General features: G+C 43.8%; 3 protein-coding genes and 1 pseudogene across 10 annotated transcripts in view; all 4 read right to left on the bottom strand.

The window, feature by feature from the left end:
• Window positions 1-3,077: 3,077 nt before the first annotated feature.
• Window positions 3,078-24,499, bottom strand: UPF3A (UPF3A regulator of nonsense mediated mRNA decay). 3 transcript variants are annotated; one of them, XM_070380671.1, is made up of 10 exons: window positions 22,019-24,499; window positions 20,702-20,808; window positions 18,984-19,090; window positions 17,694-17,792; window positions 17,479-17,589; window positions 13,993-14,048; window positions 13,757-13,903; window positions 8,506-8,666; window positions 7,207-7,501; window positions 3,078-4,440 (listed from the first exon to the last, which is right to left on the bottom strand). In XM_070380671.1, exons 1-10 carry the CDS (start codon window positions 22,220-22,222, stop codon window positions 4,201-4,203), a joined length of 1,527 nt encoding a protein of 508 aa, XP_070236772.1. In that variant the 5' UTR covers window positions 22,223-24,499; the 3' UTR covers window positions 3,078-4,200. The 3 variants fall into 3 exon arrangements, with proteins under 3 accessions (XP_070236772.1, XP_070236771.1, XP_070236773.1); XM_070380670.1 differs by having other exon boundaries at window positions 3,085-4,440; window positions 13,745-13,903; window positions 22,019-24,491; XM_070380672.1 differs by lacking the exons at window positions 18,984-19,090; window positions 22,019-24,499 and having other exon boundaries at window positions 3,085-4,440; window positions 13,745-13,903.
• A 3,450-nt stretch (window positions 24,500-27,949) lies between these two features.
• Window positions 27,950-54,538, bottom strand: CDC16 (cell division cycle 16). Its single transcript, XM_070380669.1, has 18 exons — window positions 54,364-54,538; window positions 53,192-53,246; window positions 52,998-53,095; window positions 51,674-51,712; window positions 51,280-51,420; window positions 49,186-49,345; window positions 48,214-48,305; window positions 47,509-47,642; window positions 46,677-46,756; window positions 45,627-45,676; window positions 44,739-44,812; window positions 42,961-43,086; window positions 37,894-38,046; window positions 36,584-36,647; window positions 34,192-34,253; window positions 33,152-33,287; window positions 31,576-31,666; window positions 27,950-28,424 (listed from the first exon to the last, which is right to left on the bottom strand). Exons 1-18 carry the CDS (start codon window positions 54,409-54,411, stop codon window positions 28,165-28,167), a joined length of 1,863 nt encoding a protein of 620 aa, XP_070236770.1. The 5' UTR covers window positions 54,412-54,538; the 3' UTR covers window positions 27,950-28,164.
• Window positions 54,539-63,614: 9,076 nt separating this feature from the next.
• CFAP97D2 (CFAP97 domain containing 2) overlaps window positions 63,615-71,413 on the bottom strand; it is a 12,931-nt gene continuing 5,132 nt past the window's right edge. For 2 of the 6 annotated variants that reach the window (XM_070380674.1, XM_070380673.1), the window contains exon 5: window positions 63,615-64,152. In XM_070380674.1, coding sequence (XP_070236775.1) covers window positions 63,892-64,152 — 261 coding nt within the window. In that variant the 3' untranslated portion in view covers window positions 63,615-63,891. Of the gene's footprint in view, window positions 64,153-69,234 lie in introns of those variants that run through there. The other 4 variants (XM_070380675.1, XM_070380678.1, XM_070380677.1 and 1 more) reach the window with 4 other exon arrangements.
• LOC138990219 (large ribosomal subunit protein eL22-like) lies at window positions 64,148-69,085 on the bottom strand (annotated as a pseudogene).

Here is a 71,413-nt window from a genome sequence, read left to right on the forward strand (position 1 = left end):
TGGGGGGAATGGCATGGGAGGGTGGCGCTCAGGTGGGTGTCTGTGGGTCTGCTGAAGCCGGCTAAGTACCTCAGTTCTGATAAATAGTCTCATTCTTTCCAGATTATTGTCCCAACTTCCACACAGGCATTTTGTGGCTATTTCAACCCTGTGATTGTAAGATATAAATTATTTTAGCATCTGCACAGCAAGTCCCAATTCTTATGTCTATAAAGTGGGAACACTTTGGACACTGTGTTTGCTGTTTGAAAACTTTCAGTGCTATTAGAAATTGCTGCTCTGCCTACAATCCTGAATTCCTTTTCACTTTCACACTGTTGTGTGGCATTGCCAACGCAGCTTCCTCAAACCTGGCCCCTGATGAACAGTTTGTTTTAGGTGACCACAGGTAATTAGTCATTCTCCACCATAGGGCATAGGCTGCTAGATTCTCATCCCTGAATATTAGTGGAATTTTTACTCAGGGCAATGTAACTTATCGCCCCAAATTTTCTTTCTCCAAATTTCCTTACTCCCCTATTTATCAGTTTTCCTTTGAAATTCTTGGTTTTAAGCAACAGAAACCAATTCTAGCTAACAAGCAGAAAAAGAACTTCCTGGGAGCATCTCAAACAGCTCAGAGTCAGCTGGAAGCCCGGAGTACCAGCAGTTCTGAGGCAGGGCTTGAGGATGCATTTCTAATAAACCCCCAGGAGCTGCTGAGGCCTGGGGGGCCACTCTCTGAAAATCATCACAGCAGGGCAACAAAGTTTCTCATGCATTCAAACCAAAAGAAACAGACACAGTGACTCAGACTGCTTTAGTAACAAGACTTGTCCCTTGTCCACAGGGAGGGGAGTCCAGGGTGAGCTGCTCCAGCACTGCCACCAGGAGGCGCCCATGGCCTTTCCACCTCTGTTCTGAGTGCACAGCTTGGGCCTCCTTGGTCACTTTAGGTGATAGTTTCTGCCAATAATATTGAATGCTTCCATTTTATGTTTATGGCAAGACGACTGTGAAGAAAGTTTAACGCTGGATTATCGTTCAGTCGCCCAGTCGTGTCCGACTCTTTGTGACCCCATGGACTGCAGCACAGCCTCCCTGTCCCTCACTATCTCCCAGAGTTTGCCCAAGTTCATGCTCATTGCAGCGGTGATGCCATCCAGCCATCTCATCCTCTGACGCCCTCTTCTCCTTCTGCCCTTCGTCTTTCCCAGCATTAGGGACTTTTCCAATGAGTCGTCTGTTTGCATCAGATGACCAAAATACCGGAGCTTTAGCATCAGTCCTTGACTGGCTTGATCTCCTTGCTACAACTTTCAGGAGTCTACTCCAGCACCACAGTTCAAAGGCATCAACTGTTGGCAGAGTAGTGTCTCTACTTTTCAACACACTGTCTAGGTTTGTCATCGCTTTCCTGCCAAGAAGCAATTGTCTTCTGATTTCATGGCTGCAGTCACTGTCCGCAGTGATTTTGGAGCCCAAGAAGATGAAATTTCTCACTGCTTCCACCTTTTCCCCTTCTATTTGCTATGCAGTAATGGGGCCGGATGCCATGATTTTAGTTTTTAAAATATTTAGTCTTAAGCCAGATTATTGACAGCCTAATATATAAAAATTTTATCTTCTGAAAAGTTATTCCTTTGAGGATCTGATGAAAGCTTATATAGGCCATTCCACAGAACTGTACAATATGCTTTTTCATAATATCATGATCCCAATTTATGGAAGCTACCGATGGTCAGGACAACAATGTCACAAGAGCACACAACAGATTTTGGGTTAAGAATTCCTGATTTAGGGGGACTGATTCTGCCATTTGTGATGTGGAGGATTTGAGGAAGCCTGTGAGCTTTCTGGGGCTCCATTCCTTTTGTGGGAAAAGAAGAGCACTGAGGCCTCTGAAGCTGGGCTGGTCTGCTCTGCTCACCTCTGTGTGGCTGACGCCTGGAGAAGCGCCTGCTGTACAGAGGCACGTGGTGACCTCGTGTGTCACTCCAGCCACTTTTTCTTATTGTTAATCGAAGTATAGTTGATGTACAGTATTACATCAGTTGCGTTATCATTACAACAGTATTACATGGTACAGGTGTGAAACATAGTCATTCATAACTTTTAAAGGTTATATTCCATTCATCAGTTCAGTCGCTCAGTCGTGTCCAACTCTTTGCGACCCCATGAATCGCAGCACGCCAGGCCTCCCTGTCCATCACCAACTCCCGGAGTTTACACAAACTCATGTCCATCGAGTCATAGTTACTATCAAATACTGGTTATATTCCTTGTGCTATACAATATGTCCTTGTAGCTTAAATGTTTGTACACCATAGTTGGCACCTCTTAACCCACTAGCCCTATCTTGCCCCTCCTTCCTCTGCGCTCCCCACTGGTAACTACTAAACTGTTCTCTGTATCTGTGAGTCGTTTTTGTTGTTGTTTTACTCACTAGTTTTCTGTTTTAGGTCCTATATGTAAGTGATGTCATATAGTGTTTACCTTTGAGTTATTTCACTTAACACGATGCCCTTGAAGTCCATCCATGCTGCTGCAAATGGAAACATTTCCTCTTTGTGGCTGAGCAGATTCCACTGTATATATATACCCCTTCTCTGTCCATTCTTCCGTTGACGGACACTTGGGTTGCTTCCGTGCCTTGGCAATTGTCAATGATGCTGCTGTGAACTTTGGGGAGCAAGTATCGTTTTGAATTAGTGTTTTCTGTTTTTTCAAATTTATACCCAGGAGTAGAATTGTGTGGTGAGGTTATTACTCTGACAGCTAAAAGGAACATATGTTTATATATGCTTGTGCTTAAACATTTTGCTTTAATTTTGACTACAGTAAACATCAATAGCTGATAAAAGTCCTTTGTGGTGGTTAATAATTCTTAAGAATACAAAGTGTTCCTGAAACCCAAAAGTATTAACAATCATTCCTTTAAACCACGGATCTTGAAAATGAACCCTAACAGACTGTGGTCCACAGGCCAAATATTGAATGTTCTTGTTTTTATTTTATTTTATTTATTTATTTTTGTTGTTCTTGTTTTTATAAATTAAGTTTTACAGGAACCCAGCCCTACCCATTCATTTTTCTATTGTAAATGTATTCGAAGGCTGCTTTTTCCACTATGATGGCAGAGTTTAATAGTTGTTACACAGACCTTATCGCCTGTAAAATCTAAAGTGTTTACTATCTAGCCCTTTTCTGCCAGAGTTGAAGCTGCTAGGTCACCTGGATCTCACTGAACCCACAGCAAGCCCTCCTCTCCACCCCCACCTCCTGAGTCAAGAGCTAGAGCACAGCAGTGCTGGCAGACTGACTGCCCACAAGCAAGGAGCTTTCTCACAACAAATCTCAGTTTCCTGAGACATATTTTATATCTTATAAGGAATAATCAAAATATTCAGATGATTACAGCTACATTTTAAAAAGCAGTTTTTTAATCACATAACAGTCTACATAGGGAAAGTATCATAACTGGAGTTCAAATTCATAGCAACTAAAATTTTTATTTAATAAATGGTACAAAGCACAGTGCCAAAAACATTAACATTTAAAATTTCACCAAAAGAAAAAATACTATAGAATACACAGTTGCAAAAAGCTACATTAAGTTATTTTACAACTGCCTCAGGCTGCAAAAAGAAAAAACCCAATGCCATACCTAAGTTATCCCTCTCTCAAAATAATGCCATTTATGTTATAAACCATGAGCACCCCATCAAAAGACTGGAACTGTTTTTGTTAATTCTGTGGCCATATTGTTAAAAGGGCAACAATTTGGGGCTTTATACAGAGTTAGAGTTCCTATCAGAGGGACAACAGCACCACGGCCTTAGTGAATCCTTATGAAAGGAGGTCCATGAATGGCTGAATTACAGGAGTTATAAGGAACGAGAGCTGCTCACTTCCCACAGAAAACAACAAAGGCACAAGATAGACCATTTGCTTACGAATGTGTAAAACTCAAAGTCCACGTTATTCCTACAACATGTTGAAAGGGCTTCAGAATTCACACAATACTAGTTTTCTTTTGGTTCTGGTTAAATTATATATACCAGTTTATAACAGAAATGGTAAAATCTGTAACTCTGTTCAAAGTTTTAAAAGATTACTTAAGAATGGTTTCTTGTATTTCTATGCCACCTTTATAGTTCTGCTTTCTCATTTCTTCATTAGTAAATTCAGTGTGCAGGTTTTATCCCAGGCTAATTTAATTTATAACTTCCGGAAGGAACGCCCTCTCGAATCCACAGAGCGTTGAGGTGGGGAGCCCCCACCCACGTCACCAACATGCATGTCGCCCCACACCGCCTCTTCGCTCTTCTCAGCTAAAGCCACCGTTGAGTCTTCCGCCTCACCCCTCCTCCCGTCGCGGCCCTCCTCAGGGTGTCTTCCATCACAGTCACAGGCTCGGATGCGAGCTCTGGGCTGGTACAGCTGCAAGCCTGGCCGGTCCTGCCAGGACAGAAGGCGTGTTACTCTTCCAAGGGCCAGAAACACAGGTTGGGGCAACAGCTCTATTTTAGGCCCTGATAATCCTAATTATCTAAAGAAAATCAGTCTAGCAGGTAAAAATCAGCCTTTTTCATAGCACTATCTCAGAAACTAGGCATTTTGAGATTTTAAAATAGGCCATGAAAAAGAGTATTCAAAATAACTTGAAAGTAGTCTCTGAGAAAGTGTTATTGCTCAAACCTAGACCACTCTGTGGAATTGGTACAATCATGGCATTCCCTCCTATTGTGAGAGGTGAAAACTCAAACACACTCATTACAACCCTTCAAACTCACCATGCACGGTGGATGCAAAATTGGAAACAAACTAAGACATGGCCTTTGAGCTATGAGCTGAGCAGTCACACATTTGTAATAAGCTACAATTTCTGTGTACCTTATTCCTCCACTGTCCCCTTTATAGAAAATACTAACCAGTTATCATACTAAACTCTTAGAGGTGGTGGGATAAAAACATCACTGAATAAAGTACATGAAATGAAATAAAACTGCTTCAGGGCATGGGAAAGCAAAGCCAGGGAAGGACAAAGCGATCCTGCAGGCCAGGACCGTTGAGGCCAGCCAGCCCTACGGGAGCTGTATGTGTGCCTGGGCAGAACAGCAGCCTTGGCCACCTGAGGGGCAATGTGACTCGGGGGGCATGTCTTATGCTGTTTCTCTAGGGCTCACCACTCACCTTTACCCACCACTCCTGGGCTGTGTGTGAAGTCCCCACAGTCACTACTACCGTGGGGTTTACCAGAACGTCCTTTTCCTTAATATCAGCCTGGCCAATGAGAAGAGTGGGAAAGAGCTTGGTAGGCCTGTGTAGCCTATCACACTCTTTCCCACACTCTTGGATCAGAAAAATTAATACTGCTAAAACGGCCACACTAGCCAAAGCAATCTACAGAGGTAATGCAATCCCTATCAAAATACCCATGATATTTCTCACAGAACTAGAATAATCCTTAAATTTATATAGAACCACAAACAGCCCAGAACTGCCCAGGCAATCCTGACATAAAAGAACAAAGCTGAAGGTGTAACCCTTTCAGATGTCAGACTATACTACAAAACCACAGTAATCAAAACATTATGGTACAAAAACCAGACATATGGATCAACGGAACAGAGTAGAGGGCCCAGAAATAAACCCACACATCCATAGTTAATTAATCTAAGCCAAAGGAGGCAAGAATACACAATGGAGAAAAGACAGTCTCAGCAGCAAGGGGTGTTGGGGGAGCTGGACAGCTACACACAAATCACTGAAATGAGAACATACCCTCACACCATGCACAAAAATAAACTCAAAAATTGTTTAAAGACCTAAATATAAGACATGACATCATAAAACTCCTAGAAGAGGACACAGGCAAAACATCCTCTGACAAATCATAGCGATATTTTCTTCGGTCAGTCTCCCAAAGCAAAAGAAAATAAACAAATGAGACCTAATTAAACTTAGATGCTTTTGCACAGCAAAGGAAACCACCAATAAAAAACCCCTACAGAATGGGAGAAAATATTTACCAATGATGTGACCAACAAGGGGTTAATATCCAAACTACATAAACAACTCATATAACTCAGTAAACCTATGTATTACTTGTGTGAAAAGTATTATAAGCCTATTACAACACAGTACTACCTAGCCAATTGTGTTAGTTGGGTACCTGGGCTAACTTTGTTGGACTTATGAACAAACTGGACTTAATGAACACACTCTCTGATGGGAATTTGTTCGTATGTGGGAGACTTACTGTAGTCAAGGTATGGAAGCAACTTAAGTGCCCATTGACAGATAAGTGGATAAAGAAGATGTGGTACGTATATACTATGGAATATTACTCAGCCATAAAAAGAATGAAACAATGAACATCTGCAGCAACGTGGATGAACCTAGAGATGATTGTGCTAGGTGAAGTAAGTCAGACAGAGAGAGTAACTATATGATCACACTTACAAGTAGACTCTAACAATAATATAAATGAATCTATATACAAAACAGAAATAGACCCACAGTCACAGAAAACAAACTTACGATTATCAAGGGAGAGAAAGAAAGAGGGGGGGACAAATTAGGAGTATGGGATTAACAGATACAAACTATTAGACACAAAATGGATAAGCAATGAGGATTTACTGTATAGCACAGGAATTACGTTTAATATCTTGTATGAACCTATCATGGAATATAATCTGAAAAAAATAACCAGTTCGCAGTATACCTGAAACCAGCACAATATTGTAAATCAACTAAACTTCAATTTAAAAAATCAGAACACTGTTAATAACGTAAAAGGAAGCACCAAGACATATTTTCCTCACTGTCTTAGGGGTAAAATAGATAATCTTTCCATTACTTATTCTTAGGCAAATAGTGTGAATGTGCAGTTTTATGCTAAATAAAAGGGTTTTGTGGGGTTTTTTTTTTCCTTTCTTGGTTAAAAAAAAAAAAATCAATTCTCTGAGTAAAGGAGATGCTGGTTTCATCTCAGGCCCTGGTACCCTCTCACTTGACAAGAATCACTGCTCTACAGACACAGCCTTTCAGGGTCTACGACACTGTCAAAGCCTGTGGTCCTGCATCTCAAGACACCTCAAGACACTTGGTTAAATAAAACATTTTTGTTTGGAAAAGCAGCTGTAAGCCTGCAGGATTATAGTTAATAGTTTGAGCAGATGAAATAAATGGAAGATTATCCCTGAAGAATAAAAGAACCTTGTTTCCCGTGCGCTCCTTTCTGGGTGCCGGCCGGTCTTCACTCTTCTCCCTTCCCGGCCTCTCTGCTGCTTCCACAGGGCAGCCCCTATCCTGGCTCCCTCTTCTCCCTCCGTCTGCGGCCGACCCCTTCCCCCGTGCCAGCTCTTCTCCATTTCTTCCCGAACATTTTTCCAGCTCATGGTGGGCTCTGTGTTTCCTGCTGTCATCCAAGTGGCATTGCTGTGCTTCAAGTTCTTTTTCTCGGGATCTTCTCTCCTTATCCCTTTGCTCTTTATCACTGTCATTTTGTGACCTGTGATTCAACACAAATTATCAGTAACCTTACATAAACTGCCTGACAATTATCTGTCTTCCCTTCCAGATTCCAAGTTCAGAAACAGGCAGGGAACATATAGTCTGCTCATCACTGTTGTGCAGGTTTGCACATGATGGGCACACGACAGATGCTCAATAAGAAACTTTTGAAAAGATGAATAAACAAGAGTAGTAACAACATTTACTCTTACGTTTGAGTGACATATATGTAATAGGCACTAAACTAAGGTATCATATACACACACACACATTCTTGTAATTCCTAGTAAATACAACCCTCTGTGGGTTTTTTTTTTACAGATAAAGCAAATGAGACTAGAAGTAATCAAGGGACTTTCCTAGTAGACCAGATGAACATCCATCATGACACAGAACTGTCAGTTTGAGTTTCTGTTCCAAGCAGAGCTAAAATTAACTTAAAAAATTAACACATGCATATATCAAACTGTTAAATGAATATTAAGTAAATAAGTTGCTGCTTCAGTTCAGTTCAGTTCAGTCGCTGCTTAGCTCATCTTAAAGTCTTTCTCTGCATGAGCCCCACATACCATCTGTGGCTCCGCACACGAAGGCAGCAGGGCTCGTGGAACAGAAAGATCTGCAAGCACGCATCTGTGCCGGAAACAGGACAAGAGCACAGAAGAGAGCTACAAACCGACAGAGACCCCTGAGGAAGAGAGTGAGAAGAGAAGACGGACAGGCAAAGGCAGGGATCCAAGAGGAGCAGCAGAAGAGTGGACCCTGGAGGCAGGACACTCCCTGCTTGAAGATAGCCTCGGGCTGCAGACTGACGGTTCACCATCAGCATGACCCTGACCACAGAGGCAAAGGTGTGGACAAGCGCATCCCAGCAAAACTCCTGAATTCCAAGCATATTTTTGAAATATAAGCATTTACTCACACTGCAGAAGGCGACACGACCACAACTTGATGACAACTTCAGGTGCGGAACATGGTCAGAGAAACAAGAGCTCGGCTCACCTCTCCCGGAGCTCCTCCAGCGAGCCCTCTGGGGGCTTGGGCTTCAGGACCACCGCACTGGGACAGGGCTCCCACTTCCCGTCTCCAGGGTCAGTCTCCTCCGCTCTTTCTTTTGGTTTCTCAGTGCTCGGCTCCTCTCCCTTTTCTGGTTTTTTGAGAAGCTGAGAAATTATAATGCTAGTAAAATACCACTTTAAGAGTATATTAAAAAGAATGTATTTAATAAATAATTTAAAATATACACCAATATCGAGCCCAAATGTTTGAATAGCAAAAAACATAAGCTAAAGATCCAATGAACAGGTTTTTGGTTAAATATACACGGGAACATTCAGTCAATGAGGTACTTTGTAGTTATGAAAAACAATTTAGGATAATGTGATAAAAAGATATTATATAAATGAAGAAAAGAATGTTACAAAGCAGAATGATCTGATTCCTATTTATATGTTGATTCACAGATATATTAATAGAAAAATGTCTAAAAGGCATGCAATAGTGTTATTATTTTCAGTTAGCAGAAATGAAATGATTTTCTTTCCTTTCATCTATAGGTTCTAGTTTTTCTAAAATGAACACATATTATTTTTATAATACAGTAAAAACTTTTTAAAAATGTTTTACTGTTGATGACTTTGAGAATAGTTTTCAAACTACCTATTACTCTCTTTCTTGTAACAGACTTAGCAGTAACGCTGATACACTGCTTCTGGTATGAAATTGGACCTTCCTTCTGTTCTTATTCTTTGAACTTTAGTACTACAGGCAGGGTCATGAACTTAAGTCTACATGTAAGAATTTTGCTCTCACTTATAAAAGTGAACTTATTTAAGTTGTGGTATAGGAAAACTATACACAGACATATTTCACTAAATGCGATCATTTAAGAATGAAATACAGACTGTCAGACACAATTGTGAAAGTTGCCTCTCATCAGAGATTACCTGCCTATGGAGAATCCTTTCAGGTAACAGTCTATCTTTTTTTAGTTTAAAAAGTAATATATGCAAACCACAGGGAAATGCAATAGTGAATGTCTCCATCAATCCAACTAGTAGTTTATGCACCTACAAACTGTTGTAACAATATTTCTGAAATCAAAGAGTTTTTCCAACACCAGTTCTGACACCATCTACCTGGGGTCAAGGTCAGACCCCATGGGGCCGTCCCCACGTCAGAGGCCAGGTGCTAGTCCCAGGCTGTCACCAGTACTTGTGACTGACAGGCTATAAATTCAGGGAGTTCTTGAATGAGAATAACTCAGGGAACTCAGGAAGCACTTTACTTACTATCACTGGTTTGTTATGAAGAGTACAACTCAGGCCCAGCCAGCTGGGAGAGAGCTCGGGGCGTGGTACCTGGGAGCAGTCTGAGGCCTCCCACCTCCACTCTCTCGGCAGCAGGATGTGTGTGTCCACCAGCTAGGTTGCTCTCCAAACCCCACACTTCAGGACTTTTATGGAGATGCCATTCCATAGGCATCATCAATTGCACCTCTGGCCACTGATGACTGAACTCAATCTCCAGCCCTTTCCCTTGTGGGAGGTGGGGACGGCGCTGGAAGTTCTAACCCTGTAATCACGCCTGGTCTCTCTGGTGACCAGCTTCCATCCTGAAGCCATCCAGGGCTCCAGCCACCTCTTAGCTCTTGGCATACAGGACATTCCTATCGCTCCAGAGGTAGCAAGGGTTTAATGAGCTGTGTGCCCTGAACTGGGGAGGAGAGCCCAGGCTCAGGGCTAGGAATGCAGTTGTGTGAAACGAGGGCCCACAGTCAGGGCCTCACACTTGATATTCTTGCCAAGGCGGTGGCATCTCCAGAGTGGGAGAACCGTAACCACAGTGACGAAGAGTGAGCCAGATAATCTCAGGAGGTTATAAAATGCTATAGACACATAATAAACAGAATACAAGTACAAAGAGGTGTCGGGGAGGGTGGAGGAATGGTTTCTCAAGGGGTCAGGGAAGGGCCCCCTGCACAGACAGGATGTGCCCAGGGAGCAGACAGCGAAGGGAGCCATCCTGAGTGGGCGTGAATCTGGCGGCGGGCGCGGAGGAGCTCCCTGTGTGGGAAGCGGGGGAGGGAGCACAGAGGGCAGCAGGGAGGGAGCATAGAGGACAGCGGGGAGGGAGCACAGAGGACAGTGGGGTGGACAGCGGGGAGGGAGCATGGAGGACAGCGGGGAGGGCAGCAGGGAGGGAGTATGGAGGACAGCGGGGAGGACAGTGGGGAGGGAGCACGGAGGACAGTGGGGTGGACAGCGGGAGGGAGCACGGAGGACAGCGGGGAGGGAGCACGGAGGACAGCAGGGAGGACAGTGGGGAGGGAGCACGGAGGACAGCAGGGAGGGAGCGGGGAGGACAGCGGGGAGGGAGCACGAGGGCAGCGGGGAGGGTGCACGGAGGACAGTGGGGAGGACAGCGGAGGGAGCACGGAGGACAGCAGGGAGGGGAGGGGGAGGACAGTGGGGGGAGCACGAGGGCAGCGGGAGGGTGTGCGGAGGACAGTGGGGAGGACAGCAGGGAGGGAGCACGGAGGACAGCAGGGAGGGAGCGGGGAGGACAGTGGGGAGGGAGCACGAGGGCAGCAGGGAGGGTGCACGGAGGACAGTGGGGAGGACAGCAGGGAGGGAGCACAGAGGACAGTAGGGAGGGAGCGGGGAGGACAGTGGGGAGGGAGCATGAGGGCAGCGGGGAGGGTGCACGGAGGACAGCGGGGTGGACAGCGGGGGTCAGGGCATGTGTGCCTCGTCCAGTCCACATCCATGCTTATAAACTGATCTCACACACCTGTTCCTACAGAGCTTCGTGGAAAAGATCACACAACGTTTTCAGATAATAACCTACAACTTACAAAGTTTTCAGGAATTTCATTTGTGACTCTGGCAGCCTGACTGCCTTCCTCAACGTGAGCTCACCGCTTAGTCCTCTGAGGAGAATGAACCACTGGGCTGCGTATTCTCTTTATGGTAAAAGGGGCCATGAGGACCTCTCTCTGCCTCCTCACTTTTAGGTTATCAATATAAATTCTTTTGGTCTTTCTTTACAGATTTTATTTTTTAGGTTTCCTTTTTTTAAAACTTGATCTCCCCAGAGGAATCTTAGGTCAGAGATCCCCACACTGAGCACATGCTCATAAAAGGCTCCCCTTGGAGTCGGATACGTACTGTCAGATCAGAAGCCCAGATCAGATCAGACACTCAGAGGACAGAGCTGTGGACGACTCGTGTCAGTGGGGTCTAACCTGCCACCAGGATTCTGTTTTACCAGATTCAATAAGACTAAGTCTTTCTCCTGCTGTGCCCATGTTTTGGCTTCTTTTTCTATGTGAAGAGTCCTACAGTTACTTTTACTGACATAATTTGTTTTTATTTCTTTAGCTTATTTTGATTTCTAATTCCATATTCAAACATGTAAAAATAAAATGTTCTACTTCAAATACCATTAAGTCTTACTTAAAATTATAGTCAAAATTGTAGGCTACAAGTTTCAATGATTCTTCCTGAAAAAGTCTCAAAGCTGTTGAAAAAACCACTTTTGAGAATATCAAGCATTAAGTGCTATTACATTTTGCTGAGAAAGGTAAAGGAAAAGAAGGTTAGGCAATATCTGCATACCTGCAAGCGTAAGGTCTGCATTAAGGATACACCTTCCTCCCCTCTGGTCACGAAGAGCTGACATTCTACAATGACAAAGCCCTTCCCATAGTATTGCAGCTTCGTTTTATTATCCTTCAAGGGCTGTTAATTTGTACTGTTGAGACTATGTAAGTTTGTTATAGGAAGTATATCAGCTACATTTCTACTATGAATAGTTGTGCTCACACTAAACCACATGGACAAACAGGAGACACTGAGTTATTTTCAGGGGACACCCTTGCTTTGCCTGTTATTAGGTCCATGCCCTGGCATAAGCAAGATAGACAATCTTCACTTAATAATCTTGATTGTGCTCCTCAATTTCATCAATATTATTATCAGGTTATAAGATTTTAAAGCTACATAGATCTGTAAGAATTGTCATCAAAGCCAAGATGAAGGAAACCACTCTGTCCGACTTCTTGCTCATCTTGCATGCTGAGTTTATCTTTGCAGCAGATGTGCTGGAACAACATAACCTGGCCTACACCGTCCATCAGGCTGAGTTTTTCAGCAAATCCTTAAACTTAAGGAGACACATTTCAAGGAATGGTCTTTGGAAATCGTTATGCAGGAGTGCTGTTCATCAGATGTTTCAGGCTCTCCTCCTGATGCTTCTGCTGTCCTTCAAATTGACATTAGGTAGGGATGTGCCTTTCAGTGGCCAGTGAAATGCAGCAGATAGAAAAGGTTTAAGAACCAGGGTGCAATCTGCTGTGTTACACACCTCCTCCTCCGTCAGAAAGACTGTGGAAGCAAATGCAAGATGGAGCCTCCTCAGCTTGGGTCCCTGGAGGGCCATGATGAGCAGTGCACAACAGACACGTGATATGAGCAGGAACAGCTGCATGAATCCAGTGAGATCCTGAGGCTACTTTCACTGCAGCGTCACCAAGCCAGTCCTGACCGACACACGTGGCTGTGTGTTTTACAGGCAAATCGTTAGGAGATTCCCTTCAATGCTAGTGAACCCCATATGAACACCTATGAGAGAAAAGGCCTAGAAAAAGCTTTGCTTTCCTTGAAGAAACGGTGTGTTTTCTCCTCGTGGATAATGAAAATGTTTCTCATCAACTTTTCTGATTGCTGAGCATTATCAGCAACTGATCTGTTGCTCAATTATGGCAACTGTGATCTCTTTCCTTTCCTCTCCACCTAGTTCCCACCTGGTCCTGACCTTTCATTTTTTTCCCTTTATATTACATGATTTTAATGAATCCTTAAAGAGCACTTTAAACACTTCATTGAAGAGGTAAGATGCATGATAGGTTGGAATCTAGACTGAGTTAAAGTCACCTGAGCAGAATACTAAGAAGGTAATGGCTGACCCCAATTGGGGAGTAAATTTTACACAGAGAAAAAACCTAAATCACCTTGCTAAATGAATGCGTCAGTCAAAGAAAAAACCGGGGAAGAGATGTAGAAACCATTGCTGCTACCACAAAAGAAATGACACAACCAGTTCTATGAGTCAGCCTGCATACAGAAAGGCAGTATACACAAAGCCAGCGGGTTTCAAACATGCAGTTTTTTAGTTAGGAAATCTTTCTTGAAGGGCAAATCTAAGCAGAAGCCCACTCTCTGACACTCCTGGAAGTTACCTTCATCCTTACTTCCTTCTCCGCCGTTTTCTTCTGTTTTTCTGCTGCTTTCCTCCTGCACTTCTCCTCCTCCCGCCGCCTCCGCTTCTCTTCTTCCCGTAGGCGCTTCTTTTCCAGCTCCCTCCTCCTCCGCTCCTCTCGTTTTTCTTCTCGAATTCGCTAAAGATGTGGAAAGTGTGTGTATAAACTGTCTGCACAGACATGATGGAAACAAGAAGGCTATTCACAGGGTAAAGAGCCAGACCTACCTGCTTCTCTAATTTTCTGTTCTTAATATATTCCAAGAGAGGTGTGGTTCTTCTAGCTAAAATACAAACATTGCAATGTAGTCTTTAACTGTAAAATAAGATTTCCCTATTTTAAATACTTGCTTTCAATTCAACCTTTAAAACAAGGGAAGAATATACAATTTTAAAGTTTACATGAGCGTTCATTTTATCTGGGGGAATTCTTACTCTATCTCTATAAAGTCAAGGAATTTGGAGCTACTGACAGTTACACATACTAGGCATTTAATTCCTTATTCTTAAAGGAGTCTTATATATTACCCAAAAATGATATAAAAGCAAAATAGCAAAATGAATACATTAAACTTTCCAAATATTCCATTTATATACAGACGGCCCTCACATCATCAGTTCTGCATCTGCAGATTTTTGATCTACGGATCAAAAATATTTGGGAAAAAATTTACAAAAAGTTCTAAAAAGCAAAACTTTGAATTTGTAACTCAGTGGCAACTATCACAGCATTTACAGTGTATCATGTATTATAAGTAATCCAGACATGACTTAAAGTATACAGCAGAATGTGTGTAAGCTGCATGCAAATATAACACAATTTTATAGAGGGGACTTAAGCACCCAGATTTTTGTATCCATGGGGTGGGGGCAGGGCTGGAAATGAGTGAGGACTCTGCTCTGCACTGCGGAGGTTCTGGACTTGTCAGCTGCTGCAGGGCTGAGACCTACAGGGGAACGGGTGGTAGGGGGGTAAGGGGGGTTGATACGAAGACTCCACCTGCCTTCCCTCCTTTACTATAAACACCTGCCTTGTTTCTTCAGAGGCCTGATATGATGGGTAAGTGACACCCTATATAAGAAAGTGCTTTGCATGCTCAGTTGCACAGTCATGTCTGACTCTTTGCCACCCCATGAACTGTGTAGCCCACCAGACTCCTCTGTCCATGGGGTTTTTTAGGCAAGAATACTGGAGTGGGTTGCCACTTCCTCCTCCAGGGGATCTTCCTGACCCAGGGATCAAACCTGCATCTCCTGCATTCCAGATGAATTCTTTACCACTGAGCCATCAGAGAAGCCCCAAAGAAAGTGCTTTACAAACCATAAAGGTGTATCTTTTACTAAAGAGAACATGCATGGCCATGTAGCCCTGATTTAACCTACAATAGAACAGTCCCCACTTACTAGGCTCGGCCACAACCACCTATGAGGAAGCAAGTCCCATAGCTGCTAAGTCTCAGAGCTGGGACCTGGGCCCAGGTCTGTCTGCTCTAAAGACTCTGACAGGCCAGCACTGAACTGCAACTTTAGAGTGAACTAACACTTGCACATAACTCACATGGCTCACACTTGAGCCTAAGAATCCACTAAAGGTTAGAACCTAAGAAAAGGAAAAGGCATTCGCCATGAATTTCCTGATTAAGTTTACATTTAAATAGGCATAAACAGGAAATCACAGAAACAAAGTTCTACAGGCTCCTCTGGGCTCGTGGATTCTAAGCCACATTTATTCATTTAGTAAATAGGTACGCTGCATCTCCTATGCAGCAGACACTGGGCAAGGCACTGGGAACATAGAAGACAACTGGTCTCTCCTCTGCGAGAGGACGGCTGGACTCTGTGGGACTGTGAGTGTGTGTGTGTGTGACCAGCAGGCAGATATCCAACTGCCCAGAAGAAAAGGTCCTGCACAAGGGTGCTTAAGAAGAAGCGGTAAAGAGATGGGAGGGGGAGGAAGTTGAGTTTATAAATAATTTCTAGTTTCCTTCCTTGTTTAGCTCTTCTTAAAATCACTATATTCTACAGCGAAACTGCAATTTTCCCTCAACACTGTTTCTTCTCCACCTCAGTCAAGGTGCCGTAAACCACTGACCTGCTCAAGGTGAGCACCTGGAGGCCATGATTCTTTCTGCTGTCTCACCCCCACACCCAGTCCTTAGCCAGTCCTGTCAGTTCGACCTCCAGAACACATGCTGACTCTGCAGGACTCATCCAGCCACCTTCCCCAAGGACAGCAGAGCCTCTAAGCAGAGTCCAGCTTCTCCCATCTTCCGCAGCAACCAGAGTGATGGGGAAAAATAAATCAGACCAGATCACACCCTCGATGGGTCTCCAGCCCATTATGCAACAGCCCTGCCTCTCCAGCAACTCTGCCTCTTGCCCGCTGTGTCCAACCACGCAGGCCCAGAGTGCCAGCCTCCAGCCCTCTCCTTCTATCTCTTGGCTCCACTGGACTTGGCTCAAATATAGTCCCAGAGAGGTCTTCTCTCTATCCCGATACCCTACTGCATCATGTCTGTGGCACTTCTCACAAGAGGAGATGTTTGGGCCTAAGCGTTTCTGCTTGTGTCTCCTCCAGTCGCCCCCGTAGGCGGGCAGCTACAGAGAGGGGAAGCGTGTGTCCTGTTCTCATACTGCCCCGGACCCAGACTCAGAGTCGACACCCAGTCAACATGAGCTAAGCACATCTCCATAAATACTTCAGTGATTAAAGATCCTTCCAGCCACACATTAAATCATCTCTTATAAAATATAAAACTTCATTATTAGACTAATGAAGAACGTTTCAATAATGTTAACCTTTCTTACTAATTTATGCAACACATATTTACCAAATACCTAACTTGTCCAAGAAATGTATCATGTGCTGAGACTACAAAGACAAAAATATCATTCTGTTGTGGGGGTGGGGAGCAGGGAAGCAGAATGAGAGGAGAATTAATGTAGAGAGAGAGAACAAAGAAGATAAAGTATAACAGTGTAGCCGTTCTGTCTCCTAAGTCTTAGTGGATAAGCAGGAGGTAGGCATGGGAGGGGAGGGCAGAGGAGTGTTAGGCAGTAAGGAGGCCCCAGACCCAACAGAGGTGAGGAGGGAGACACTTCACATGTGTTTGGGAGTGACAAGCAGGTTGCCTGCTAGAGAAAGGAGTTCCATGTCTACCCTTAATCTTCGGGTAGATTGCTACTAGGGTACAGCCACTCCCAAAATAGACCACCTGTGGGGAGAAGGCTGAAGGCCGGGTTCAAACCAGACCCAGCACTCGGGCTGGGCTTATCCTTGCATCTGCCTCACTTGCTTAGGGGCTGTGACAGTTTTGAATGATGGCAAGATGACATCACTCTTAAGCAAAGCATCTCATTACCGTGGCTGCTCTTTGCAAAGATAACTGGCTTCAGCTCTGAGACAAGCTTCCCTGATGCAGCCCAGCACACAGCACTCAAATGTCTTCTCAGCTGCCAATTCAGAGCATCAGAACTTTGAAGCAGAATGACCATAGCTGAAAACTCAGGTGTTCTCTCTCCACCGACAGATAATCAGAAATATTTTCCCCATTTGCCATGTTGACATCCTTTTCCTTTTGTCAAAACTGGGGAACACTCTATATTTCTGCCAAGCCTGTCACATGCATCCATTTTTTATAATAATCATGAAAAAGAAAAATACACTGTATAAATATATATCTTAATAAAGAGAAAAAAATGAGCAAAACAGACCAATAAGTTCTCGTGTCTTTGCCTCTATGTCTCCCAGAAGAGTTTCAGGACTGACACTAGTTTTCTCCTCCTCCACACAGTAAGTTTCTAAAAATTTCTTATACTCTGGGTCTGTAAATTAAAACAGAAAAAAAGGAATGTATGGGAAAGAATTATATTTGACCACTGTGCTTAATTTCAAAGCTTCACAATCCACTACTTGAAAAAGGACTCACCATCTTCAATGCTTCCGGTTTTGGCATCTTTTTTCTTTAGCTTCTTTTTGGCTATCTTCTGGAATGGAGCAAATTCTACCACTGCAGGATATTCTAGCCCTTTAACAGGAAACAAATTACAAAAGCCATTCTGAAATGGCTTTTCTGTATTCATTTTTAAACAATAATCTAGCTTACTTAAGCATTCAGCATAGCATTGATAATGTTACTATTTAAACTATAATTTAATTATACTTTCAAATAACAGTAATCTTAGCATATCAAGCTCCAGATTTAAACAAAGAATTAGCAATTATTTAGTAAATAAACTAATTGTAGTTGTGGTTACATGACTGGAGATATTCAAAATTCATTAAACTATATACCTTAAAGTGGTACTTTGTAATCACATGTAACTTATACCTCAATAAACCTCTTCACCCTCCCACCAAAGAGCTTATTTTGGGATACCTTTAAATAGCTTTCCTAGTCATAGCTTATATTTTTTAATTTTAAAGGTTAATTCAATGATCAATCTATTATATGAATTCGAGGAAGTGACATAGTTTACAAGAGACACTTATTTAAAGAGAGGGTTTCAACGGATGTACATGATATTCAGGTAAGATTTGCTTCATACAGAAAATTCAGAATGAAAGTAACTTTAAACTAATTTTGTTGTTATATTGGGGTGGGGACAGACAGAAAAGTTTACTAAGAGAATCTGCTTAATCAAGAGATGAAACACTTCTACCTTGGTACCAAACCCTTTAGCCACTTCTATATCTGTCAGATGACTGATATTTTAACTCTCATTTATCTGCAAGACACTTTTCTATATTTGCATTATACTCAACTATGCAGAATAAAGTCAAGAACCAGGAGAAGAGTAGGGCTTCAGACAGACAGGGACAATGTCTGATTCACTTTTCATGCTGTGTCCATAATGCCTAGTACATAGCACTAGGATAAAATAATTTAGTTTGCATAATATAATTAATTTTACTTATTCAGAAAAATTTTACGTAAAATAGTAAAGTTTACTTATCCAGAAAACTCATTATGAGAAAAATTTCACTGCCCAATGATAATTCCTAAGTAGACTGTCTACACAAAATTGCTAGAATTCTTTGGGTTATATATAATTTTAATTTTCAACATAAGCTCATAACCACAGTAACATAATCAAAGTTTAAGAAGTTATTTTAGATTAGCATCTATGGACTCAATTAAAACTCACAAACATCTAACAAAACTTAATTAATGTACTCAGAAATTATAATGAAGAGTTTAAAAAGCCAATGACCCAACCTTTACTATCAATGAAGATATATCCATCAAAACGATCTCTAAAAAGAAGGATGTCATCTGGATTTCTAAAGTTAATGTATGCTCTTGAGTAGAGATGAGGATAAAGACTGAAAGAAGAGACAACAATGAAAATAGTAAAAAACTTAAGACCAAAACAACTTAAGACTTATTTTAATTTTTTTTCTTTTCTGGATACAACAAACTATTTCAGATAAAACCTTTATGCCAAAGAATCATTTCTCAGTTAATTACAACAATCTGGGTACTCTTCATCAAAAAAATCCGAACAAAATATTAACTGAGATTTTTTTTTTTAAGATTTCAGAGATACTTTAGGTTGGTTTCTCTACTGCACAGAGCCAGGGTTAAAATACTAGTTCTCAGATGTAGGAAATCAAAGGCAAGGTTATTCAGAGATCATTCCTAATCATACATCATGACTGCAACACAACCCAGTCATGATTCATTCAGAGAAAACGTTATATTGTAAAGAGATCCCTTACAGATTTAAAGAGCATTGTTTAGGTTATCTTAAAAGGGTATTTATTATAGCATGCAGCATGGGATATACAGAACTAAACCTTTCTCCTCCATCTCACAGTTACCAACGTCCTTCATAGGCAGGAACTTTCAATCCCATTTCATGGATGAGAACACTAGAACACTAAGGTTTGGAGAAATCAGGTACCTGCTGAGGGAGCTGTTGGTAAAAAGGTGGGGCTGAGATTCCAATCTGAGTCACTCTGAGTCCAGTGCCTGACCTCCTTTAACTGTAGCCTAAACTTTAGTTATTTGAAAAAATCGTGTTTATGTTGGCTTTTTAAGAAAAACACAAATCTATATTTACCTGTGATACTTTTCTCTGACTGAACTGACAGTTTTTACTGAAAGGTATTTATTCAAAAGGAAAATATGTATGACTGCTATAAATGAGAACTCATGATATTGAAGAGAAAACTAATACAGATAATGTGAAGTCACTAAGAAATCACATAGTGAAATTCACTAAATTCTAGCTGATCTGTCCCCCTGTTGGGCTAACTTGAGGTCTGCTCTTTTTTAATAACAAGTAGATATTGAACTGTTAAAGCATTGACAGAAACATCTTACTACCAAGCTGCAGATGAGAATAGAAAGAGACATAACTCAGCAGAGGTGGCTGAAAGTAGGGGTGTCAGTCCTGGAAGGGAGCACTGGGGGCTGAGCTACATGGGTGTGTTCACCTGTAACAACTCATTAGCTTATACATCTATTATTTATTCGTTTTCCTTCTTATATTTTAATACAATTTATTTCATATAAAAGGTAATATTAAAGTTTACTGATATCCAAAACAAAATTAAGTAATATGGTGTTAGACTGCTTTTCTTTTTAGACTATGTTGATGCTATGGAGATACTCAAATCATTTTAAGGGAATTTAGTAATTCGACTACTTGGAAATAACTTGAAGAAATAATGATCTGCACTGATCTCTGCGTACGTGTGGGAAAGACATTGAAACAGAGATGGCTTCTATATCTACACTACTTTACCACCCAACAACAGTGCCTCGCTCTTTTTTTTTCCCCCCCTTTTCTTGGCCCCACGGCACAGCCTGTGGGATCTTAGTGCCCCGTTCAGGGGTTGAACCGGGCGGGCAGTGAAAGCTCGGAGTCCTAACCCTGGACCGCCGAGGAATTCCCGCTCGGCCTCCTAAGGCTGGTGAGGTCTTCTCACCTGACATCAGCAGTAAAGAACTCGAAATAATCGTGTGCAGGCAGCGGGTGCAGCTGCTGTTCCAGCTGCTCCTTGGTGAGGCTGGGGGGAAGCCGCCGGATGACCACCTGGGGAGAGAGGTCGCTGGTTGGATTCATTAGAACCTCATGAAGCTTCAGCTACTAAGTGGGACACGACTTAGCGGCTAACCAACAACCACCCGGATCCCGGTCACCCCGTTTCGGCTCGGAATATCCAGCTCGGAGTATTTTAGGATATCATTGTTGTGAGAGGTGGACCGTAAAGAAGGCAGAACACCAAAGAACTGATGCTTTTCAACTGTGGTGCTGGTGAAGACTCCTGAGAATCCCTTGGACAGCAAGGAGATCAAACCAGTCGATCTTAAGGGAGATCAAACCCTGAATATTCACTGGAAGGACTGAAGCTGAAGCGCCTGTATTTTGGTCATCTTTTGCGAACAGACGACTCATTGGAAAAGTCCCTGATGCTGGGAAAGATTGAGGGCAGGAGGACAAGAGGGCGTCAGAGGATGAGGCTGCTGGACAGCTTCACCGCTGCAATGAACATGAACTTGGGCAAACTCTGGAATATGATGAGGGACAGGGAGGCCTGCCGTGCTGCAGTCCATGCGGTGGCAGAGTCGGACACGACTGGGCGACTGAACAACAACAAATATCCTAAAATGCGTGAAATATGCGCACGGAGAACAAGGCTGTCAAAAGGGTAACGAGGGCTCAATAGTCTAAAAGGGATCGGTGAGGTCAGAAAAGGCTGCGGACAGTAGCACTTCCCCAGGCAATGGTCATTAAAGCCAGACAGCCAGCCGCCCGCACTGCGGCCCACGCGCTCAATACGACGCGGTCGGGCCCCAACAGGCGGCGCCGCGGCAGAGCGCCCGAGGGGCAGCGTCCGCCGCCCGCCCGCCTGCAGCCCCGCAGGACCCGCCCGGCTCTCCTCAGCGAGGAAAGCTACTTCGCGGCACTGGCGGGCCCCAGCGTCCAACCTCGCCAGGAAACACCCACAGGCTGAACTGACTTTTCTTCCTCCAGAGTCAGAAAAGTCGAAGTGAAAGTCGCTCAGTCGCGTCCGACTCTTTATGACCCCATGCACTACACAGTCCATGGAATTCTCCAGGCCAGAACACTGGAGTGGGAGCAAGTACACTGCAGTGGGCAGCCAATCGCTTCCTCGCCGCCCAGACGCCGCTGTCCGCGGTGCTGGAGAGCCAGCGGCCCCGCCCCCTGGCCCCCTCACTGCTCAGGGCAGTCTCTTATCGCGAGGTTTGCCGGCCCCGCACCGCCCCCGCACCGCCCTCACTTTGCTCAAGACCGTCCTCTTTTCCTCGCGAGGTTTGCCTGCGCCGCTCCCACAGCTGGAAGAGGAGGCCAGCGGCGCTTCGGCCTCCCGCCGCGGAGACTCCCGGCGGAACTGGCTTTCTGCGGATGATGGTTTCTCCCTCCCGCTCGGACCCCGCGTAGCAACGGCCACACCGGGGCCCCCGGCTCCATCCTCCGAGCGCATCCGTACCCCACGCGGCGGTGCCGCCGCTTCCCGTCAGAGCGGAAACCTCGCGAGAACTGGGCCGCCCCCACCGTTGTGAGGCCACAAGTCCCCTCCCCCGCCCCGGGCTCCGCGTCTGCGTCCCCTCCCGCCGCCGGGGCGGGAGACGCGGGCGGGGGAGGGGCGGGAGACGCGGGCGGGGGAGGGGCGCGCGCGGGCCGGAGGCGGACCCGAGCTGCGCTGGGCGGGCCGTGGGCCTGGAGCCGCGGTCAGCGGGAAATTCGGGGCGCGAGCTTAGCCTCAGTAAGAGCTTTGAACGGGCCGGGGCAGGGCGGAATGTCTCCCGCGGAGAAGAAACGTTCCAGAAAATTATACACGCGCGCTTGACAGTGTTTTTTTCAGGCAAGAATACCGGAGCGGGTTTCCATTTCCTACTCCAGGGGATCTTCCCGACCTAGGGATCCAACCTGCAGTCTCCTGCATTGACAGGTGGATTCTTCACCACTGTGCCACGTGGGAAGCCCAATAGTGTTCACAGCCTTTTATTTTCCAAGGAAATCGGAACCTTTCGTCAGAGAATACCAGTTACATTTAAGAAAAAGCAAGGAAATGACAGCACAAATCAGCACATGGCTTTCCCCTACGAAGTAGAATGCATGCCCCAGAGTTGAGAGAAGAAATTGGCCGCAAAGAAGTTTCAATTCACCTGCCCTTAGTGTTCAGGTTGCAGTGACTAGAGTAACTCAGACGCTCAGCACTCACAAAACAGGGCCTCAATGTTTCCAATATAATCTTCACTCATTTTTTGAAGCGCTCAATGGGACAGCAACCATGTTTTCCTTTTACAAACATGCAGGCAGAAGTACCTTTGGTTAGAATAATTCATATACAGGTTGATTTTTAAGTGCCATGTCTTTTCATATTTTCGACTTAATCATGTTGACTATATTTTTCATTCGTAGCACCTTCCCAGTACTTCAAGTACAAATGAGAATGGAGTAACTGAGGCATTGAGAGAGAGGGGTCGCGGGCAGCCACTGGGAGTAACCCAGTTTTAACTCAATCCATTTTAACTTTATCCAGGTTTAACTCAATCCAGTCTTTTATCCCTGAACCACTCGCTACCTATGAACAAACTCGAAATGGGTCGTTTTCTTTATTTTTGGTTGGGCTGAGCACCAGCTCTAGGCTTCAGCAGTTGCAGCTCCCTGGCTCCAGAGTACAGGCTCAGTAGTTGCCTCGTGGCATGTGGGATCTTCCAGGGCCAGGGATCAAACTGCTGCCCCTGCATTCTTAACCACTGCAGCACCAGGGAAGCCCAGAAATGTGTCATTTTAAATGAGCTAAAAAACTGAAAAAAAAAAAAAAGTTCCAAAACCAAGTTCTCAAAAACCCCAGCAAGGGGGCAAGGAGTCGTTTTCATTGTTTCATTAAGTCTAAAGGAATCCTATATATGTACACATGTATGTGCACACATGTACACACGTATGGATGTGAGAGTTGGACTATAAACAAAGCTGAGCACTGAAGAAATGATGTTTTTGAACTGTAATGTTGGAGAAGACTCTTGAGAGTCCCTTGGACTGCAAGGAGATCCAGCCAGTCCATCCTAAAGGAAATCAGTCCTGAATATTCATTGCAAGGATTGATGCTGAAGCTGAAACTCCAATACTTCGGCCACTTGATGCGAACTGACTCATTGGAAAAGACGCTGATGCTGGGAAAGATTGAAGGCAGGAGGAAAAGGGGACAACAAAGGATGAGATGGTTGGATGGCATCATTGACTCAATGGACATGAGTCTGAGCAAGTTCCAGGAGTTGGTGATGGACAGGGAAACCTGGCACGCTACAGTCCATGGGGTCGCAAAGAGTTGGACACAACTGAACAACTGAACTGAACTGAAAGCAATCCTATAGGAATAAACTATGATGAAGTTGCACACACTAGATCAATAGTTTCCTTGTCTGTCTCCAATCAACTCTGTATTGAAAGCCTAGTTATGCTGATCAAAAGCTTTTATTGTGACAAAGAAAGTGAAAGCTGCTTAGTCCTGTCTGACTCTTTGCAACCCCATGGATGATACAGTCCATGGAATTCTCCAGGCCAGAATACTGGAGTGGTAGCCTTTCCCTTCTCCAGGGGACTTTCCCAACCCAGTGATCAAACCCAGGTCTTGCACATTGCAGGTGGATTCTTCACCAGCTGAGCCACAAGGGAAGCCCAAGAATACTGGAGTGGGTAGTCTATCCCTTCTCCATCAGATCTTCGCGACCCAGGAATCAAACCAGAGTCTCTTGTATTGCAGGCAAATTCTTTACCAACTGTGCTATGAGGGAAGCCAAGGAAAATGCAGTTGTCAGATAAGAGAGTTAATTACATCCTGAGGGTGGAAGGTAGGGGCAAAATGGGCTGATGGTGAGAAATGGCAGAATTTTATAATTCATGTTTGCGTAATGAAATTATTCTTACATAAAATTTTATAATACAAATTCAAGACAGTGAAGGATACACACTTGTAAAATCGCTTATGATTTTACATGAAAAAAAAGTACAGCTGAAAGAAAATCTAGCTTCCTACACATTACCGAGCATGTTTTGTTTAAAATACACACAGAACTACATCCAAAACAAAAGCAGTATTACGTAGTCTCCAAATGTCAGGGAACCTAGCCCTAACTGAACACTCCACCCATGAACATGGCACTGGTCACAGGAAGGGTTACATTTTACTCCAGAACACAGGTCTAAAGGATGAATGACAGTAGCTTAAAGCAACTGGTGACCATTACACTCTTATTTTTCTTCAAACATGACAACACAGTCACTTTAAAGTTGGCAGGAAGGCTGATATTTTAGGAAACTATGCATTATTACGAAATACTAGAGCTCTGAATCGTGACAGAGAAGTACTTGGCAGAACAATTACACATTACCTGTTTTGTTTTGTTTTTTTGACACTTTCTGAAGATTAAACACTGATATTAAACTGCTGCTGATGTGGAAAACGGCTTAGTCTAATGTCTTGAAGCTCTTAAAGAACTGTCAAGGAGGTCATGGCTTAATTATGAGGTGTTCACTTTTCAAAAAAACTAAAAAAATAACACCACATGATCAGTGAAGAAACTAAATGAAGCAATGTTATCATCTGGTGGACAAAAATAAATGCGCAGACAACATGACCCTATTGTGTAGAAAATTCTAAAAAATGAATACACACACACAAATTAAAGCTAAGATACAAATTCAGCATACAAAGTCAACAAACAAAACTCAGTTATTTCTATACACTAGGAATGATACAATCCAAAAAGGAAACTAAGAAAACAATTCCATTCCCAATGGTATTATAAAGAATAAAATAATTAGGAATAAATTTATCCAAGGAGGTAAAAGACAATGAAAACTGGAAAACATTCTTAAAAGACATTAAAGACAAATAAATGAAAGCTCATCCTGTTTACGGGATAGACATAATACTCAGATCCCTATCAAATTCCCAATGGCTTTTTTTCCACAAATGAAAAAAAATCTAAAATTAATATGGAAATTCAAGGGACTATAATAGGCAAAACAACCCTGAAAAAGAACAAAGTTGTAGGACTCAAACTTCCGAATTTCAAAGCTTCCTACAAAGCAACAGTTAACAAAACACTGGTACTAGCTTAAGGATATGCACATGGACCAGTGGGACAGAATTCAGAGCCCAGAAATAATTCCTTACATTTATCATCAATTCAACCCTAACCCTAACCTATTTTAAAGTGAGCAAAGTATCTGAATAGATCTCTCCAAAGAAGATATACAAATGGCCAATAGTACCCAATCAACATGACTGGTCATTAGGGAAAGGCAAATCAACCAAAATGAAATTTATCACTTCCACCTACTATGGGAGCTAGAGTGAAAAAGCAACAGTAAAAAGCATTGTGAGGATGCAGAGAACCTGGAACCCTTGTGCAGTGGTGGTGGTAATGTAAAATGGTACAGGCACTGTGAAGTCTGCTGTCTCTCAACCACAGTATCATCACATGACCCAGCAATCCCACTCCTAGGCATAGACCCAAAGGACTGAAAATGGGGGCCCAGACAGACAAGCACACAGCCACGTTCACAGCAGCATTATTCACAGCAGGCAGAAGATGAAAGCCACCCAAGTATCCGTCAACAGACGGATGCAGTAAATACACACGTAATGGAATGCTGTCCAACTGTAAACAGGAACAAAGTTTTGAAAAAAGCTACAATATGGATAATCCTTGGAAGTATTATGCTAGAGTAAAAAAAGAAGACACAAAAGGACAAATATTCTATGATTCCACTTATATGAAATTATCGAGAATAGGCAAATCCAGAGACAGAAATCACATTAGAGGTTACCAGGTAATGTTCAGCGCTGAGTCTCTCAGTGGTGTCTGACTCTTTGCGACCCCAGGCTCCTCTGTCCACAGAATATTCCAGGCAATACTGGAGTAGGTTGCCATTTCCTCCTCCAGGGGATCTTCCCAAACGAGGGATCAAACCCACACTTCTTGCATCCCCTGCACTGGCAGGCAGATTCTTTACCACTGTGCCACCGGGAAACCCGGGGCTGAGGGAGAGACAAGTGGGGAGTCACTGCTCAGTGGCCAGTTTCTGTTTATAGAGTGATGGAAAAAAGCTGGAAATAAATGCCACTAATTATACACTTGAATAAAAGGACTACCTATGCCCACATGCACACATTCTTTACAGAAAAATGGGAAAGAAAGCAGAGTTCCCATACATTAACTGCTCCCCTCCACCGGATCCCTATCTTACATTAATGTGATACAGTTGTTACCAAGAGTGATGCATTAGTGTTAACTCAAGTCCACAGTTTCTCACATACATTTTACCAAAATAAAGGAAAAATGCAGAAGAAAAACACTAACGGATTGGGGCAAGTGACAAGGACGGAAGAGCCAAGCTGAGAGAGTTCCAACAGCCAAAGCTAGAACAAACGAAGCCACAAGTAACATTAGTATAGAATTACAACCGAAAACAGAAAATACGTTTACACGAGTCAGTGCTGATAAATAAATGGGATCAATAAATAAAATGAATAAACAGAAGAAAACAGATGAAATCACCATCCACTCCAGGGGATGGAGCTTAACTTAAACCCTGTGTCTAACGGAGGGTAGACTGTACTTAATGATTTGTTTCTAAAGTGTGGAAAGGGGCGAACGATGACTTCTCAGAGGGCAGACGTGGCAGACTCCAATGCCACCAGTGATCAGGTTGACACCTCCTGTAAGTCATGCTGACAACACGCACCCCTGACACATGTGATGAGAAAGGTACCTCACACCTCAAACCCAACGCTCCAGTCCAATCAAGAGAAATACTTGAAACAAACCCAAACTAAGGGAAATTCTACAAAATATCTGACGAGTCCTCTTCAAAACTGTCCAGATCATGAAAGACAAGGTCTGAGACATCGTCACAGCCAAGGAGCCTAAGAGATCTGACAGCCTAGGCCTCCCAAATGCAGATGTGGAAAGAGGACATTCATAAGAAAACTGGTGAAATCCCAAATGCCTGGAGTTTGGTTACTGAAAACCAAGGTGGATTTCTAAGTTATGATGAAAGTCTCACAGCCTCATGAGATGTTAAAAATACGAGAACTGGGTGAGAGCATATGGAAGCTCTTGGTACTATCTTTGTAGATTTTCTGTAAGTTCAAAATTAGCCCCAAATAAAAGTCTGTTGAAAAAAAGACATGAGAGATGGTTTACCTTCTTTATTTCACTTTGCATTACTATTTTGTAGATTCAGAAAACATCTGTTGCAAAACTCTGCAATCCAATCTCTTAAGGCAAGTATCCATTCCTAAATGCAGAGATGGGGTCCGGATGCATGTTGAGAAACTGGAAATGTTTAAGACAAGGATGAGAGGAAAGACTTACTCTAAGACAAAGGGGAACTGGGACTAGTCTGGAATCATGTACTGTGGTCTGACATAGACGTCTCTAACATCATGTCACTTTCATTCATTTCAATTTCAAAGGTTTCTTCCAAGGAAGGTCTGGAATCTGGGGTTTTCCTTGAGGTTTCTAGTGGTGCAAGCCCTGCTTCTTCCACAGTCTGTTTTTCTACTTCAAATTCCCTGAAATCCCACGGAGGTGAAATAATGTTTTTTAATGTCTTCATTGTATGCACATCGAAATCATAACATTTTAGTTTGTCTTTGATATCTGCTCCTAGAAAGACAGACACACCACAGTAAGAACAACACAGAAAATCCCATGTGTCATTTCCAGCAATACATAACACTGCTCTATCATTTGGGTCGCATGTCCTTGTAAGAGCACATGCATAGCTAATGAAAATGTTCCCATGTCTCTCTGCCCCATGGGTCTTTATGATGAAGGCAGACTATGGGGAAGGCTCCCAGAAGCACAGGCAGGCTCAGCTCCAGGGCTTCAGCAGCCGCCTCCTACCCTCAAAGGAGTCAGCACCAACAGGAGCCTGTGGGCAGGACCTCCTCAGCAGCTGCAGATGGAGAACTCCTGGCTGGCACTTGGCCAGAGTACAGTCACAAGTCCCAGGCCCAGAGAAACACACTGATTTTCCACAAATCAAAATTTTAAGAATAATGGATGGGCCACGGAGAGGCCCAGCTCTATCAGGGCTTCCCAGGTGGCACTACTGGTAAAGAATCTGCCTGCCAATGCAGGGGAACCAAGAGACGCTGGCTCAATCCCCAGGTGGGGAAGATCCCCTGGAGGAGGAAATGGCAACCCACTCCAGTATTCTTGCCTGGAAAACCCCATGGACAGAGAAGCATGGCAGGTTGCTCCATGGGGTCACAAAGAGGCGGACACGACTAAAGTGTCTTAGCACAGGTTCAACTATTCTGACGTGAACAACTTGACAGTTTTACAGGCTTCAAACTAATAGCTTTCAGTAACAGATGTCTTGACAGATAACACACAAGTCTGCTAAAGATAAAAACAGCACAGCATGGCAGTTACAGTTAATAACACCCTTTTACATATTCAGAAGTTGCTGAGAGTTTACCTTGTAAGTTCTCATTTCAAGAAAAAAATGTTTCTGTGTTGTGACAGATGTTACCTAGACCTACTGTGGTGGTGATTTTACAATGCAGATATTAAATCATTATGCTGTACACCCGAATGTAACGTAACATTATATGTTCAATAAAATAACATGTAATGAACCACCTTAGAAATCTCCTTTTGTAAGACCTCTACGAGGGCAGGCAAACATCCATTCTAATACTGGGTCTCCAGACATTTTTTAATAGTTTTCATTCATGCATTTATTCTGGGCTGTGCTGGGTCTGCACTGCTGCACAGGCTCTTCTCTGGTTGTGGAGGGCGTGCCTCTCACCGCAGCGGCTGCTCCTGTGGCGGACCACGGGCTCTGGGAGCGCAGGCTTCAGTAGTCGCGTCTCCCATGCTCTGCTAGAGCGCCAGCTCAGTCGTTGCAAATGGGCTTAGGGGCTCCAAATGAATAAACTACCCGTGGCATGTGGGACCTTCCTGGATCAGGGATTGAACCCGTGACTCACTGTGATGAAAAGAATGTGATAGAAATGGTTTTGTGCAAACTGTAGCCTACAGGGGGCCCTGAAACTTTAGTTCTTCTGCCTCAGGCCCTGAGACCACCATGCTATAAAGAAGCCTGGGGTAAAGACCCACGGAGGGGCCCAGCTCTGTCAGTGGTTCCCCTGTGCATGATACCATCTTAGACCGCCAGCCCTGCCAAGTGAAAGCCCAGCACACAAGTCACCACCCAACCTGAGGGCTGTGGGAAACGGCATGCCTCTGCTGGCCAGAGCTGCGCACTGGGCAACAACAGGCCTGTTTAACTTCAGCAAACGTGTTGTTAAACGGTTTACCAGAGAGTCTGACCTATTTATAATCCAGCAATAACAACATGCGAGAGTCCCAGCTGCTCTGCGCCGTCGCCAACCCCAGGTACTACCAGTACTTGTTTCTTCTCGCCGTTCTGGCAGGTTATAGCGATGCCTCATCATGGCTTTTATCCACTCTCCTGGTAAGTAATGACACCGAGCACCTTCATTTGCTTGTAATTCTCTGAATATCCTCTTTGGTGAAACTCCTGTTCAAGTATTTTGCCCATTTTTGATGACACTTTTTCTTACTGTAGGATTATGTGTAGGATTTTTTGCATATAGACAAGCTCCTTGATGAATGTATATGTTGTAAGGGACCTCTCTTGGTCTCTAGTGTGCCTGTTTGCTCTCAAGTTTTTAATTTTATTGAAGCCTACTTTAACACTTTTTCCCCTTAGGCTTTTACATCCTGTTAGAGAAGTCTTCGCCCCCCAAGATCTCAGGAAGCAACCTCACTGCAGCATTCTTTCCTTTACAGTGTTCCTGACTAAGGGCCACAACTCCACACCAACTTACCTCTGCAGTTCTTGCTGTTGTTCACTCAGTCGTGCCCAACTCCTTGTGACCCACGAACCGAAGCCAGGCTTCTCTGTCCATCACTGTTTCCCTGAGTCTCCTCAAACTCATGTCCACTGAGTAAGTGACGCCATCCAAGCATCTCATCCTCTGTCACCCCCTTCTCCTCTTGCGCTAAATTCTTCCCAGCATCAGGGTCTTTTCCAACAACTCCATACCAACTTACCTTATGACTTGCTAATCATTTATAAAAATTTGAAAAATTACATAGCATTGAAATGTGAACATAAGGCAATTTAACAGTCCACTGAAGTGCCAAGATTAACATGCTATACTCTGCATTGTAAAACAATAAAGCATTTACTTATTAGAAAAACCCCTCAAGATTTCTCAGTTATGCAGATAGACTGACTCTTGTGTATCACCCATGTTCTAAATGGCATTTTGCATAAAGCGAGTACTTGACTTTACAGTGAATGGATACATAGAAAGTGAATATAGCAAGTACTTGACTTTACAGTGAACGGATACACAGAAAGTGAAAGTGAAAGCAAGTCAAAGTGAGGTCGCTCAGTCCTGCCGACTCTTTGCAACCCCAGGGACTGCAGCCCACCAGGCTCCTCCGTCCATGGGATTTTCCAGGCAAGAATACTGGAGTGGGTTGCCATTTCCTTCTCCTGGGTTGGGGATCTTCCCAACCCAGGGACTGAACCCAGGTCTCCCGCACTGCGGGCAGACAGACGCTTTACCCTCTGAGCCACTAGGGAAGCCATGAATCATTAATCCCCACATGCTCTTCCATTGAAATAAATGGAGTTTCTTGATACTACTATAGCAAGAATGATCAGACAAATAAACTTAGAATTTATATGAGAATCTGAGACACCTAAACAGAGATATACAACGATCTAAGATATGGACTACAACATCAATAAGAACAATTATAATCTTACCAATATAAGCTTCAGAATCACCAATGTACATTTCAATGCAATGACCAAGCATTGTAACAGAAAATGTATCATCTCGCCTAAGACCAAGGGCCTGCAGAGAAGATTCAGCCTGGTTATTACAAGAAAATCTGTTTCTTTCTGATTGACTTAAAGCGTTGCCATGGATCTCATTTCTAAATATTCCAGGGAACTCAGGATAGCAGTGAAAGGAGGTTGTTATACAGACAACATGAGTGGCTATCGTAACTGCTGAAACTGGATGATGGGTATGTAGCGTGTCATTACACTATTTCAATCTTTTATGTTTGAAATGCTGCCCTCCAGAAGGATTTTTAAAAAGCCCGCGAAACCTTCTGTATTAATTAAAACACAGAAAAGAAATACATTATGTAACACTTAAATATAGACATTTGAAAGGTCACAAAAACTAGAAAACCTGCTTAGTCCACACTCCTGCTCAACAAGTATCTGGTCATCTCGGTGGTACTTCAGGACTTCATCTTCCCTGAAATCTCTAACCAACCCTTGCAAACCAGTTACAAATCTATCATTCACTAATGTAACTTTGAAATGTTGTATTTTCTCATATTTTATCTTTTTCTCCAAATACAGTTATTTCATCAATTTGAAGACCCACGTTTTTTCAAATTCTAGCATCTGAACTTTGGAAGTCTTTCAACAGGTGGCTTCTTATTACTGCTGTCAGCTGGTCTCACTGTGGTGAGCACGCCTGTGTCAGCAGTGTGGGCCTGGCGGCCACATGAGTAATACAGACTAGACCACATACCACCTGAAGAATGCCCAAAGGAAGCAATGAGTTGTGGGCATTATCCAGAAACGTTCTGGTACACTTTCTGGCACAGCCAGTGCCACTAGCTGGGAAACACCTGAGTGGGGAATGTGTACTGGCATGTGGACACAATTTTGGGGAAAACAGGAATATTGATCACTTGGTACAAAAGTGACTTAGAACCAAACTCTGAACGTGAAGAACTGAATATCCTAACAATTTCACTTGTATCTTCTTTTATGTAGATAACAGAGTGCTCCCTGACAAAAATCTATGCCCTAATATGTCCAAAAGAGAACTTTTTCTAAGCAAACAAAAAAACCAAAGTGACAGGAAAGACTTAAAGTTTAAATGGCAGCATAAGTTTTGATATAATCTTTTTGCTTTCTAATTACTAACGGTGGCTTAGATTTGATGAAATACTGCATATGGATTAAGGAGAGAGCCTGTTCCAATGACGAATGCAGCAGTTCTGCTCATGTTGGGCAATTACTTTTAAGTCATAAATAGAAAGACTGGACTTCCCAAAGGGCTCCCTAGACGTGCACCCAGCTCAGCTGCGCTGACAGATACTCAGGTAAGGCTCACATCTGAGAACTGTACGACAACTCATACACTTTTCTCTGCAAAGAAAAGAGTAAAATCCAAGGTTGCCTGAAGAATTTTAAAACGTACATTTTAAATTGCACTTCTCTGAAATAAGAAAACATTGCCTAGAAAAGATGTTTCAAACAAGTGGTAACTCTCAATCAGATTTAAAGTTCTTGGTACAAACGAAAGACGTACGGTGTGGAAATAGTCCACAGCGTTCTCAAAGTTGCCCATCAGACTGTGAATATAGCCGATGGCGGAGTAGGTGGATGCGTTCTGAGGGATTAACACCAGGGCCTGCCGGTGGTAGTCCAAGGCCTCAGCATACTTCCTATGAGGAGGGAGAACAGAAGAGAGAAGCAGTCAGTGGGTACAGCGGGTTTTCCTGGATGGGCACACACAGAAACACCTCCCTATATTAGAGTCATGGTCTACGTGGCAATGCCCCTCACATCCACTGTGCATCCACTTCAGTCTGTCTCCCAGCCAAGTGCAGACAGTTCCACAGGGCCACCAGTTGAATCCCACCCTTGACTCTTGGGCCTAGCCCTGGCCCCATCATGCAGCAAGGCCTCTGTTAGGTGAAGGCAAGCTTCCCATGCCAGGGGTGGTTAAAGGAACTAAATGGTTTTGCTTTAAGGTCCACAGGAGTCACCTGGAGTAGCATTTCCCCAAATTTTCTAGAATACTTGCTCTATAGAAACCCTGGTGACAAAAGGTTTCGTGCACAATAATGTTTGGGAAATGCTGCAGTTCATCATGCATAGTAAAGACTGCAAGATATCCTGAAAAACCTGCTAACTTCTGAGTAACTTCAAGGTTATCAAACTTATTTAACCAAAGAGTCTCTTTCTCAATTATGATCTAATATCATACCAGTTATCACTCTGTGAAACTGGCATCTAGAGGAAAGCAGTGGATTAGGATACGAATATGGCTTTAATTAGGTGCTACTGTCCTAATTCTTCTAAAGTAATTTTGAACAGTTAAGCATTTAATCCAAGAATACAGAAGTTATTACTATTCTCAATATATTTCTAAAATAAAAGTATACTAACAAAGGTAATAAAAACATTTCTTCAGTTGCTTGCTATATCTGAAGAACCAAGTACAAGAAAACTAAAGGATCTCAAAAATATGGAAATAGAAAAAAAAAACTATGGAAACAGCTACACAAAATTAAGTAAAATTTTAGTCACAAAGAAAATTTCTGAAAAATGCTTTACTTCACTTACTTAAGTTTTCTGCACACATGGCCCAAGTTGTTCAACAAAGGTTCCCATTTGTCAACTGTCACCTAAAACAAAGCACATCAGACCACGACTCACAAGCGGCTCCGCCCTGCCAGTCCGCACGGCAGGACCTCGCCTGTCTGCGGGTATCCCCTGGTGCTCCCACAGCACTGAGCCAGGGTTAGTGGCTTCTCCATCTTTCCCACTGGAGGACACTTTCTGAGGTTCATTTTATCAGCACAATTTTGTCAAAGAGCCCATCTATGCCTCAAATGTTCAAATTCTGTACCTCCAGCCCAGAATTCTCCATCTGCCTAGTACATGTTTCTACTTAGAAATCTCACAAGCACTTCAAATCCAACAAGTCATATGCTAACCTTATCCTCTCTCCCGTCATCCCAGCTCAGTAACATCACCCCTCTGAGTGCCCCACTCACGTCCATGCCATCCCCGACCCAACCCCTCCAGGAACCACCTGCTTATCAGACTCCTCCCAGAGCTCCACCCCACCACTGACAAGTCTTGTCTGACCATGCCGCCCCTATGAGAGCTGCTCCTGTCCCACCACCATCTCAAGACGAGGTGCAAACTCTCACGTCCTTTCAAGGCCCCTGGAGACCCACATTTCGCCCTCCTGCCCTGTTTCTTGATGTTCTCTGTGAACTCAAAACCCAAGCCATACTGAAGTTTTGCACATTCCCTTTGCAATACCTGAAATGCCCTGCTCCCTACTTCTGCCTGGCCAGCCGTCCACCCTTTAGGACTGAAGTGCATTTCCTTGAACCCAGAAGGCCATCCTGACCCACCCACTAGTCTGTGTCGGTTCCTTTATTCCCTCAATCACAGCCCTTCCTGTGCACTGCATTGTTACTGCCAATTTATATCTGCACTGATCTAAGAGCAGGCAATATCGGGCCAGTTCTCTGTTGCCTACCAGCTCAGAGCTCAGGACACAGCTGACAGGCAGCCGTGAGTCAGGACCAAGTGAATCAGCAGACCTGACCACACCCTCTAACTCCCCTGAGCCCAGCTCTGGGAGGCACTGCCCACGTCAAAGAAACAAATCCTCTATGATTCTTAGGCGCAAACTGCTTTCCTGCAGCTACTCTTGACATCTGCAACAAAGTCACACAGTTATCTTTGCCTCCTCATAAAACTTTTTAATGGGTACTTGGAAAGTTTAATAGTACTGTGCTTTTGCATTTAAACCATTACTTTAAATATCTGCAAGAACACAAAGTGCCTTCAAATCATCAAAGTTATAATTTCAATTTCAACTGTGCTTTGCAACAGTGCATGTCAAACTTCTCTGTGCATGAGAATTGCCTGGAAGTCTTGCTAAAACTGCAGATTCGGGTTTGGCAGACACAAGGTTCTGCGCTTCTAACAAGCTCCCAACTGATGCCGATGCACTGCTCCAGCCTGAGTGGCAAGATCCTAAGGTATTCAACACTTTGAAAATGGGCAGGGTCACAAGTGCAGCCCTGTGTTAACAGAAATACATACATCATCCAGACCACCCGGGACTGAACTGCGGACGACCCGCTTATACACAAACGTGCAGACACACAGAATACGGTGTTCTTAAGTTCATGTGACAAGAGGCCAAAGTAAGCAAGGCTGTGTCTACAGGGACAAGTAAGCTGTCACCGGGTAGGGAGCCCAGGGGAGCTCTGTCTGTCTCCTCAGTAAAAAGAAACTGACAGCTGAGGAAGATGTGTGTTGTGGGTAAATGTTCCTGTGGGCCGGAACAGAATGACACGGGAAGTGGTAACAGAACAGAATACGACAACATGGGTGTGAATAAAAAGAATCAGGACACAAAGAGCAACAACATGCAAACCTCTGACCTACAGAAGTGCACAGGGCCCAAAGCTGCCACGTTTAATGTAATATCAGTGTTCACATCCGAGAGAGCTGGAAGCACAAAATCACGCATCTCCCAGGAACCAGAGCCTGGTTACAGATCTGAACATATCTTAAATACCAGGTAGGGAAGAACAACAACAGGTCTAATTTTAATTACACCTGGCCCTGTTCCTGCAGAAAGGGGACCTGTTGCTACAGGTACCCGTTCATCAAAAAGAAAGGACAAGTCAGACATGACAGTGCCCACCCCCTTCCGGGATCATCACATACTCTCCCCACTGAACCATCATCGAATGCATTCCAATTACACCCACAGATCAAAACTAGAGCCTCCGAAGAAGCAGACAGCCAACTGCCCTCTCACACTCTTTTTTCACCACGTACCAGGATAAGTCAAATACTGACACACATCTGCGATGATAAATATTAGGCTAATACATACTAGGCAAGACAGATACTATTTTCTTCACTCAATACTAAACATATTTATGAGTGTGTCTGTATTTACAGATATTATATAGAATACCTCATTCCCAATTGCTTTAATTTTTTCCAAAGCATCGAGAAACCATTTTTCTGCTGTTTTCCATCTAAAATAGAGGGGAGGGAAAAAGTTGTAGTTTATTCAAAATTAGCACATATAAACATTTTAAAAATATGTGAATTATCTTCTTCTAATAATAAAAATGAGATAAACATGTGTAATTAGTTTTTTAAAATTCAAGGGAGACAAATGATTACTTTTATGGCATTACCTTCACAAGAGCTCAGTACTTGGGAGATAGAGCATATTCTCATTACTCTCAGTAATCAGGTTCTACAAAGACTGTGAACAGCACTTTCGCCAACACGGAACCACCGCTCCCGGTGGGAGAACCACGCCCTCTGCTCGCAGGTTCACCAGCTGCTCAGAGCACCTGTTTCCACACGCTGCAGTGTGGCACCATCTTACTTAATGCATACTGCTGGTTCACGAACACTGAACTCACAGCAAAAGCACTGTGACTGCCGCCTGCACAGAGCTCGTCTAACCCCACACTCTATTCAAGGCATGTCTCGGCCCTCCTGCACTTAGGACACGAGCAGCACTCCGGCATTCTGCTTGGGGGTCATGTTAAACTGTGAAATAACCAAGAAAAGCACAAGCGGGAGGGGGGCGACGGAGGGGCCCAAAATAGACTCCAACTAAACTGACTGCATGAAATCATCACTACACATTATTTTAAGAGGCTCCAAACTCATAAAGACTAGATAACCCAGTTCTTAGAATACACACCAATGCCACAAAGAACACTACACTGGTACTAATTTACTGGTTTAAAATGTACGCGTAGTTTAGTGTAAAGGATCACAGGCAGTTCTTTCAGTGTGACACCGAACTGCCTGTTCTGTAAACATCCAGAGCAACAGCAAGCCTCAGCCACTGACCAGGAAACTCAGAGGCTGGGCCAACCTAATTGGTTAACTTTTGGATTAACTGTAACTGAAAGGGAAACATTTTTGTTTCAAAATTGTGAGAAATCTTTCTCAAATGTATGAATCCAATTCCTGGTCAACAAAGAGATGACAAGGGATTCTGCAGTGCCTCCAGGCCACCCTGTAGTGTCCAGGCCTGGACCTAAGAGCTTGTGCCAGCCCACAGTGAAGGGGATCAAAACCCGGGTGTAGTATTTTTAAAGACTTCCAAGGTAATGGTGGCTATTTCTTTTTAACTGTCCACCTCCTTCTAAAATAAGACATCTATTAAGAGTCACTGGCCAGTTAAGGTTAAACTCTAGTGATCAAGGTTTTGCTCTGTTTACAAAAAGGAACAAAAGGGCTCCCATGGGTACTTACTCTCCATTTTGAAATGCAACCACTCCAACCTCGTGCATAACAAAAGGGTCTTCTGGCGCGATGCTTAGAGCTTGGCCAAAGAATCTTTCAGCCAATTTTGAGTTATTGGTCAATCCATATTCTAATCCAATATAAAGCATTGGCAAGTGACACCTAAAAGTATTGGAAAAGTTCACATATTCAACACTCACAACTTTAGAATTCATATTTTCAAAGCCTGTCTGCAAAATTACTTTTACATACCAAAAAGAGCACTTAGCTTTTTTCTAACACTTCATTTACTAATATTTAATAAGTATCTAATAAGCTTTTAGAATAATCAGCTGCCACTTCTAGAATCTATCAGCAACCTATTTACCCATATTTTCCATTATTCTACAGTAAAAAGACAGAAACAAAACCCTTGTAAAGCACAAGGGCAGGTCCCATGTGTTCGCATCCATGCCCCCAGCCAAGACTATGTTCCTCTCACTGACTCAGCAACACAGACCCCTCATGGCTGTGCTCAGTCCCCGCTCCCACTATGGAACCAGCCCTGCCCTCAAGTGGACTTCCACTGCATCGGTTATTAGCAGTTCTTCGCTAAAGAGCTTGGAATACGTCATGTTCCATTCTCATAGCCTCTGACTAGGCAGAGGAACTAATTTCCTTGAACTTTATCTCTTCATGCTGTCAGACAGTGGTCACAGTAAGAGGACCCTTCCCTGAAGGTGGTCGGACAGTGTCAGTGAGCACCGACCGCCCGGGCTCCACTCCAGAGTCACAGCTGAAGTTACAACCGCGCTGCCTACAGAAGTGCCACCAAGAGCCTCCACACACACACATGCAGGAGTATCGGGCAATCACTGACCCCAGACAGGAATTCAAATCCACATAAAAAACAGAGCGCCAATAAAGGTGATTACATTTCACCTTTCTTCTCTTGACTGACAGGCCTAACGTATACAGGACTGTAATGTTTACCGTTAACAGCACCAATGAGGTGGAGGGAGCAAAAGCTGCCTGGGAGTAAGGAAGCACGGCTGACAGTGTCTGAGGAAAAGCACGCGACACCGAGCGCGTCTGCAGTGAGAAAGTACGGAACCCTGGAGCAAGGAAGAGACAGCAGACAGCACTGGAGTAAGGACACGTGGAGTAAGGAGTCGTGAAGCAAGAAGCAATGTGTCCTGGAATAAGCAAGTGACACTGGACAGTACCTTGGAGTGAGGAAGTACTGAGTCCTGGAGTAAGACAGCAACACCAGAGAGTACCTCAAATTCATAGGAACAAATGAAGAGAACTTGGAACAGTAAAAAAAGGTCGATGTAACAAACAACACAAATATACACCTGCTCTCCTTCTCACAGCTTCTTTGAAAAACTTTACACACTGAAACCATTACAACAACGGATAACAGAGAATCTGCTGTTTGCAGATCTGCCCAACCAGAAATACTAACGGGAGTCCTCAGGCTGAAAAAAAAGACACTTAGACAGTAACTCAAATCCAAAGGGAAAAACAATTTGGACAAAATAACCACATAGGTAAGGATAAGACAGTATAAATGTATTTCTGTTTGCAGCTCTTCTTGAACTTGACCTACTGAAATTAAGTTGGTGTCATAAAGTAAGAAACACATTTGGTTTTGTCCCTGGTTGCTGGCACAGACCTCCTAAAAGCCTGGGGAGTCCCTGAGTGAGAGGTGTGTCCTTTGTCATGTACAACAAGCCCCTCCTGATTACACCCAATTTACATTAATGGGGACTCAGAGCGAGGCTGGTCACCAGAAGACCAGGTGCTGAGAGGACTGGAACTTTCAGCCCCATGCACAGACTTCCTGGTAGGGAGGCTGAAGGCTAAACTCTGGAAACACTCCTGACTGCAAGATCCCAAGAGCTTCCGAGCTGGTGACCACAGCACGGTCCTGAGAGAGCTGGAGGCTGCGTGCACTCCTACCCACGGACCGTGCACTGCCCTTCTCTTCCATTTGGCTCCTTCTGAGTTGTATCATTTATAATAAACAAAACACTTCCCTGAATTCTGTGAGTCATTCCAGCAAATAATCAGACCCGAGGAGGAGCTGTGGGAACCCCTGATTTACAGCCAGTCAGTCAGAAGGACAAGTGACCCAGGACCAGCGTGAGAACTGAACTGACTTGTAGGACTCCACAGGTGTCTGGAGAATCAGAGAACTGGCTGTTAGTGTTGGAAAGTACTCTAGTCAGTAGTCGGTATTAATCCAAAGTAGATTGTTTAAGATGTTCATTGTAACCCCCCAAGATAATGACTAAAACCTCAAAAAATGTACTATATGAAAAAAACAGAATTAAAGTGGTAATTACAAAGGATCTAATCAAAGAAAGAGTAAGGAGAAATAGAAGAAAAAAACATGTAACATATTAAAAAACAGAGCAAAATGGCAAGCCTAAATCCTACCTTATTACTAATTATATTATACACAAACGGATAAAACTCCAACAAAAGGCAAGAAATCAGCAGAATCAATAATAGAACCATGTTCCAACTATTTGCTGTCTACAAGTGACACACTTTAGATTCAAAAGACTCAAGTTGAAACTGAAAAGACTGAAAGAGATACACCATGCAGGTAACAACCAAAATAAGCAGGAATGGCTACACTGAACATTAGATAAAACAAACTCAGACAAAATCTGTTACTAGAAACAACCAAGGATGTTTCACAAAGATAAAAGGCTAAATCCATCAAGAATCTAACAGTAGAGACCCCAAAGCTAGTAGTAAAAACTGCCAGAATTGGAGGGAAAAAGACAATTCAACAGAACAGTTGGAGACTTCAATAAGGATATCAGCTGCCATTTGAAAACATGCTTTACACCACTTCATGGGCATGCAGGACCCACCCGTTTTGGCTAACCAATGGAAATATGAAGAAGGTATCTGCTTTTATGGGATCTGCTTTTATGGGAAAGAAACTTTCCACGACTTCAGCTTATTAAAGGTTTCACAGGAACACTCTACTTGTGACAAGGAGAAACCCACACCCACTTGCAATCATGAATGAAATCACAAGGTGGAGAACCGACAAGAGAAGCCGTGAACAACACTGTGGCCCGGCAGGACTCAGGGCAGGGAGCAGCGCACTGGCGGGAGTGGGGCTCTCGGACACGGGAGGACTGCTATGGAGTGTCCTCTAAGACAGACACGCTAGGTTGTAAAGAACCTCAAGAAACCTAAAACACTGAAATCACAGAGTATGATCTTCAATCACATTGGAATTAGAAATAACTGAAGGAAATGTTGGAAATTCACAAATATCTGGTAATTATACAACACTCTTAAATAACCAATGGCTCAAGAAGTCATAAAGAAAATTTTAACAGATGTATGCAATTTCAAACAATTAACCAAACACAGAGTAAGCTAAGGGAATACAAAGCTATTCTGATGAAGAAGTAAAACGGAGAGGAAAATAATGCTTATCCTGATGAGGTAATGTGAAAATTTAATTTAAAAAGTGCTCGACTGGGAAACATTACAAGTGTTAAATCATATAATTAATTATTGGTTTCGACTCTTGATCAGTAACTAAGAAGTAATTGTTACTTGTTAGTAATAACTATTCTGGGTTTGTGAGCACCCAGAAGAGCAAAATAAAACTAGCAGACTCTAGCATTTGCTCGGAAGAAACAACCCACAGCAAGTTATTATTTGCTGCAGTTTGCCAGACTGACACATTAGGGGTACGTGCGGACACTGAGCCAAGCTTCAGCAAAGCACTGGAAAGCATCTGGCAGTCGTGGTCAACAGGATGGACTGGGTACGAGGACCATTTAGGTGGGTCAGTAACTGGTTGAACAACTGTAATCTGGAGGACTGTACCAGTAATATGTCAGGATCATAGACTGATGTATGTCTCCCCCAAACCCATACCTTAGGCCCCATGCTGGCCTCCAGTGACTACACTCAGAGAGAGGGCCTATGAGGAAATAATAAAGGTCAGATGAGGGTGTAAAGGTGGGGCCCCAACACAGCAGGGCTAGTATCCTACGAGGGACGGCAGACCGAGTTCCCTATGAGGACAGAGTGAGAAGGCAGCCGCCCAAAGGCCAGGACGAGCGCCCTCACCAGGAACCAAACCGGCCGGCCAGCCTCCGAGACGGGAGAAACCTGACTTCTTTTGTTTAAACCACTGTCTGTGGTCTCTGTTATGGCAGCCTGAAAGACTAGGATTCTCAGGGAGCTGTGTCTTTTATAATAGTGTCATGGACAGCTACTTAGATATCAAAGTCATACACAGAAAATGTAATACACTTAAAAAAGCTGGGACCCTAAATAATATAGATGCAGAACTGAGTGCCAGTAAATCAAACCTAACAAATGCAATTCAAGCAACAAGGTAAGGTAGCTAACTTGCACTGAGTGCTTTCTGTGTGTCAGAAACTGATCCCAGTCTGTAACTAGAATTTTCTTCATCACTCCTCAGTCAGCCTAGGCCTAAGTGTTGCTGTTGCTCCTATTTCTCAGGAGGTGAGTAACTGGCCAAGATCAGCAGGCACCCTGGCACTCCCACCACCTCCCCATCAGAGGTAAGGCTGTGGTCAGCAGCAGCAGCAGCAGCCCACACGAGAGAACGGGGCAAAGTGAAACCAGTGCAGACCTAAAAAGAGTCAACAGGAAGAACAGCAGTACTCTGCTCCGCAAAGCAACATACTGTTAGGGCTCAGTTAGTATCAAAACATTTAACACGGACATGAATTCACAGCCCTGGCAGGCTCAGTCCTGAATCTGAATCATTAAAGAAGCCACATAGACACCTTCTGCACAGCAGCAGGATACGAGCAGCCTCCCGGCTCACGGCCTGGCCACTGCTGTATGAGCACATGAGACAGCTTCCGCCCTCCTCCGCTCCCTCAGCCAGCGTGAGCACGCCCCTCTGTGCCGGTCAGGATAAACTACTCGGCAAAGTCACGCCAGCTGTCTTCCCTCTCGCCCCCAGAGCTACTTCACAAGTGTAAGCTACTAACGAGACACACTACGCTTTAGCAACCCAGTGGCCGAGACGGTGATAACGAAATCCCACTTGCTGCATCAGCCTGTCCCGCGCACCCTTTCATCAGCTGCGCTGCGGTGAAGTAGGCGGCCATCGCTTGGTCATGCTCACTCTCGACTGCAAACGAATGCCCGTACGCGATCCATGCCGGCCCGTAGGTCTTCTCCAGCGTCGTAGCTTTGCTAAAAGATGAAATTTCATTCATGTGTGTAATGTTTAAAGTTGTTAGGTTAATTTTATGGAAGTTGACTATTTCAAGGACATCAGAATTATGTTAATGAAAGCTGTCAATGTATTAAACACTAATGTAACACTGTGTTAATTCACTTGAAATAAAATAATGCTTAATAGTACAAGCAAAATTTTAAGTAATTTTAGGAGAGGTCCACAACTTCCTAGGTATATAGTGGAACCCATTAGCGTTCTGCATAGACTTTATAAACATTACTTGACCCAGGAGCTTCATTTCAAAGTGGAGGAGATAACCAGCGGCAGAAGCAACCTTTTAATGAAGGCCTGCTATGCACCATCTAACCCTGGTAACTTTCAGGGTTATTTATGTTTTAAGGGTTAAGTATATCGAGGATGGAAAGATTAAGTGACAGCCTACAGATGGTTCGATGGACAGGACTACATAGTTTTACAGTCTTCAACTAGGTGACCCACAATGAGCAATAAAGACAGCATATCACAAAACATGAAAAATATAAAGGACGAGATTCCCACTTTCTTAGCATTTTATTTTCTAAGATTTCTTTTACCCAGATGCTCCCTGTTTCACATAGAATTCATCACTGAATAAGCGCAGTAAATCAAAGCAGCACAGCCCAAGCGAACTGCTGTAACACGAATCATCCTGCTCCCAAAAACACAAGCACGTGTCCCTGAAGTGCTTAACACTCAGCAAACCGAGCGCTCTCCCTAGCGCAGGCTCCTCTCCTGTCACCTCAGCTTCTTAACAGTCCTGGCACACAGATGCATCACTCCCCATTTCACGGCAGAGGGAGGATCAGGGGAATGAACTCTCCCAAGGAATCATACCTAGTAAGTGGCAGCATGGGGTCTAGCAATCAAAGCTGGGTCCAAAGTTTATGAACTTTACCACAGATCCGTTTTCTATTCCGTTCACATGGAGGAAGTCACAGGTATTACTAGAGCTTTTTCTGTACTTGAGTAATTGAATAACACTGGTTAAGCAGCTGGACTGGGCTGCATGGAACTCCTCAAGCTAATACCACAGCAGATCCTTAGGTAAACCTGTTCACTTTGCCAAGCATTCTGATTTAAGTATTTTTTATTTATTTATTTAGGCTGCACAGCGTGGCATGTGCGATCTCAGTTCCCACACCCCGCGTTGAACATGTGCCCTTGTAGTGGAAGCAGAGTCTTAACCGCTGGACCACCAGGCACGTCCCCAGGAATACTGTTCTACAGTCACATTTAGTGACCCTGACCTCGGAGTTTCATGTAATTTCACAATTAAAAAAGTCCTCATAGTAAGAGGTTAATACTATCTCTGTAAATAACAAACTCCCAAAATATTTCATATTATTCCCTATTCATATTTATTCTCATTTATAAATAAAAATTTAAATACATCATAAGCCCCTTGAAGACAAGGTCTATACCACTGACTACTTTTATCTCCCCTTCCCTCTACAGCATCTTATAAAGAGCAGGGAACACAATGGATACAACTGAATAAAATCTGGAGAAAACACCTTCTTTCATACTGCTTTTAAAGTACTACAAGTTACTATATTAAGGCAGATGACGAAGAAATTACTTCCTGTAGGTTCACTACTACAGAGGGAGGAAGACAGTAAGTTCATACCTGAGATATCTTCTGGCATGTTCATTTTTATGACCAACCATGAGATAATAGCATCCCACTGCAAACCAAGACACCTAAAAAGTTTAAAATGCACCATGACCAAAGGCACATAACCTTGCACTGGGAATCAGCAACAAGTCAGATGTCCAGCACACACTCATTCACGACAGAACCTTCTCTACACAGGCTGTCTACGAAAGGTCCCGGGTGAAGACAGACCAGACTCTCGACAGCTGCTGCTCCAGGTGCCTCCCACCGTATTCCTGCAGCATCTGAAGCACGAGGCCCCAGCTTGGGTCTACAGACTCCACCTCGTTAGCTAACTTCTCCTGCACTGACTTCTCCACTTTATAAACGGTTTCCACTATGGGGTGCAGATTCTTCTCAGAGATTTAAACCCTGACTCCTGACTTTTGTCTTTAAACACATAGTTTCTGATTCCATTTTCAATTTCTATGTTTTTGTTCTGATCCATGACAGTTTGGAAGACACAATGATTCACTCAGTGCATAATTCAGTAAGTTATCATACATGCAACAGGAGAAATACCAAGCAGGTATTAACATTGCTTATGAGAGATATACGGCTTTCACTTTTAGTATTTACTTTTTCTGTATGTTAAATATTTTAAAATGATAAGCATATATTATTCCTATAATCATAAAAATAAAGATTTTTAAGTTATATACTAAAAAATACTTTTGTGATTTGAAAAAGTGAACACTGCTTCTAATGATCATAACCATTAGAAGATTCTGCTCCAACAACTTAAAATAAAACATCTGTATCAACTTAAATTTAGCCTCTATCTAAACACTAGTTAAGTATTTTCTTAAAGTTTAAGTAAGAAAAAATTACTATAAGGAAAAAAAGTTTATATTTACTTACAGGATTACTAGGATATAAATCCACCAATTTATGAGAAAGATAGAAAAGTTCTACATTAGAGAAAAAGAAAAAAAAAAGAATAAAATTATTCATAGCAAATGGAATTTTAAGATATGAGTTTCCCCCAGTTACAACTCTTTACAACGATATACACTGTGTTCTCGCAGCAGTGATTTTATACTTTTCTTTCTTCCTAGACACAAAATTCATTTACCTGATGCAACACAGAAACTCCACGAGCAGTCACTGGCTGTCATTTACTCCCCACCCCACACCTGGTACTAAGTGGGCAGGCAGCACTCAGAGGGCCTAGAAGCCTGGACGAGCAGCACATGACAGAGCACTTCACGTGCTTGGGTTGCTTCAAAGGGCCTCGCCTGTCTTAAAGCCCACGTCTCTTACTCCAGGGGCCTATCACAGACCATCTCAACCACCCACAACCAGGTTGGCTGACCAACCTCTCCAGTTTATCGCATCAGCAAGGTGAGTTCCTCCTGAGTGACACAAAGACCAGGCTGGCTAGAGCGCCTGCACCCGCAGCCACTTGCAGGAGACGCGATGCTGCAGGTCCACGGATGGTACTCGGAGCAGCAAGCCTAGAGCTGGAGTGCCTGGCTACCCTTCTTGACAGAGCTGATCATTCAGTTTAAAAGATTTAAGGGCAAATATAGTCCAAACTCTAAATGTTTCTGAAATGTTAAAATATGGAAAACATTAAAACTCTGCCCCCTTACAATTTCTAAAGTTACTGACTCTTGCCATATCAGCTTTCTTATGGATTTTACAAGAAAAAGAAAAAGGCAAACCACCACCCAACACTCTAAAGTTATGACATCTTGGAACACAAATTACATTTAAAAAAGGAAGCAGAAAGTAGGGATAAAGGAAGCGTGTCCTGCTGCCATGACGAGACAGACCACTGGTCAGTCTGACGGGCGCTTCTTCCCCTAGCTGTCACCTGCAGTTGCAATTACCCAGGACTCGAGAGAGAAAATTTCCAGTTACAGAATATTTTTGTTATAAAAATTCTTAGTTTTAAAATAGTCTTACCATTTGCTTTATTCAGCTCTACAAGTGTTCCTATATGTACAGGTAAACAATTCGCATGGAAAGGATCTTTTTCCATCACTCTGAAAGTTAAAGCAGCACATTATGTATGTAGGTACAAACAGTTTGTAACAGCACTCATTACAATTAGCTATGTTTATTTAAACAGTCATTTCCACATTACACACAATACTGTGGGTTGTAATACATTTTTAGTTTCTTAACTCCATTATCCTCAGACTATCTTAGTTAAGGCAATGATTAGGTTATAAATTAAAGTGAAAATCCTGATTTATTCACAAGTAATAAACATCACTACAAACATTTACTTTAAATTAACAAATATAATTTAAGTGGTCTATTTAGAAGGATCAAAAATGATATGAAATATTAAATGAATCCTACTTGTCAATTAAAATCTTTGTGAATTCAAGTCTTTTAAGCAGCCCCAGAGGCAAATGTGAACTATGTACAGAGAAGAACTGACGGTGGGGCAGGAGGCCTGGCAAGCGAGCCTGACGTTCAGTCCCTGTGGGGTTTTATTCCTCTCTACTGCAACAAAGAATCGACTTTATAAAGCACGTGCCAGGATGGGATTCCCAAACTTGCACATTATCGCTGGGGATGGACACGGACACTCCCGAGTTAATGACACGAAGCAACAAATGTGCGCACGCCTCTGTCTGTAGACTGCTCTTCTGAGCCAACACCCGCTCTGTACTCTGCAAAGGCGCACCCATCAGTCGACATCATTCAGAAAGCATATCCCACACACTGCTCATGTAAAGCGGGCTATACTCTACGTTCCTGCACAAAAGTAAGTGGATGTACTTACACAGAAGTCAGCTTGTAGCACATTTTAAAATCACAGTTATAATAATGTCTTTCAGCTAAAGACACGACCACATCCAGATTCTCCTGCAAACCATCTACAGACGCAGGGATGACAGTTTCACTAGGCTTATTATACTGAAACAGAGGAACGCAAACATGGCTCAGTGGGAAGCACGGAAGGCACACTCAACCTGACCCGAGTGTTTCAATGTCTAACACACGACAGGTGCGACACTCTCGAACTTCCAACTGCAAGTGTTACCAACACTCCTTTCACAAGTCTGATTCTCTTCTCACTTTTATCACAGAATTCCATGGTAGGAAGTATTTTACAAAGTAGAAGTACAGGAAACATAAGAAAAAACCCTCATTTTCACACATCATCCCATTATCTAACAGTTTCATCTTTTAAAAGTAAGAGTTGTAGAGTATGAGAGAGTCATTGATTTAGAAACTAACATTATTAAAAAGTTGGCAGGAAAAGAAAAAAAAAATAAAAGTAAGAGTTGTTCCTGGGAGAAAGACATATTTTTGAAAGCTTTGTTAGGAATCATATTATTTAAAATAACCTATGTGTATTCCTGCAAATGTGCTAAACTAATAAAAATTAATGTTTAAATTCTTAACCCATAAAATAGAGACCAAATTTAAAGAAAGAAATACGATACTTATATAGAGCAAATACTAACTTGATATTTTAATTTACCTTTTTCAACTTGTTCTCAAACAGAAAACGTAGCAATTCCTGTTCTTCAGTGCAGAGCTTGCTAAGAGGTAGTGATTCAAGAAGTTCTTTTTCTAAAAAATATTAACAAAAAAAGAATGTCCTCAGTAATTATGGTGAAAAAAATCAGCAACAAAAATTATTCTTCTATAACTCTTGGTCTAAGCATACAGAAGTCAAAAGAAAACAACAAGATCAAATGTACTACAGAAAACTAAGACCCAGGTGATGAGAACCATGCAACAGCTGTGCGCGAACCTTCAGGCAACTCTAGTCACCCTCAGGCTTGAGCGTCACCCCCAGCCTCAGCACGACGGACTCTGCGGGGACAATCTCTGCCGTGCTGGCTGTCCTCTGCCCTCTACCCACAGGATTCCACAGGCAACCTCCAACCCCCACCCTGACCTGCCCCCAAGCTGAGACAGTCAGACTCTCCCCAGACACTGCCGAATGTCCCCCAGGGGACAAAACCACAGGCTGAGAGCTCATCAGGCCAAAATATGTCTGAGTCCTGTTGACACACCTCCACCTTCTCTGCGTCTCTCGTTCAGGCACCTCGCACCACTGGCCACACACTCGGTCAATGGCTCTCAGCCCGTGTGTCACCTTAGAACCACCTGATGCCAGGCTCCCACCACAGATTCTGACTTGACTGGTCAGGAGTCGGGACCTGCACACTGAATATTTGTCAAACTCCTCGGGGTTTAAAGTGCAGCCGTGTTGGGAATCACTGAATCAGACCCTGAATTCTTACACAACCTCAAGTCATCAAGAGGCTGACTGCAAGAAGTACTTCCCAATACTGTATTTTGCAAAATGCTTCACGTCTGAAGACATGAAGGAAGCGAACAGGTTTATTTAAAACCTGTACATAGCCTGCTATTGAGTCTATAAGTTTCAGAAAAACAAACAATATTAATTCTGCTAAACATAAAAACACCTGGGTTTCCAAACCTTCTTGGGCTGTCAACATATGGTGGGACGTTAACAGATCAAATGCTTCAAAGCAATACACGTCAAGCTTCAAAGCTTCTTTATAGCTATAGGTAGCGAGGGTTCGGTTGTCTAGAGCATCATAGATTTTTCCTCGTAAAAGACAAATGGAACTCTTTATCTGTTGGAAAAATAAGTCACATACTAAGTCAATACTACTGAAAGTAATTTTGATCAAAAATCATATGCTGTCCGAAGGCGAAGACTTTTTTTTTAATATCTAAAAGGATTCACTCCATCTCAGTGTCAGACACAATACACATTAACAGAAACATAAAACAAAGTAAAACTGCTGGCACCTACCTTCCCGAGGCTCCCTCACGTCAACAAACCTTTATGACTCGGTTATGCGTCGATGCTACTTTGTTCATACTTGTTCTGCCTCCAAGACGGCAGAACAGCTCACAGAGCACACACACGCCGAGTCAACATGAAGAGAGCCTGACGGTGCGTCTCAGGGACGAACCTGAGGAAGCACTAGAGAACTGGCAGCAGCGCAGCACGGGTCAGGAGCTTGGCCTTCGGGACCCGGAGAGAGGCGAGCTCCAGTCCCAGCTGTGATGCTCCCAAGTGGCCTTGGACCACGCTCCAGCTGCTCACGCCTCAGTCCCCCCCCATCTAACTCACAGGCGCTGTAAGGGTCGGAGGTGGTACCATCCAGCGGCAGCACATGGTAAGCAGCTCACACAGTAGCCACCTCACTACTACCAGTAACAAAAGGATGGAGAAACCAGATTTATGTTCTAGATTTGAACCTCAAAAAACAAATAAGTGAGCTTAAAGGTTGTCCAGAGATGCCATTAGGCTTCTCAGGTGGCTTAAATAAACTGCCTGCCAATGCAGGAGACGGGGGCTCTATTCCTGGGTGGGGAAGACCCCCTGGAGAAGGAAACAGCAACCCACTCCAGTCATCTTGCCTGGAAAATTCCCTGGACAGAGAAGCCTGACGGACTACAGTCCACGGGGTCGCAAAAGACAGGACACAACTGAGCGCCTGAGCACACATGCATGCAGAGACGCCACTAACTGGAAATGGGATGAAGGAGACTCATCATAAAATCACAATTAAAAACAGTAGAGGACATTATGGGAGAATCTTAGACCTATGCAGTATCTGTGAGTTATTAAAAAAACATAAACTCAATAAAATAAATACTGCATTAAAAATAAATCATGCATTTCTTAGCAGTTAATGTATAAGAGGTCCAAAAGTAATAATCCTCAACTCGCTCGTCAACGCATTTCCTCACACAAAAAACAATGTGTTTCTTCAAAAAAAAAAAAAAAACCTAAGAATGTTTAGTATTCTTACCACTATACGGTGAAGAGCAGAGTAACCAAGTTCCTGCACAGATATGTTACAAAGAGTAACTGGGATATGAAGGAATTGGTGGCTAACAGCTAAGTGATATAGGGTCTCTTGCTGAAATTTAAAAAAAAAAAGTTCTCAAAGTGATTATGGTAAGGATTGTACAGCTCAGTAAATATACTAAAACCCAATGTACTATGCACTTCTGAAGAATGAACTGCATGTTATGTGAATTACATTTCAAGACAGTTGTTTAAAAAAAGAATAACAGTCCAGATTAGTAATCTGGCTGTGAATGTTATCTATTACATTACATTATATAATCTCTGCCAGCAGGAATTTGCAATTTCAGGCAGGTATGAAGTACACAAACTGAAATACAGAAAATAACACAAATAGTAACATCAAACCACTTCCTGGAAAGAACAAGGTTTCTTGCTGCTGCTGCTAAGTCACTTCGTCAAACACAGTTAAGAAGGGAAAAGTGGGAAGGAATTTAAAACATCAAAGTTGAAAAGAAAGACCTTAAGTTTGCCTATTTCAGATTCAAGCATCTAAGGACACAATAACAACTTCTAATGGCTCAGAAATGTCTTAAAATCTTTTCGGGTTGGGAAAATCAAGTAAGTTGGCAACCCAACTATTTTAAGACGATCATACTGAAGTAAAAGAAGGTGATTTATATTTGCCCTCTCCTGTGGGCAATTCTTACTGATGTCACTGAAACTTCTTACTGTATTACTTACTGAGGACTGTGACATTTCCCAGTCACTGGAGGGGTCTTTCAAGCCACTTTCATCCTTCAAACATTTCTCAAACAGCCGTTTGTTGATCGGCTCCTCCATGTCAAGAATATCAAGAGCCTGCTGATGTTCTTTCGCAGCAAACTATATTAAAAACAGACACAGCCTTTGTCACTTATGACTTCTGATACTAAATAAACACAGTCACTGAAGATTTTAAAAGGTCATGAATACTGTACCCACTCATTACTTAAATTTAAAATTTAAAGTAGAATTTTCTTCATGCACATCAGCTTTTAGTAAATGGAGAATCAGTATACTGAATTCTCACTCTCATGTGAGGGATACAAAGATTCACAGCATTAAACCTTTACCAAATAACCAGAGCAATACTTACATGGCATCTAGCTGCAAGGTAGCGACATGCTTCGTACAACTAGAAAAGAAATTAATCTATCAAAAAAGTGATCAAGATAACATGCATCTTCGATCGAAAAGAAAAGTATAACAAAAAAGAGATCAAAGTTATTTTCATGATTCCTCTTCTACTCTCACAGAGAAAAAAAGTCTTTTTAACTCATATTCATCATGAACCTACTGTTTGCCAAGCACCAAGGATTCAAAAAGGAATAAGGACTTGCCTCAAGGAGGTTGTAACAAGGGAGACATAAGTACACCACATAGTTTCTTTTATAAGCTATGAAAGAATCGCATGAAAAAATACTAGCCAGTTGAATAAGGAAACCCCCTCCGGGGGAGAAGGTAACTTGGGAGTTGGTCAGCATCCCAGCACTGAGTGTGAGCAACTGTCACCCGTCTCAGGAGCTGCGAGCAGCGAGCATGACTGGACACACACTCCACGCACTGACGGTGGTGGTGGCTACGTGACAACTGGAGAGAAATCACAAAACACCTGGGGGGGCGTCCATGACTGCATCTGACTTTATGAGTTAAAGTCGCTCAGTCGTGTCCAACTCTTTGCAACCCCATGGACTATACAGTCCATGGAATCCTCTAGGCCAGAATACTGGAGTGGGTAGCCTTTCCCTTCTCCAGGGCAATCTTCCCAACCCAGGGATTGAACTCAGGTCTCCTGCATTGCAGGTGGATTCTTTACCAGCTGAGCCACTAGGGAATCCTGTAGGTACTAGGAAAGCACTGAGAAAGCGCTGAGTGGTACTGTGAGAGATGTAATCAGATCTGTTTTAGGAAGACCACCCTGTGAGAGTTTAAAGGATGAACTGGAGACAAGGAAAGGGGTGTGGGAAAGATGTTACTGAACAAAAGAGAGAGGCTAAAACAACAAACAGACAAATTACAGGCCTGATGTGCAGAGTGGTAATCAGACAGAAAGGAACAGCCAATACTTTCAGAGCTATTTAGAAAAGTGTTGTCAAAACTTAGTGACTGGATGGGGGGTGGGGGTGGCAGGAGGGAAAAACAAAGTGACCTGAGTTAGGAATAAGAGCATTTCTCTTTGACTTTCCTGGCGATTCCAACGCAAGGGACATGGGTTCCATCCCTGTTCAGGGAACTAAGCTTCCGCATGCCTCATGCTGAGACCAAAAAGAAACATGAAAAGAAACACAAGAAATTTCTCTTTACATTTCATAAGAGAAACTGAATCCTTCAAAATATTCTTCAAAGTATGTTCACATAAAAAGAACATATACCTAAAATACTAACCTAACAACATTTTTAACACCTTTGGACTCACTCACTTTGTCCAGTTTCCGAGACCGAAGTGCATGAGCCGCCCTGTGATACTGGGCTGTCAGGTAAAGACACTGGGCCAACCAGTAAATGTCCCGGGGGTCCTCTGGAGGGAAAGTCACATAAAGGGTCAAAGGTGCGAGGTGAAGTAGAAAGTTCTTTTAAGGATAGAGAAATCAGAAAAATAGAATTTGTCACTTACCATGAGAGAGTGAAGCTACTTTATCTGCCCAAAACAGAGCACTCTGATACTGTTGCTGCATCATAAAAAGAAAAAGCAGTAATTACCCTGTTCTTTCAACAGTTTTACACAGATAGCTAGTATTACTAGAAGGTTTTAATGCTATATAACACACCAACATCTCAATACAGTATTTTTTTTAATGTATAGTATCAATCGTATCTCTGTATTCTATCGCAGGTGAGTTTTAGTTCCGTGGAAGACTGTTGACATACAATTTAAGAAGGCAGATTTTTTAAAAAATTTGTACTCTGCAGAAGTACCTCAGCAGGTATTTAAGGACGTGGCTGATTAAGTGATCGCCAGCGAGGCTCTCAGTCTTTGCCTCAGGCCTCCTAGATGCGAACCTGGAACTCCGCTGCCAGTCAATGTGGGAGGAGGGATGCTCTGGCAGGGTCACAGATCTGCCCAACCTTAGTGCCTGGAAGGCTGAAAGCAGGCCTGTCCCCTTCCTCGCCCAGAGCCAGAGGAAAAGTGCTCCGGAAGAATTTGGTTAACTCATCTGACTTAAGGCAAACCAAAATACAGCGTTCTGAATGTTGCAAACAACCAGCAACAATATTTCACATTCAACTCCTAACAGTTCACACTGAACAGGCTTTTCTCTCCCCTTCTTGGTTTCCAATTTATTGGGACCACATATATTTTACAAAGACTAGGTGACATCGTAGACTAAAGGGATGCTGCTGATTCTGGAAATACGTCTTTCCTTAAACACTGATGCTCATTCAAGCGAAGGGAAGGGAGAGGAGGTGTAGTTAACACGAACTTTTTAAAGTACTGATTTTGACATTAGAAGTTTGTCTTTATCATTATTCACTTAAACTTGCCCAAATAAGGACAACCAAGCTTTAAACGTTTTCTATTTACTAGCGAAGTTCACAGGCCACCCCTCGACTTGCGCTCAGTAGGAAGCGTGTGCTGAACTGGCCGGACCGGGCTCGGGGTCGCCGACCCGTGCCGGGCTCTCGGAGACGCCCGTCGCCCAGCGCTCCCCGGCCTGCCGGCCGCAGAGGGCCGGCGCTCGACGCTCCCTCCAGGGCTCCGGCCCGAACCAAAGCCCAGGGCCGCATGGCCGCGCGCCGCCAGGACCGCGTCTCCAGAGCCCCGCCAGCGTCCCCGGCCGACCCCACCTGGTCCAGGTACTGCCGGACACGCTTCCGCAGCCGCTCCAGGTTCATGGCTGCGGGGCCGGGCCCGGCGCGCTCGCCGCGTCCCGCTGCCCACCAGGCAGACCTGGGCCCGCGCCCGGCGCCCGCGCCAACGCCACTGGACCGCGCGCGGAGCCCGGGAACTTCCGCTCCCGGCTGGCCCCGCCCCGGAAGCCCTGTGCAAAGGAGTCCCCTCTGGAGCCGGAAACGGGCGTCGCGCCGTGGGTTCCGAGGCGTTCCTCGCCCTTTCGGTAGCCAGGGCTCTCTTTCGGACTGCTACGTTGTTTTCTGTATCGTCCGGTTTTTACAAGAATTCTGATGTCCGTTTAGGCGGAATCCCCCGCTCTTTACCCTCCTTATCCACTGCAATCTCCCAGGTGATGTCTGATCACCTTGGCCTGCCTTCAGGGAGAGCTCCGTGAGGTCCGAGGTCTGCTCCCAGTCCTTTTCCTCCGGTTGACCCACACGAGCTCCTTGGCTGCGCCTTCCCACTCGCGTGTGCTGCGTCGAGTTAAACCGTTTCCTCCTCGCTGCAAATTTCCATCGCAGAGGTCCTTGTACCCGTGTTGACAGTTTCCCACCTTTGAATAAAACCTTACAGCGCCTTAAGGAATGTAATTTGAATTTTTTTTTTTTCTTTAACATCATTCAAATGAAATATCCAAAAGAGGCCAATCGATAGAGATAGAGAATTGAGAGTAGTTGTCAGGGGCTGGAGTGAGGGATGGGGTTTCTTTTAGAGTGATGATAATGATCTAAAATGGATTGTCGTGGCTGCTGCATAGCTCCGTGAATAAACTGAAAGCCATAACCTCTACACTTTCAACTTTATGGTGTGTGAAAGATATTTCAATAAAGTTGCCTTTAAAAGCTCATCTTTGACAATTTGCAAAAAGAAACTATTTGACAAATAGGTTTTCCATACTGTGCATGACATGGTGCCAGCAGTAGCTGTGCAAAGATGAGAAAGTCCTATGCTTACTTGAGAGCAATGTCTGTACATGTAATATGTTCGGTCTAGTAGAGGGAAACAGATGAGTAAATATCTAAGTGCAAAGAGCAAAGATGCACTCAGGAAGGAGTGGAGGGACTAACAGGGAATGGTCAGTACTAACAAAGTCAGAAATCAAGTGACATGTAAGCAATTGGAGTGGAGGTGATGTAAGCTGAACCTTTCTTCCCCATAGTGAAGTTCAACTTTTAAAATAAAGACAATGCATTCTCATTACCATAACCCCCACCAAAAAAAAATTGTAGACAAACAGCACTTGAAGTCAAAAGACAAGGTAGGGAGAAATTTTAAATCTACCATAAGATACTAATTTCCTTTAGATGTAATTAGCCAATATAAAGGGACCAGTGGCTCAAGAGGGGAAAAAAATGGGTAAATGATATGAAAATGCAGTTCATAGGATAAGAAATGCAAGTGGATTCTAAACATATGAAAGAAAGCTCAACTTCACTCATAATAAGAAAACTAAAATCGTGGGATATCACTTTTCATACATTAGCAAAGATCAAAAAATTTGGTGACACTTTGTTGGCTAAAGTAGAGGAAACAGACCTCTTCATACACTGTTTTGTGAGTGATGTTGATACATGCTCTATGGTGAACAAGTTGCATGTCTTCCAAAACTACGAATGTACATACTCAGCCCTACTACTACTACTACTACTACTACGACGTCGCTTCAGTCGTGTCCGACTCTGTGTGACCCCACAGACGGCAGCCCATCAGGCTCCCCCGCCCCTGGGATTCTCCAGGCAAGAACACTAGAGTGGGTTGCCATTTCCTTCTCCAATGCATGGAAGTGAAAAGTGAAAGTGAAGTCGCTCAGTCGTGTCTGACTCTTAGCGACCCCATGGACTGCAGCCTACCAGGCTCCTCTGTCCATGGGATTTTCCAGGTAAGAGTACTGGAGTGGGTTGCCATTGCCTTCTCCGATACTCAGCCCTAACACTTCCAATTCTGGGAGATATCTTCTAGAGACGCATTTTGCATGTGTGCAGAGTGACCTGTTGCATGGGGATAGTCATTACAACATTGTCTGTAAAAGCAAAAATTTAGGGACAGTTTAATAATCCATCAGGTTGGAAACGGATAAAAAAAGTCACAGCATTCTCACATAGTGAAATACCATGCAGCTATTTACAGGAACAAGCAGTTCTATGTGTGGATATGGAACAACCTCCAAGATATATTAAGGGGGAAGAAGCAAGGGATAGAGAAGTGCTGATCATATGTGACCATTTGGGTAAAATAGAAAACTAACTGAACAATGGGTAGAAAGATCCTTAAACTATCCACGGCAGGACAAATTAGGACATTGGCAATGTGCAATGTCTTGTGAAAGGAGCATAATTATATTAACATGAATATCAAGATACATTGCCTCACATTAGATTACATTATTAATGCCATTTATTACTAATGGCAATAGTTGTAGTGGAAGTGTTGCTAAGAAGCCCGAGAGACACAAACCAGCAGGGTGAAAATCAGCCATTTCTGAGCCCATCTCAAGGCCAGATGGTTTGCTCTACTCCACTTGAGGTCTCTGCACCAAGACAGCCCTTGTTTACCTTCTGACCCGCTCAGCTCCACTGAATGGCTGGCCAGGATGCCAGACAGTTTCTGGAACCTCAGGTAGGCCTGGAACATCTCTGTTGTGCTAAGACTGGCCAGGTGACTTGTCATACCCAATTTCACGTTTAGAGTCTTAACTGAACATTTTTAAATTAACATATATTAGTGCTAAAGTCATATATTTGAGATGAACATTTAGTAAAATCACAAATATAATCTAAAATTTTCCTTCCTTCAAACACACTTTTAAAATGACAAAATAAAAGAGTGAATTCAGTTTGGATTAAAGTCCTCAGTAACTGAATTATTCTGACATTTCCTAGATATGTTTGAAGATTCAGTTCAGATCAGTAGTGTCTGACTCTTTGAGACCCCATGGACTGCAGCACCCCAGGCTTCCCTGTCCTTCACCAACTCCCAGAGCTTGCACAAACTCATGTCCATCGAGTCGGGGACGCCATCCAACCATCTCGTCCTCTGTCGTCCCCTTCTCCTCCCGCCTTCGATCTTTCCCAGCATCAGGGTCTTTTCCAGTGACTCAGTTCTTCACATCAGGTGGCCAAGGTATTGCATCAGTCCTTCCAATGAATATTCAGGACTGATTTCCTTTCGGATGGACTGGTTTGATCTCCTTGCAGTCCAAGGGACTCTCAAGAGTCTTCTCCAACACCACGCTTCAAAAGCATCAATTCTTCAGCACTCAGCTTTATTTATAGTCCAACTCTCACATCCATACATGATTACTGGAAAAAAACATAGCTTTGACTAGATGGACCTTTGGTGGCAAAGTAACGTCTCTGCTTTTTAATATGCTGTCTAGGCTGGTCATAGCTTTTCTTCCAAGGAGCAAGCGTCTTTTAATTTTATGGCTGCAGTCACCATTTACAGTGATTTTGGAGCCCAAGAAAATAAAGTCTGTCACTGTTTCCATTGTTTCTCCATCTGTTTGCCATGAAGTAAGGGGACCTGATGCCATGATCTTTGTTTTCTGAATGTTGAGCTTTAAGCAGCTTTTTCACTCTCCTCTTTCACTTTCATCAAGAGGCTCTTTAGTTCCTCTTTGCTTTCTGCCACAAGGGTGGCATCATATGCATACCTGAGGTTATTGATGTTTCTCCCAGCATTCTTGATTCCAGCTTGTGCTTCATCCAGCCCATCACTGCGCGTGAGATACTCTGCATAGAAGTTAAATAGGCAGGGTGACTATACAGCTTGATGTACTCCTTTCCCAATTTGGAACCAGTTCATTGTTCCATGTCTAGTTCTAATTATTGATTCTTGACCTGTATACATATTTCTCAGGAGGCAGGTCAGGTGGTCTGGTATTCCTATCTCTTGAAGAATTTTCCATAGTTTGGTGTGATTTGCACAGTCAAAGGCTTTAGCATAGTCAATGAAGCAGAAGTAGATGTTTCCCTTGGATTTTCTTGCTTTTTCTATGATCCAGTACATGTTGGCAATTTGATCTCTGGTTCCTCTGCCTTTTCTAAATCCAGCTTGAATATCTGGACGTTCTCGGTTCATGTCCTGTTGAAACCTAGCTTGGAAAATTTTGAGCATTACTTTGCTAGTGTGTGAGATGAGGGCAATAGTGCAGTAGTTTGAAGATTACGTATCTTTTAATTCATTCCATGAGGCCAGATTCTCCAAATGTCCTCAGGCATTAAAAGCTTCACTGCAAAAGGATTTAATAAAGTAAATATATACTCTTGAAAGCACAATCTATCACTTTTTTCCAGTACATTCTTTCTTGCTCTTGATGGCAGCTCCAGAACCGTCTCCTTGCACACGATCAAGATGATCACGGTGGCGTTCGACTACGTTATGAATCTAAACCTTGAGAAAGTTTAATTTCAAAGTCATAAGAATCCTGAAGCAATAACCAATATCCAAATGAGATTTCTCAACTTTCAAAGCACCCTCCCCTGGTGGCTCAGTGGTAAAGAATTCGCCTGCCAGTGCAGGAGACATGGGTTCGATCCGTGGGTCAGGAAGCTCCCCTGGAGGAGGAAACGGCAACCCACTCTAGTACTCTTGCCCAGAAAATTCCATGGACAGAGGAGCCTGGCAGGCTGCAGTCCCTGGAGTCACAAAAAGAGTCAACATGCCTGAGCACACATGTATGCCTGTGTAGCAATCATGCACCTCACCACCTCCTGGGCTGTGGCAGGGTCACCTCCTTTCAGATCCGGGGTCTGAGTCCTGACGGAGCGACTGACACTTTTAACACACCTCCCTCAGGACTATGTTTACCTAGCAGCTCCAGGCCAGTCTCAGCCTGGCCAAAGAGCAAACTCCTCAGTCAACTGGTGCCATCCCACTCCTCTCCCCTTCCCCTTCTCCTCCTCCTGCCTCTCCCTCCCCTTCCTTCCTTGGCCACGGTGGCCTTGAGAAGGTGGCATGGCCTCTCTCGCCTCAGATGAGGTAGCCATTGTCAGTAGCCAGGTGGCCAGCCCTGTGCCTTTAAGGGGCCTTTGTACCAAGGCCCAGCCAGCTACTGCAGACCAGGCTGACTGCCCTGGGCTTCTACCTTGGAAAGAGCAGCACTCTTTTCTTTCTGGAGTAGCAACTTGGTCTGGACTTGGATTTGCTTTCCCTGCCTGTCATGTCTTTACAGACCTTGGGCCTGCTGCCCTGGTCCTCAGGTTCTAACCAGGGGTGTGAAGGGAAACCACAGCCGCGGTCGTGCCATTTCCAGCGGCAGCGACTCCACCCCAACAAGGTGCACACGACTGTCCCCCGACACACCCCCTCACGCCTGCGACACAAAAGCTCCAATCAGAGGCAATAGCTCAGGTGTCTGAGGGGTGGTCCCTCAAACTGCCTGCTTTTTCTGCAGGACTCACTTCCACTGCCTGCGAAGTGGGACAATGAAGAATCACACATGGAAAGAGAACAAGACCCTGATACCATCAGTCACGTCATGAGTTACATTAGACAACAATACAACTTCCTCCAAGGGGCTCCAAACCCCTAGTCCAGGGGTTCCTGGCATGTGAACTTGTTTGAAGTCAGCAAGATACTGGGAAACAGCTGCTCACTGATATTCTTATGCAGTACTACGTTCTTTGAAATCGCACACGTGCAAGTCTCTGTTCTGCTGTTTCTCTGATGAGTCCCTCCTAAAATAGTCCATGAAACACAGTCAGGAAAACAAGGCACAGATTTTCAGTCTGACCAGAATATTAAACATCCCAAGGGGTTTCTTAAGAAATTAAATTACTCAGAAACAAAAAGAGAGCCATCTTGCCCACTGGAGTGAGGACTGCTGCGATCAGGCCATGGCAGGAGAGTCATTTCAGAAGCACTAGACTGGTTCCAAATCGGGAGAGGAGAACATCAAGGCTGTATGTTGTCACCCTGCCTATTTAACTTCTATGCAGGGTACATCATGCGAAATACCACAAGCACAAGCTGGAATCAAGAATGCTGGGAGAAACATCAATAACCTCAGGTATGCATATGATGCCACCCTTGTGGCAGAAAGCAAAGAGGAACTAAAGAGCCTCTTGATGAAAGTGAAAGAGGAGAGTGAAAAAGCTGCTTAAAGCTCAACATTCAGAAAACAAAGATCATGGCATCAGGTCCCCTTACTTCATGGCAAACAGATGGAGAAACAATGGAAACAGTGACAGACTTTATTTTCTTGGGCTCCAAAATCACTGTAAATGGTGACTGCAGCCATAAAATTAAAAGACGCTTGCTCCTTGGAAGAAAAGCTATGACCAGCCTAGACAGCATATTAAAAAGCAGAGACGTTACTTTGCCACCAAAGGTCCATCTAGTCAAAGCTATGTTTTTTTCCAGTAATCATGTATGGATGTGAGAGTTGGACTATAAATAAAGCTGAGTGCTGAAGAATTGATGCTTTTGAAGCGTGGTGTTGGAGAAGACTCTTGAGAGTCCCTTGGACTGCAAGGAGATCAAACCAGTCCATCCGAAAGGAAATCAGTCCTGAATATTCATTGGAAGGACTGATGCAATACCTTGGCCACCTGATGTGAAGAACTGAGTCACTGGAAAAGACCCTGATGCTGGGAAAGATCGAAGGCGGGAGGAGAAGGGGACGACAGAGGACGAGATGGTTGGATGGCGTCACCGACTCGATGGACATGAGTTTGTGCAAGCTCTGGGAGTTGGTGAAGGACAGGGAAGCCTGGGGTGCTGCAGTCCATGGGGTCTCAAAGAGTCAGACATGACTGAGTGACTGAGCAACAACAACAAAAGACTAATTGGCTAAAGTTGAAAGGATACAGGTAACTCTTAAAAAGATAGTGATTTTCAGATATTCTGTCGTCATTTTACAATGACAGTTCTACAAATTTGGGACTAACCTCTGTCCAAACATTAGATCTGTCTCCCAGAGCCTTCTTTGTGTCCCGCTGTGCTCACTACAGACAGGCTCCAAGGACTGCAGCTAACACCCACTTGGAAACCGGTGCCTGTGTCCCTGGTTCATCCCCCAGCCACGGCCCCACAGATTACTGCCCTAATGGACACAGATCCTCAAAGGGCAGGTCTTACTCCTGCTGCTTCTACGCACGACTCTGTTAAAATTCTTGGGGAATCTATTATCTTCCCGAATTGGATTTCATGACTTGGAGACTTGTTATAAAACCGGCCCATAAAATCATGCTGAAGATCTGAGCACAGGGAGCAGGTGGTGATTGTGGTGGTGGTTTAGCTGCTCAGTCGTGTCTGACTCTTGCGACCCCATGGACTGTAGCCAGCCGGGCTCCTGTGTACATGTGATTTCCTGGCAAGAATACTAGAGTGAGTAGCCTTTTCCGTCTCCAGGGGAATCTTCCTGACCGAGGGATCAAACCCAGGTCTCTTAAATTGCATGCAGATTCTTCCCTGAGCTACCAGGGAAGCACCTGGGGTGATTGAATTCACTCATTCTTCTTGATCAGGCCTGAGTATTTTGGGTGACTTAGTACATATTTGTTGAGATGATTGATTGCTACAATTTACAATTTGATGAAGATATTGGAAACAGCCTGAGAGAAAGAGTGCTAATTAGGCAAGCTGGAGTTGTGGGCTCCTGACCTTTCTCATCAAACGGCAGGAAGGGACAGAAGCCTCGTGTCGGGCAGCTGGGGGCTCTGTGGTCCCACCCGCACGGCCCGCTCTGAGCTGGGCTGCGGCCCCAGGGCCGAACACCAGAGGGCGCGCCTCCTGCCGGCTCCTCCAGGCCCTGCAGAGGCTGCCAGCCGGTCAGTTCTGCGGACGCCTTGAGCCGGACCCGGGCCACGTCAGGCGAAGGGACTGGAGAGGCCAGACCCTGAGGATCCGGAGGCCTTGTCCGTTTTGGCCATTGTTTCGAGGGTCAGTTTGTTTTGTGGTTTCCCCAACTTGCTTCTGGGTCAATGCAGGAGACACTGAGTGGATCCCTGGGTAGGGAAGATCCCCTGGAGGAGGGCATGGCATCCCACTCAGTATTCTTGCCTGGGGAATTCCATGGACAGAGGAGCCTGGTGGGCTACAGTCCATGGAGTCGCAAGGAGTCGGACACAGCTGAGCACACAATACATTGGTGAATACAGGTAATTGAGTAATTGTTTCAAAAGCTCAACAGATAACAAGTTGTTGGTGGTTTTTTTTTTTTTTGCTAGAAATAGGACATTTTTGGACAACTTTTTCATGTATAACAAATCTTTTTTTCCCTCTGTGTGCAACCAAGCTTCTTTTGCATTTTGGAGTTGAGTACCAAGGGCCTCAAACATCAGAAACATATTGAGTAAATTCACTGCATTGGGACTTTTCAGGGTGAAGCTGCAGAGACCAGCTACTAAAACTCACCTCTGGGAGTAAAGTGGTCACTGGGGTGGGGACAAAGGCAAGACAAAACTGGCTGTGGTTGGGAAGGGCAGATGTCGACCCTAAGTAGCCACAGTTATAAAGGAGGCACAGATATGAGGGCTCATAAACCAAACTTTCGATTGCTACTAGAGAGCTTTTTCTAGCAATTTGGCACTGAGCTCAAGATTCTTGACACAGTACTATGCCCAGTTTGAGGCTTCTGGACAGGGAAGGGGTGTGGACAGCTTGCATGGGTTCTGAGGATTCCCCCTAACATAATGAAGGCCAAATTCAGTCTTGGGCCAGGTTCTAGCACCAGCTCTCTCTGCCGATGGGGGTTCAGAGAGGCTGAGTAATCTTCTCACAGTCACTCAGAAAATCCTCTGAAGGGTCAAAACTCACATCCAGGTCTGTCTGACTCCAGGCTATGATTTTAAACACCGTTGTTGAAGGGCGTGTGTGCTGGGAGCAGGGAGGAGCCTGGGTGGTTCCACGTGCACATGGAGGCCTGAGAGGAGACGGGCCGTGGATCTTCAAGGGTTTGTGCAGGAAGGGGTGATGTGAGCTCCCAGTTCTCCTCTTTTATTTCAGTGGAGAATTCTACCTAAACCTGCAGTATGAGCTAAATACAGCCAAGTGTTATGTGCCATGATGCTCGCAAGGGTCCAGCTCTGGGAAGCGAGACCACATCCACCTTCTCGTCTGGAGCCTCAGGCCTGTCCCAGGGCCTGGCACATGCACACATGCACAGGTCTCTAACTGAGACCTACTGATTGCTCTTACTTCTTAGGGTCTGTGTCTTGGGATCTGGGTGTAATTTCATCACATTGAGTAGTTTTAATCTGATTTATTTAGATATTTGTTAAAGTGATAATCACAGACCTTTAAGGCAAATTATACAAATACATCTGAAAATTATAAACAGGTGCAATCCACAACAACACAAAATATGGTAACAGAGTATGTGTTCCTAACTAGAGAGAAAAATCCAATTCAAAAGCCTTTAGCTCCCAGTATTACTCTGCATAATTTGTTTTCAGCTATCAGCCCTAGAAGCACAGAAAATAGTTTTGCTGCATCATCTGCTCAGACATCCTGTGAACACACACAGTTGGGATGCTGACTCACACGCGTGTGGCTGTCCCTGCGTGATAAGGTGAGGAGGCCTGGCCAGGGTGGGGGGCAGCGTCCCTGAGCACGGGGGCTGCCCCAGGAGGCCGTGCCGGCCTTGCCGCTTGTCCACCGCTGCTTCTGGCGCGTCTTCTCTCCTCCTCTGTTCTGAGTCCTCCCCTCCACTTCATCTTTTGGGTCCAGGAGGTGGCCTCGCTGAACTTCAGCTTCAGTTCCCGTGGGATCAAAAATACATGTTGGAAACAAACACTTTCCTTAGGTAAAGACTGTAAAATGTCAGTTTTCTAGAACACTTGGGAAATGAAGTATTTAAATTCATTGACAATTCTACTTTATTTAGAATTAATTATATAACCTTAAAAAAAAAATACCTTGTGTGCATGCTAAGTTGCTTCAGTCATGTCTGCCTCTGTATGACCATATGGACTGTGGCCAGCCAGGCTCTTCTACTCTACAGAGTATTCTCCAGGCAAGAAAAGAATACTGGAATGGGTTGCCATCCCCTCCTCCAGGGGATCTTCCTGGTCCTCTTTACAAAAATAACAGCCTTATTGAGACACAATTGTATAACATAAAATTCACTGTTTCAAGCTGTGTTTTCAGGGGTTTTGGTATATTCTACATTGTGCAGTCGTCCCCAAATCCAATTTTAGGAAACTTTCGTCATTCCGACCCAAAGGGCCACATGCAGCTACGGCTCCCAGTTCTCCTCCCCAGCCCTTGGCACCCACGAATCTACTTTGCGTCTCTACGGACTGGTCATTCTGGGCGTTTCATAGAAGTGGAATCACACGCTGTGTGGCCATTTGTATCGGGCCTCTTTCACTGAGCAGAATGTCTCAATGTTTATCTGCAATGTGGCATGTATAGAACTTTACTCCCAGGTCTCCTGCATTGCAGGCAAATTCCTCACTGTCTGAGCCACCAGGGAAGTCCCTTATTCCTTTTCATGGTTACATAATATTCTATAGTGTGGTTGTATCCTATTTTGTTCATTTGTTCATCAGTTGATGGAACATTCTTGTACAACTTTTTGTGTGGACATGTGTTTTTAATTCTCTTGGGTATATACCAAAGAGTGGAATTGTTAAGTGATATGGTAAATCTGTGCTTAACTTTAGAGGCCAGACTGTTTCCTAGGTTGGCTGCACAATTTCACATCCCATCACCACAGCCCGCCTCAACTCCTGTCTTCTGTGTTTTGATTTTAGTCACCTGGTGGGTGTGGAGTGAGTTCTCATTGTGGTTTTGACTTGCATTCCCCTAATTGTATTGAGCATCTTCTCATGGGTTTCTTAGCCATTTGTCCATACTCTTTGGAGAAATATCTAAATAAACACATGATCTTTTGCTATGTCAATTGTATTGTTGAAAATCTTTCTGAAATGGGTCAAAGTACTTTTATACTAGACTGGTACTTCCACAATTTCACTTTGAACCTTCTGGCTTGGTGTTGTAAGGTGCTGGGCCTTTAGAAAGTCAGCCACATCCCAGAAGTTTTCTTTTTTCTGTTATTTCCCTCATCCCTCCCTGAAAGGCTGTGTTGGGGACTGCCCTTGGATAGAGACTGCGGCAGTGGGACCTAGTCATCCAGGTCTCTCAGGGAAAGGGTAGATGAGGGCTGCTTTCTCTGCTGTGGACGCACTAGGACTCGGAAGAGGAGAGAATGAAGGCTCTCAGTCATGTCCTGCCCTGGAGCATGTCTGCTCACCCTGGCCTTGCACACTGCGTGTGTCAGGGGGACCACAGGGTGCAAAACAAAGTCTCACGTGAAATACTAGGAGTTGAATTCTTACAGTTTTTATTTGCATGATATGGTTAAAGAGTAATCAGGCACACAACCCATCAAGGGATAGCCTGCATGATCACAAGATGTTCCCAAAACTTATTGGCAGGTAGAAGAGCCACCTCAGTCAACACATTGATGGAATCCTGTGGCTTAAATAAGCAGAGGGGGATGGGGTGGAAGGTGGGAGGGAAGCTCAAGAGGGAGGGGACATATGTATACCTATGGCTCATCCATGTTGATGTTTGGCAGAAACCAACACAATATCGCAATTATCCTTCAATTAAAAATGCATTTTTAAAAAGCCACTCTGTTCTTTTCCCCATTATCTTAAATGGCTAAAACCTTTAACTAGGACCTATTGTGTTCTCTTTCACCTTTAACTATAAGCCTAAAATAATAAATCCCTGATGGATGCTGAATGCTTGGTAAGTAGTAGGCTCTCATAAAACACATTGAATGATAATACAAGACTATATAATAATTAAATTCAGTCACCTGAGTAAAAATGTCACCCAGTTCCTAGTTCAATCTTCTCATGTAAGAATTGAAATAATCTTAACGACACCATCTCCTAATGTTTCATCATTCATTTATTTCCAGTACGCACACACACACACACACACACACACACACCAAGATTATAAAATCCTTGAAGTGGACAAATATCTTAAAGTCCCACTTGCCCACCATGTGTTCTTTAAAAAAATTTTTTGGGGGGTTGATAAATTTTATTTAAGAACTTATACAAATATTCTAGATTGAGTTTTAATTGTCATCTTCCTCCTCTCCTTCATCTTGATTAATCTGGAAGTAACACAGCTTATAACCTTCTTTGCTGTTAGCAACTATGCGTAACCAATCATGTAGATCATTCTTCTTCAAATATTGTTTTGTAAGATATTTCAAATATCTTTTGGAAAAGGACCCCAGAAGTTACAGTGATCTTGCTTTTGCTTCTTTCTGACTGTTGTGACACCACTGCCCAGATTGTAGCCGTTTCCATTCACCTTGATCCTCTCCTGAAGAAATGGCTCGGTTTTGGTGGCATCCATGACCAGCATCTTCTGCAGGATGGGTCCAGAGTGCACTTCAGGACCGGCTTCTTTTTTTGCCCCCCTTCGCCATAAGCTTTTTCACTGGCGCCATGGTGGCAGCGGAGGCAGAAAGGGTAGGTTTTTACAGATGTATTTATTTACGGCTGCACTGGGTCTTCACAGCTGCGTGGGCCTGTTCTCCAGTTGCGGTGAGCAGGGGCTGCTCTCAGGTACACCGGCTTCTCACTGCGGTGGCCTCTCTGGTGGCGCACAGGATCAGTAGTTGTGGCTCCAGGGCGTGTGGGATCTTCCTGGGCCAGGAATCGAACCTCTGTCTCCTCCATTGGCAGGCAGATTCTTTACCCTTGAACTGCCAAAGAAGCCCTCTTCATGTGCTATTAATTAAAGATTTTAGATGAACAGAATTTGGGTTTGCGTAATGTCGAAGCTCTGTCTTACTTTGTTAGGCTTTTTGACCCTCCTGACCCATACCTCCCACCTCCCACCCCCAGCTCTGGCAACCACCCATCTGTTCTCTGTGTCTAAGAGTTTGTTATTATTATTACATTTCACATAAAAGGCAGATTGCACAGTGTTTGCTTTTCTCTGTCTGTCTGACTTATTTTTCTCAGCATAATGCCCAGGAGGTCCGTTCACGTTTTCTCAAATGGCAAGATTTCGTTCTTTTTGGTGACTGAGTGCTATCTATATGCATGACTATGTATCTTGCGCGTTCTTTATCCATTCTTCCTTTGATGGGCACTTGGGTTGGTTCCGTATCTTGGCTGTTGTAAACAGTGCTGCTGTGAACATGGGGGGCATGTACACCTTCCAAGTCAGTGCTTTTTTTGGTTAGTGTTTTTATCCTGTGTGGCAGATGCATACAGTAAAGAAGGAAAGAACATTTCATGATTTCACGCTTGCCAAGTAAACGTCAGGCACTGCGGTAGTCTTTTCTGCAAGCCTTTGACCCTGACACGAGTTCTGGAGCGGGTTCTCTTTACAGAGGCGCAATGGAAGCTCACGGGGGCCGAGGGAGCTCGGCGTCAGCCTCATGCCCTCTGCAGTGGCTGCAAGAACCCTGCGCTGCCGCTCTCCAGGGTCGCTTGCGTTTGTTCTGTTTTGTCTCCTTGTCACGTGTGTGGATTATTTGGGGCTGGGGCACTAGATCACAATAACACACACTTCTAGGGACTGCAGGCTCCAGCAAACCCAGGGTGCCTAGTGGGTTTTATCGGTTGATCTTTTAGAAATCTTATCCTCCCTCAATAAGAAGCTATCAAATCAGTTAAGTGATTTCTCAGTTTGGAGTTAGGGATAAGTGAGGATTTGAAAGTGCAAGGAAGATGAAAGGTTGAAACCTTTCCTTTAAAATATTTGAGATACTTTGCAAGTTAATATCTAAACTAGCAAAAACTACAGAAAGATGGAGGAGACGCTGCTCTGATGAAAGAATCAGGGCACTGGAGGAAGGGCTGTTTTTTTCTGCCAAGTCAATGAGCATATTTTCTGGAATTTTAAATGTAAACTGCAGCATATCCTGTCTGTGCCTGACCAGCAAAGGCCCCAGGCTCAGCTGACCGGACGTTTGGTAGGGGATATCAGTCTTCAGACAGCTGGTCAAGGGTAGCTACTGGACTTTCTTTGAACCATCTTCCAACTTTCTTGTCCTATAACAGAGTTCTCTCCTCCCTAAACCTGCAGTTTTCACATAGCTTGGTTTTTTGTTGCAACCCCTGCTCCCACCTGGATGCTGACCAAGTCCCTGTGTTTCCAAGGATAGAGGGCAGGGACTTGTCAAGGAAAAGTCCTGCTGGTTCGAGGCAGGGAAGGGGACCCTCGGCAGGGGAGTTCTGCAGCGGGCGTCTGTCCCTCTGTCCTATGTCTCTCCGCCCTCGTCCTGCACAGTAGCTGAGGTTGAAAACTCCACACTGGGTGTGGGGGCCGCTTGGGAGGGAGCTGCCTTTGGGTCTGGATTGTGACACTCGGGTCACATTTCTGACTTGGGACCAGAGGCAGTGAGCTGGCAGTTGCTTCCTTGTGCTTTCCATGGCTGTCTTTTCACAAAGGGAAGCACAGAGCAGCGATGACCTCGCCGGGAGCCCAGCACTGGGACGCCTGCCCGCCGGCTCCCTGGGGCCTGGTCTTTGTCAAAACTGGGAGCTTTTCCCCTCTTCGGTTCCTGTCCTATCCTGGCAGCTCCTTGGCCCCACACTTAAACACTCAGCGCAGCTGGTGACACTTCAAACAAGTGCAGGAAACCCTGCTGCGAGGCGCTTCTGTTTTCCCTTTCTTTGTTTGGCTTTAACATCTCCCTTTGCTCCTGTGCTTTATCTGTTTCCTGTTTTGTAAAAGGAGGGTTTCAGGGGAGTCAAAGTAAATAAATGAAGAATGAATTTGAAGCACAGGATCCAAGCATTTTCTTGACATTTGCTAAACAAAATGATAAACGGGGAAAAAGTAAGGAAACATAAACAAACAGAAAGCCAGAAATGAGAGCAAACACGATACAATACTTAAGTCAATATTTATGAATGGGTAAGATGGGAAAAGCCACTCGGACTAGATCATAAAACAGAATTATGGTGTTCCACTTAAAAGATACACATCTGAAATAAAATGACACAGAAATGTTACGAATTAAATGATGTAAAAAAAAAAAAACAAGTTAGTCTTGTAAACCACAGGAGTAAACATATGACATCCTAATGGAAAAGGCCCAGGACCCACGTGAAGGTCATGCAGAGTGACCCCTTCTCCATCCAGGAGGACCCAGGAGCCGTTTGTGCTCTAGGGTGTGAGCCTGTAACCCTCTGGAAAGTAGTCTGTGTCAAGTATGAAAAGCTTCTGATATAATACGCTGGTATTTTTTAAGCAATACAGTTGGGGGAAATTTTTCTCACACTTTGAACAAAAATTCCATGTTTTTTTTAATTCTATATTAATTAAAGATTTAAAGTGAATCAGGAAAACTATGAAAGATTAAGGATAACATAGAATATTTTTCCAATCTTAGCTTGAGAGAGCCCTTTCTATGTACAGCAGAAGAACCAGATGCCATGAAGGAAAAGAGTCACAGATTTGATGACTTAGAAATAAACTAGGTGAAATGATAAATAATAATGGAAAAATGTTTGTGACACTGATAATAGAAAAATTAAATATTGAGAATGCATGTTAAAAACTAAAGGAGACACACCAGTGTAGGAGGAAACAGACAGAACAGGCTGTCTTGAAAGCAGGACTCCATCCTGGGCTGGACTGTGGACTTGGAGCTCTGTGCCCAACACCTATGGAAACGACATACCAACTGGAAAACCAGGCCCCCCGGATGGAAGAGCCACAGGGCTCATACCTAGACTCTCCATTGCCTAAAAGAATACCCTAATTATCTGTGTAACCAAATAGAATCATAAATTCTGTTATGCTATTGGGGTATGACCACAGGCCTATTGATAACTGTCCACTGGTAACTACCTGGGCTTAAGGCGTATGAATCATGGGTTAACTTTGATTGTATCTTTCTCTTCCTTTGTTCAGACTAGTTTCAGAGAATTTGGGGAGGTGGGTTTGGGCACGTACACTTAGGGTATATAAGGTTTTCACAAAAACTGGTTGGGGTCCTTGGCTGAGAGGAGACTCTGCCCTGGGCCCGCCGGTGTGATAAACTGCACTCCGCCATCGGCACTGTCCTTCTGAGTGAGTTTGTTTCCCGGAACGCGTGGCTACAGCACCAGTAGGAAGTTGACCAAAGGTAGGTGCAGACAGTTACTCTGCAGAAGTCTGGAGGCCAGGGTGTGAGGGGACGGGGTTTTGGGTGCAGCCACCACAGGGAGACGTACACATTGCTGGGTGCTTCTCAAGGGCAGCTTAGTAGCATCAAAAAGTTAAGTGTGCACCTTCAGATTGAATGATTTCACTTCTAGGGATATAAGTTTCAAGAATAACATGGGCTAGGATGATTAGCATAGATTCACGTGGAATAGTGAAAACCTGGAAACAACCTAAATTTCTATAGTTAGGGGGCTGATTAAATAAATTAGGGCATATCTGTGCAAAAATACTTTGTAACTGCTAAAAAGGAATGGAGATCTTTATACACTGACATGAAACTGTCTTCATGATCTGTTGTTGGATGAAATGAACAACTGAAAGAAAACTATGTAGGATGTGGTGCTGTTTTTGTTTAAACAGGGGACTCTACACGGGAGAAAAGTCAGAGCTCACGAGCAAGACGTTGGCAATGAGCACTTCCAGAGAGTTCAAACTGAGAGAAGCCCACCTTTTACTCAGCCACTCTGTACTGTTTTATACTTTATTTTTTACAATAAACAAGTGTTAGTTTTATAATTAAAAATAAAGATTTGTAATGAACTCTTCATGTTTTCAATATAAATTGCAAGCTAGATTTTCTGAGTGCTTTAGCACCTTGTTTTACTGCATTTTTATACAACTGGAAGGTTTGGGGCGACCCTATGTCCAGCAAGTCCATTGACGTCATTTTTCCAACAGCATTTGCTCACCTTATGTATTTGTGTCACATTTTGGTAACTGTCACAATATTTTAAAGTTTTTCATTGTTATTATATTTGTTAAGTGATCTGCTATGTCATTACTATGACTCACTGAAGGCTCAGATGGCTGGCATTTTCTAGCAATAGGGTGTTGTTGTTTTTAATTAAGGAATGTGCT

Source organism: Bos mutus, chromosome 12, assembly GCF_027580195.1.
Source record: "Bos mutus isolate GX-2022 chromosome 12, NWIPB_WYAK_1.1, whole genome shotgun sequence".
Taxonomy (NCBI): Eukaryota; Metazoa; Chordata; class Mammalia; order Artiodactyla; family Bovidae; genus Bos; species Bos mutus.

What these genes read in the sequence shown, in the direction of transcription:
- UPF3A (XM_070380670.1), bottom strand. Translation starts at nt 22,222, where the DNA reads ATGCGCTCGGAGGATGGAGCCGGGGGCCCCGGTGTGGCCGTTGCTACG. An exon ending in AGAGGACGGTCTTGAGCAAA is followed by an intron (nt 20,809 to 22,018) that starts GTGAGGGCGGTG and finishes CTCTCTCCCCAG; the next exon opens with GTGGTCATCCGGCGGCTTCC. An exon ending in AGGAGCGCACGGGAAACAAG is followed by an intron (nt 4,441 to 7,206) that starts GTTCTTTTATTC and finishes CTGTCCTGGCAG; the next exon opens with GACCGGCCAGGCTTGCAGCT.
- CDC16 (XM_070380669.1), bottom strand. Translation starts at nt 54,411, where the DNA reads ATGAACCTGGAGCGGCTGCGGAAGCGTGTCCGGCAGTACCTGGACCAG. An exon ending in TATGTTGACAGCCCAAGAAG is followed by an intron (nt 48,306 to 49,185) that starts GTTTGGAAACCC and finishes AATATTTTTTAG; the next exon opens with AAAAAGAACTTCTTGAATCA. An exon ending in CATGCCAGAAGATATCTCAG is followed by an intron (nt 43,087 to 44,738) that starts GTATGAACTTAC and finishes TTCATCTTTTAG; the next exon opens with CAAAGCTACGACGCTGGAGA.